The sequence below is a fragment of the Thalia democratica genome, chromosome 8, assembly GCF_965202585.1.
Source record: "Thalia democratica chromosome 8, ktThaDemo2.hap1.1, whole genome shotgun sequence".
In the NCBI taxonomy this organism is placed as follows: Eukaryota; Metazoa; Chordata; class Thaliacea; order Salpida; family Salpidae; genus Thalia; species Thalia democratica.
Window position 1 is genome coordinate 55,083,241 of NC_139172.1, and position 72,089 is coordinate 55,155,329.

At 24.6% G+C, this 72,089-nt stretch overlaps 1 protein-coding gene across 1 annotated transcript; it reads right to left on the reverse strand.

Moving 5' to 3' along the window:
- Positions 1 to 36,262: 36,262 nt before the first annotated feature.
- LOC145842655 (small nuclear ribonucleoprotein-associated protein B-like) lies at positions 36,263 to 52,775 on the reverse strand. Its single transcript, XM_082950128.1, has 5 exons — positions 52,719 to 52,775; positions 46,931 to 46,990; positions 40,583 to 40,789; positions 37,557 to 37,695; positions 36,263 to 36,632 (listed from the first exon to the last, which is right to left on the reverse strand). Exons 1-5 carry the CDS (start codon positions 52,719 to 52,721, stop codon positions 36,553 to 36,555), a joined length of 489 nt encoding a protein of 162 aa, XP_082806254.1. The 5' UTR covers positions 52,722 to 52,775; the 3' UTR covers positions 36,263 to 36,552.
- Between the last annotated feature and the right edge of the window lie 19,314 nt (positions 52,776 to 72,089).

A 72,089-nucleotide genomic window follows, 5' to 3' on the forward strand; every position in this document is an offset into this window, starting at 1 on the left:
CATTTCTTATCTTTGTTTAAATACAAGTTTAAGTTGTAGCGTGACATTTAAAAAAAATTAAAATTTATGAGTCAAGCAAACATAATAAAAAATGCATAAATGTAAAATGGAAACTAGCTTTAACAAAAGTAGTTTTATTGAAACTTCTTAAATACACTGGTAATTCCATTACTTGAAACATCTGCACGCTTAAAGTTTGCAAACTTTTTGTATGTTTGCACAAAAATTAAAAATTTTATTAAAAGCAAAATGTTATAAATTCATCTAAGCTTGGTTCATACCATACAATACAAGTAACTTATATTCTGTTAAGTATTTTAAATAGTTTTAATTATTAATTCAGTAATGTACTTTTTCAATCCACTAAAACGTTATTCATCCACAGTAGTTATAAGTAGAAATTAATTTAGAAAGTTTATCAATTTATGAAAAGACTAACTACTACACAAAAGTTTTCTACAATACAAGTAATATTAGGTATGTTTTTAGTTTAAAAGTTTTATGTGTTTTTACATACAGTCTATTTTTTTGGTGTTTTTTTTTACTCAACTTATATTTACACAACAAAAAAATTATTTTAGCTTTATGTATGTATCATGTACAATACATAGAATTATTAAGATTATGCTAGTTAATTTTATAAAACTTTCATCTAATGTTTTTTTTAAGATCAGAACTTTTTTTCATTATTTTTATTTATTTTATGAAATAGATAAAAATCTTAAAACTTTAAATTTTCATTTTAGTTTTTTTTTTCCACAATTATTGAATGTATATATTTTAAGACTTACAAACACTAAATTTAGTAAGGCGTATTTATTCAGCATTGAAACAGCTGTTACTTGTTTTTTAATTTTTATTCAAACAGAGAGAGAAACTGAAAGTGTTACTAAATTTTAACATGTTGCAAAAAATTAATGTTTAATTTAATTTTGCTAAATTAGACTAATATTATAATACTATTACAATATTACAATAATTTGCAGCGTAAAAATTTAAAAAAAAAAACAATTACAAAACACAACAAACTTAAGTAAACACTAACTTATAAATATTGAAAAGCTTTACAGAGCTCTGTTAGATAATAGTCACAAAAACTGACTTGAACATTTCATCTAGCCTTTTAAGCAATAATTTATCAAGATTTTATTTATTTTTGTTTTTAGTTTTTTTATCTAAAATTTTGAACAACTTCAGCACGATAATAAAGGCAACATTGGAAATCAATATATCTGGAAATTGAAGCAGAAAACCTTCGAAATAATAATAATAATCTTGAATATAACAGTAAAGCTAAACGTTTGTAATCTTGATTTAATGTTAGAAAACAGCTAGTTTTTTTTTTTTTTGCTTATTGCGTTTTAATTGGATATAACAAGGAAAAAAAGTTTTTTGATAGTTTTACCAAGTAGTAGCTTTCAACATTAGAAACATTGTGATAATTCACAAAATGTTTTTAATATTTACTGACTTGCAGAAATTTTATTATATCAGTTACTAGTTCTTGGTTTTTAAACTTTTTAAAAAATGATTAGGTGAGATGCACTACTAGATACTAAAAAGTAGTCAATTTTTTTTTTGAATAAACAATTTCTACTCAAGCTTTTAGTGTTAATTAAAGCATTGTTTTTTGATTCAAGTTGTTTGTTTTTTCAAGCTTGAATGACAAACCAACCGTAATTTTTTTTATCTACCAACCTTACACGAACACTTCTATGTTTTGATGACGTCACGAACACTTCTATATTTTAATGACGTTACGAACACTTCTATGTTTTGATGACGTCACGAACACTTCTATGTTTTGATGACGTCACGAACACTTCTATGTTTTGATGACGTTACGAAAACTTCTATGTTTTGATGACGTTACGAACACTTCTATGTTTTGATGACGTCACGAACACTTCTATGTTTTGATGACGTCACGCTCAAAATCCAGCAAAGCGCAGTTTTTGATAAATCAATAAAATTAAAATCATTTTTAATTGCTAACCATAAATTATATTCAAAGTTTTCAATTTTGAGCAAGGTGTAAGCCCTGCAAAATTAAATTAATATATATTTTTTTTAAATTAAGCAGTGAAGTATAACAAGTACCAATAGTTAAGTTTAACCATTTGTAGTGATGTTGTTTTTAATTTTAGTCGAACTAAAACTAAATTACTCTTTTTTATTTAACAAAGATAATAAAAGTTGTAAACTTATCTTTACTACCAACAAATAAAATTCGTTCGTTTTTTGGTCAACGCTAGCAGCTAAGAAACATTTATAATCATATTTAGAAACAAAACATTTTTTATTTAACTTTAAAGTTGAGCCATAAACAAAATTAAACTTTTTTTTCAAAATTTATCAAATAAAATTTGTTAATTTAAAGTTTTATTAAACAACCAAAGCTTCATACAATTACAAAATGATATTTTTTCTTAAATTAATGTTGTTCAATTATATGAATACTAAGAAGTAGCTAGTTCTTTTTGGATTAAGCAATTTTCTACTTAAGCTTTTTATTTTTAAAGTATCAGTAGCGTTGGTCAAGCATTAAGCTAGAATATTTTGGTTTTAGTCTAAGTTTCAGTCAGTTTATTTTGTATTTTTAGTTTTAGTCTATTTAACCCACAGCTTAAGTTTTATTCAATGATATAATGAATCATAACTTTATCTAACCAATTGTGAATCAAGCAACTAAAAGAATAAAAAATTTTAGTTTTTTTATTTAACTTCTTATGTGTAAAATAAACAAATACTAAAATGATATCTGAAAATTGTTGTGTAAAATTAAGTTAATTACAACATATATCGAGTTGGTTTGAAAAATTACTTTAAATACACAACTTATACAAATTGAATCAAATTTGTTTTAAAACTAAAAAAACGTTAAAAATTTTCATTTAAACTGTTACACATATTAATTACGGTTTTTATTATTAAAAATAATTAAACTTTATACAAAATTAACATAACAGAATAAAAGTTAAGTTCAGACAAGAAGAAAATTTTTAACTTCCATTTTAATACTAACCTAAATTTTAATACTCTGATGCATAATAGTTACAAATTCAAAGAAAAATTACCAATTTTATTCATATTAATTGAATTTAATAGACAAAATTATTAGTTTTAATACTGCAAACTCTACAAACATCAATCATTTGTTAACACAAATTAATTATACTAAAGAACAGTCTTTGAGCATTTTGAATAGTATGAACATGGAAATAAAACCTAAATTGGAAACTACTCTGAACCTGAAACAGTACTACTTCAGCTAATCAAAATTATATAGAGATTAAAACAGAGTTATCAACTTTTTTTTATTAGTCTGATAAATAAAACTTTATAAATTGTAAATAATTGAGCTTAATATTAACCCTTGTCAGTTTAGAAAAGTTCTAACAAATGATATGTTTTAATAAATTTTGTTTTGTTTTTATAAAAGTTTTTTAAAATGAACGTTTAAAGGCTAGCTATAGTTTTTTAATTGTTACTTAATCATGTACTTTACAAAGAAGTTTTTTTTTGAGTTCTAAAATATTTTAAAATTTTATTTCTGTGTAAAGATTAACAGTTCAAAAAACAGTTTTTTTCTCGTTAAATATTATAAATATTATAACATTAAAGTTATAATATACATTATGCTAATGTACTTCTTTATTAATAAAGTTATTCTTTTCTTTTTTGAAATAACATCAGTACTTTGTTTTAAAATTCTGTAGTTATTAAGATATATGCAAGGATTATTCCTTGGGCACAACAGGTCTTGACAATTTGGTTTTGGAGACAAAGTTAATTTTTAAATTTATTTATTTACAATTATAATTCAATTATAATTTTTTGCATTATTGTATTTTTTTAAGTTGTCCATCGTCGTATGTTTATTATATTTTGCAGGCCTGAAGATCCCTTAGGGGAGAAACATTGTTGCCTTTGTAAATAAATAAATTTAAGAATTAGTTATTAAGATAACAAAATTGTACTTACTCACAAGCAAACTGTTTAACTTGACAAAACCTGACCAATAAATAACATTTAAAACAGGGGAATTTAGTATAAAACTTAAATTAGTCAGTAGTAACAAGTTTTTGTTTTATTTGTTTACATAGGGAATCCCTTAATCTAACATATACACGCTTTAAAAAATTTAAAGTTTTGAAATCAATGTTTTATATCAGTGTGTTTTCTTACACTAGTAGTATTATGTTTTTTAATCTTTGCTTAGTTTATATTATACAACAAACAGGTAAGTAGTACAATTTTCAACATGTTAAAAATATTTAGCTTATTTTTTTACGCATTTTTTTTTTTTCTTGATATCGTAATTAGAACATTTTTAAATTCTGATTTAATTTTTTTGTATTAAAGTTATAAAAACTCTTTTCCAATATAAAAGTTTAAAATGGTTACAAAAAGTTTAAATGTTTATTTGATACCTAATATTTTTTTTAATTCGTTTTGTTGTTACATTGTTATAAAATTGATTTTAAAACAGTTTTATTGTAAAAAGCTTATTTCTAAAGCTATACATCTAATGTTATATAAAGTGAACCAGTTAAAGCCTCACAAATTATATTTAAATGAATTTAAATATTTATCACATAAGTTTTTTGAACATGTTTACCTAGATTCATTTGGGAAAGTAACAACTTTTTTTTTAGATACCCTCTTTGTTTCAAAATATAGTTAGATACTGTAACAGTACATGTGAATTTTATTAATAAAAATGAAAAGTTGAATAACAAAGTTGGAACCACCTAGCCATATTTATTTACCAGAGATTTAAAAACTTTTAATTTTGAATTTTTTTGGTTGAGTTATAAAAATGAAAGAAAGTACTAACGAACGAAATATTTGAATAGTTAATGCATAAAACTATATTGAAAACTAAATATTTAAATATTAAAAAGTCTTAAATTTAAATACAAATATGTACTTTTAATTCAAACATTTTAATCATGTTAATAAAACTTGGTAGATTTTTATTTCACTAAATGTTTAGTAATATTTTTTCTATTAAAAAACCCTTTGTTTTGTCAAGTTCTTCTTTTTCAAACTTTTTTTTTTATTTCAATAAATAAGTATTCTTATTTGTAAATACTGATTTGCCCGCTATCAGCCGAGTTCGGATGTGCGTATTACATATTAAATAAAAGCAGACCAACGTGTAAAATGGTTCACTAACACTTCCTTAAAAAAAAAGTTTCCTTAAAACATATTTTTCATATAACATTGGTCATTTTATACATATTTTGTGTTTGAAATTCACGACATTTCAATTTCATTATTTTATAATTTTTGTAAATTTTCTTAGTTACTTTTATATTTTATGTTAATCTTTTAATTCTTATTTATCAGACTTCTTGTAACTTTGTGTTTTTTGACTTTAAACTACTTATCTAATTTCAAAATCTTAAATGGTTACATGACAATTTAAGTTCGGACAACTCAAATTCCGACAACTCAAATTCTTAAAAAAATATTTCTCAAAAAGTAATATAAGTAAAAATAAAAGGGCTTATGTAGATTTTATTAATTTCTACAAATCACTTTTATTTTTTTTGGAAAATCTAAAATATTTTTCAAGATATTTTAATATTATTAAAAATTACTATATTTTTTATTTTAATAAAGCGCTAACTCAAAAAATATTTAATTTTTTGCAAAAAGAAAAAAACGACCTGTAGATATTAATATAATTTACATATTCATTTTTTATTTTAGACAAATGTACATTACTTTTTTCGTTTTCAGCCGTTTTAATTTTTTGTTAAGAAATTGAATTGTCAGAATTTGAATTTTCCGAATTAGAATTGTCGTGCACCCTATTTTAAAATCTTAAATATAGTAGCTTTATTTCCAAAGTAGGCACTAAACTGTAAGATGCTTAGTATTGTTTTTTATAAAAAGAAAGTTAACAACTCATCAATTATGTTTTTGTATGAAAGTTACGATAGAAGATTTATACATCTAAAACAGATATGACGCAAAATCAATCTCATATTCAAAAAGCAATTGATTTCCAGTTAATATTAGATAAGATAGACTCTTAACATTGACTTATTGACTAATTTTGTTGTTAATTTTATAAAGCTCAAAATATTAAACTTTTTAAATTTTTGTAATCCATAAGTTTACATAAATCGTTTATCTCCTAACAAAACTATGGGATATATTAAAATGGTTATAAAATAAATGGTTATAAAATTTAAAATATATATATAAAATTATCAAATAATTAAGTAAAAGAGTCTTTTTAAAAATATAGGTTAATAGTTAATACTTAAAAGAAAAACCTAAATTCTCTTCCATCACCTTTTTCACTTTTGAATGACTCTAAATTCTTAAGTCTATATTTTAGTGACGTCACGTTTAATTAGCACAAAACCTAGTTTTACTTTGATATATTTAAACAAAATAGTTTTTATAGTAGTAAGTTAAGATTTACTATTTCAAACTACTTCCTTTTGAAGCAAGGTGTAAACCCTGCAAAATATATTAATTACACTAAAAATTGTGTTTAGTTCCGGCAAAATAAAACTTTTTTAAACAATTGATAAGGCAAGTAACCAAGCAAGTGGTTAATTTAATGGTTTTTATTGATAGTAATAGTTTTTTAATAAATGTTTGTTAAGTTTTGTTAATTTATATTGATATTAAGAGTTTTACCAGCAAAACAAAGAGAAAATTATTTGCTTTAATGATAGTTTTTTATAACTTTGTTGAAACATATGTGTAAATAACTAATGCTTTTTATTTCAAAGTTCAATGTTAACTTTTAAGATTTTATTAAGTAACAGACTTTTAAGCCAGGCAAAGTTTGTTGAAACCTATCAATATCGTAAAACCTAATAAAACCTATTAATATCATAACTTAAAAATCGAGTGATTTAGTTGATAGACTTGTTTATAATATAAGAAACCTTCTCTATTTTGGGTTTTAACCAAACTCCGTGCTTTTAATTTTGCTTTAATTGATATTAAACGTTTTAACTTTCGTCTCTAGTTTTAGTCTATTGAAGTTTAAGTTTTAGGCAATATAAAGTTTAGTACATTTTTAATCAAGCTGGTATTCAAGCAGCTAGTGGCTATACAACTTATTTTTCTTAAATCACTTTCAAAACATACAAAGTTTTAATTATCCATTCATTTAAAATTACAAAATTACAAAATTATCTTTCCTTAGTATAAGTTATACAACAAACACGAAAGTAGTACAACTTTTAACATGTTATAAAGATTTAGCTTATTTTGCTATGCATTAAATTATTTTTTCTTAATATAGTAATTCGAAGATTATTTCATTTAGTTTTCAATTTTTTTTACTATAGGAATTTTAGTTTTTAAGTTCCCTTTATACAAAAATAAATTAATGCTTTAATTAATAATTGTTAACTCGTTTCATTTATCTTAATTCGTTCATTTGTAAAATTGTTATAAATGTATTTTATAATGATTTAATTTTATAAAACTAACTTAGTTCTTGAACTTTTTATTTAATGCTATATAAGGTGAACTATTAAAATCTCAAAAATAGTATTTTAATGAATTTAAATTTTTATCACACAATTAACTTTTTTTGAGCATGTTTACTTACATAAATCTGAGAAAGTAACAAATGTTTTATACAACTTTTATGATAATACCATATTAGTGTCAAAATATAATTAAATACTGTAACAATACATGGAAAGTTTAGAAATAATAAGGACGAGTTGATGACAAACTTGATACTACATGTTCCTTTTTGTTTTATTATCAAAGATTTAAAACTTTTTAGCTTTGAAATATTTTAGTTGAATTTTCAAAACGAAAAGAATTTATTAATGTAAGACATATTTGAATAATTACTGCATAAAACTGTATTAATAACTAAATATTTGGATATTAAAAAGTCGCACATTTAAATACAAACACTTTTAATTCAAACATTTAATCATATTAAAGAATCTTGAAGGAAATCTAAAAGGAAATTTTAAAACTTTAAATAGATTAGTTTTACTTCCAAAGTAGTCACTAAACTGTAAGATGCTTAGTATTATTTTTTATAGAATAAGTTAACTACTCATCAATTATGTTTTTGTATGAAAGTTACGACGTTAAGAAGATTTTAACATAAAATCAGATATGACGTAAAAATAAGTTCATATTCAAAAATCAATTGATTTCCAGTTAATATTAAATAAGATAGACTCTTAACATTGATTTATAGACTGAATTTGTTGTTAGTTTTATTAAGCTAAAAGTATTAAACTTTTTTAATTTTCTGTAATCCATAAGTTAACATAGATCGTTTATCTTCTAATATAACTATGTGATAAATTAAAAACATAATGGTTGAAAAATTCAAAAAGTATATATTTAAAAATATCAAATAATTAAGTAAACAAATCTTTTTTTAAATATAGGTGAAAAGTCATTACTTAAATGGAAAAATCTAAATTCTTTCCTATCACCTTTTTCATTTTTGGATGACTCTAAACTCTGAATTCTATATTTTAGTGACGTCACGTTTAGTTAGCGCAAAACCTAGTTTCTCTTCAAAGTATTTGAATAGAATAATTTATTACAAGTTAACTAAAACTAAAACTTTTAATCATCTTTATTTAAAGCAAGGTGTAAACCCTGCAAAATATATTAAGTACAGGAAATAGTTGGGTTTAGTTACGACAAAACAAAAATAATCTAAAATTTAACATCGACAAGGTAAGTAGCTCAAGCAAGTGCATGTCCTTTAATAGTTGTTTTTATTAATAGTTTTAGTTATTTAAATAATATTTTATTATCAAGTTTGTTTATTTTAAATTGATAATAAGAGTGTACTAGCACAAAACAAAATTTTGTTTTCTTAAATGACATGTTTTTATAACTTTATTTAAACATATGTGTAAATAATTGATGTTTTTATTTTTAAATTAAATGTTAACTTTTAAGATTTTATTAAATAGCATACTTTTAAGCCAGGCAAAGTTTGTCAAAACCTAACAACATCATAAATTAAAAATCGAGTGATTTAGTTGATAAACTTGTTTATTATGTAAGAAACAAGTAAAACTTTTATTTTGAGTTCTAACCAAACTCCTGTTCATGTTTTTAGTTTCAAGTTTCATCGTTTTGACTTTCGTCTCTATTTTTAGTTTTAGTCTATTCAAGTTTTAGTTTAGGCAATATGAAATTAATCATGTTTTTAAATCAGAGTGGTATTCAAGCAGCTATTTGTTGATATATATAAAGTATAGTTTTAAAACTATTTCAATTTTTTGTATTTTGATTACTAACATATAATTGCTGAAATCTGTATTAAGCATTCAGTGTTAGTTACTGTTATGTATACTTCTATTAGTGTTTTAGTTATTGTCATACTTTATGTTTGTTTTAATATTATTAAACACATATTAAGCCATTACTTAACTAAGGTTTTATAGTTTCTACTCATTGTGGATGACTAACTAAAACTAACTAAAAACTGACAAGATTTGGTTTAAAATTACTGAACAGATTTTAAAACATTTAACAATATAGCTCTATGAAATGTTTATGAAGTAGTTTTAGTTTATATTGCTAAGAAAAGTATTTTCAAACAATCTTTTTTATGTTCTTTTTAGGTTAGAATCTGAATCAAATATCTCAAAAAAAAAAAATTTCAAAGTTTCCGACAATTATCTCGACGTTTATGTAAATACCATCAACAAAAATTTGAAAAATATATTTTTTAAACAAGACAATACTAATTAAAAATAGAATACATCCATCTAAAAAACTCGTTAACATTTTTTGTCGATAAAAAATGTATTTTACTTTGTACAAACATTTATTTTTTTAAATATGGGAAGTAAATAATTTAACTCGAAAAATACTACGATAAAATGATATAAAGTCACGAGTTTAACAAACACACTTTTCTTGCTACTAGCTTTAAAGTAATTATTATTATTAAACTAAGTATACATCTTGACAGTTCAACCTTGAGCTCTTCCTTTTTTCTATCACGCTCGAATGATTCTATATTTTAGTGACATCACGTTTAATTAGCAGGAAAAACAGCTTCTAGGTAAAAGTATATAGTAAAAATCATTTAAAACATTTAAACTTTTTCTTTGATTTTTTTATGTTTTAATTTGTAGCAAGGTGCAAACCCTGCAACATAAAAGTTTTTAAGAGCAATAAATAAAATCTTTGATTACGTTTACCGCAGTAATGTAAAATCAAAGAATTTAAAAGTTAAACGAGCTATCAGATTTACTGTATAAATTTAAAACTTTAAGTGCTAAATGCTTTTAATTGATTTTAAAATTATTTTGAAAACAATTTTTCTCTAATTTTAATTAATTAAGTAATAAATAAATGAAGCTTAAAGACTTTTCATTACCTTTCATCTACTTTAGTAATGTTTTTAGTAATTCAATCTTCAAAAAATAATTTTGAAGTTTGATTAATCAAAAAAATGATGTTTCAAACTATGAAGTTTTTTTTATTTAGTACGTTTTTAATTCAACGTTGGCAAGCATTGAGCTAGTTTTATTTTAAGTAAACTAAAGTTTTAGTGTCAATTAGTTGAAATTTCAGTTTTGATTAGTTAAAGTTGTAGTTTTAATCAGTTTAGTTATTAGTTTTAACCAGTTTAAAGTTTATTTTTGATAATTTAAGGTTTAGTTTTAACCAATTCAAGTTTTAGTTTAAATCAGTTCAAGGTTTATTTTTATTTAATTTTAGTCATTTGTTATTCTCATCGTAAATTCGCTTAGTTTTAGTTTTCGTCATAATGTCTCATATATTTATTTATTAAAAAAAAAACAACTATTTGCTATACAAGCTTAATTTTCTTTAAACTGTTAAATAGTATTAAATGATAAAGTTCATACACTTACTAAGTTTCACCACAAATAGATTCTAAAACTGTTATTGTTAAAGAAACAAAAAATTATTAACTACTTATAAAACAAAGCGCTCTAAGCTTGATGCTAATTCAAGGATTTTTAACAATTAAACTTGTAACATAATAATTTAAACCTTCTTTTATTTTTATTAAAAAAAAGCTTACATTACAGTTTTATTTTGTTTTTTTTTTCTTATAAAATATTGTTATAGTAAAAAGAATAAGTAATTTTCCTTTGTGTTTATTTGCACAACCTATCTTCTAATTTTCGAACGTATAAGTACACTTATATAGTTTTAGTTCATAACCGCCTTTGCAAATTATCTGCTGACAAAAACATCTTTGATACTGCTAATAATCTATACAATGACGCCCTATTATAAAGTGGATTTAACCAATTGATGAATTTAAATGTCCCACACAACCCAGTAATAAAAATTGTAGAATAAGATACATCATATACTCCCACCCCCTTACTGCAACTCAGTCAAAAACAAATCTGGAAAACAATTCCTCGACCTCACAAACACGCATTTCCCTGAAGGTTCCAAGTTGCACAAGATATACAACAAGACAACAGTACGATCAGGCAAGATACATTCGAAAAATCACTATTTACAGCTGTTTTATTGCTATAGTAACTAGAAAGCTAAAGTAACAAATTATAACAATATTTTCCTCATATTTTAAATTGTGCTAAGTTTCATAAGTTAATCTTATTAATTAAGTTGTAGTAAATTTACCATTAAGGTACATAAGTTTCATTTTACAATATACTTTATTATTTTTACACGTTGTTTGTAAAATTAAAACAGTTTATACTAGTGTTTCTACATATTAGCTTAAAATTTCATTTAATAACCGAAAGGTTTGTTGCAGCTACTCCTAGGAGCAAAATAATTTTGCCTCTTATATTTGTTGCCGCTTGTTTTCTTGTTCAACAAACTCTAATGATAACAAAATGAAGGTCTTCTAAAGTTACGTTTAATGAAAGAATAAAACATTTTTTCAAGTATACATTAATTTTCTTCTGTAACTACACCTTTTATTTAACACTATTATTTATTGACTCTTTTTTTTTTGTATAAACATATTTTAGAAGTTAAATACATAACTTCTTCAAGGTACAAAGAACTTAAATATTTTAACAATTTTATTAACTAATAAAAGTTGGAATTAAATTCTTTAAGAAGTACATAATGTCTTGTTTATAATACATTAAAATAAGTTTTGTTTTGTGCATGCTTTGTCCACAATTGAGAGTTGTAAATTAGTAGGTTGAGTTTTTCTAGAGAAATAACTACATAGTACAAAATGTTTGCTATAATATAAGTCAAAGGTTTTAATAATGAAATTAAAAAGATTTGTCTTTAAATAATTTTTCATATCTCAGAATGAGAAAATCTATCTAGAAAGATAAAAAATAACTATAAGATGTAACGTTATAAGGCGTTAAATCCTGGAGATCCTGATAAGCTAAGCTTATCGGAATGTATACCACAGATGTTCTTATGCTAAAACTTTATTTCAACTAACGGCGTTTCACTGCTCTCAAATAAATTTAAGAACAGATCTACGGAGTCTATAAAATGTTAACACACATTAGAAAAAAAGCAGAAAAAAGCATGTATAATTATGTGTAGTATTTATCTAGGTAGTAACTATAAATGGACTTTATGGTTTAAAAACAAAGTTTGGGATAAAAGCATAAAATTATAAAATTGTCTACAAAAAAAACAAATTTAATAAAAGTAGGCACTAACCTCAAAAAGCTCTAAGAATAGGCAGGTTTCAAAAATGAAAATTAAATTGAGTTGTGCAGAAATGTTACGTCATAATAATTTTAACAAATTGTTCAATAATTTATACAGCTTAAAAACATGAAGTATTAAACTTGCAAGTATATGTGAGTTTTGTGAAATAAATTAGTACATAAATAGACAGAGTTATTTAATGTAGAATCGTCGGTTATGGGGACAGATATTCGATAAATCTTGCCGCTTATTCAGAAGTAGGTCTTTATCTTTTGCTGCAATTACTGCTCTTTCTGTATTGCAAGTTGGGCAAATTCTACTTACTCCGTTGGATGCATGTTTGATCTTTGAAACAATACTCCACTCCATGTTTGGCCTTTTACCGTATCTGTGAAAAAAGCTCCAGACATAATCCGATAAACGCGTGCTTTGTTTTTTATTTATATTTTTAAAAGTATGTTTATGATTAGCATATCTATCCTTGAAACTACCTGCTGTACTTCCGATATAAATTTTATCTGGGCCCTTACTTTCAACTTTAACTTTATAAATTACATTTTTTATTAAACAATTACCTTTTAATGGGCAGTTATCTTTGTTTAGTTTACGGCAATTGCACGCGTTTATCGGATTATGTCTGGAGCTTTTTTCACAGATACGGTAAAAGGCCAAACATGGAGTGGAGTATTGTTTCAAAGATCAAACATGCATCCAACGGAGTAAGTAGAATTTGCCCAACTTGCAATACAGAAAGAGCAGTAATTGCAGCAGAAGATATAAAGACCTACTTCTGAATAAGCAACAAGATTTATCGAATATCTGTCCCCATAACCGACGATTCTACTTTAAATAACTCTGTCTATTTATGTACTAATTTATTTCACAAAACTCACATATACTTGCAAGTTTTATTCTTCATGTTTTTAAGCTGTATAAATTATTGAACAATTTGTTAAAATTATTATGACGTAACATTTCTGCACAACTCAATTTAATTTTCATTTTTAAAACCTGCCTATTCTTAGAGCTTTTTGAGGTTAGTGCCTACTTTTATTAAATTTGTTTTTTTTGTAGACAATTTTATAATTTTATGCTTTTATCCCAAACTTTGTTTTTAAACCATAAAGTCCATTTATAGTTACTACCTAGATAAATACTATACATAATTATACATGCTTTTTTCTGCTTTTTTTCTAATGTGTGTTAACATTTTATAGACTCCGTAGATCTGTTCTTAAATTTATTTGAGAGCAGTGAAACGCCGTTAGTTGAAATAAAGTTTTAGCACAAGAACATCTGTGGTAAAAAATAACTATTAATATTATCCAGTAATTTTTTATGTATTTTTAAGATTAAAAAATCCTACTGCCGGTTATTTGGTAAATTTGCGGCCCTTTTTACCATATTATCTCAAGATCACTTAGAAATGTTCTACAAACCTAAAATCAATCATCAAAGCATACATAAAAAAGTACTCTCTGTAACTTATCTGAATCCTCAACTGACAAACCCGCAGAAACGTTCAACGGTGAAGGCCGTCGCAGAAAGGAATATATAAAGCCACAATTTGGCAGCAGAATATAACTAAAGAATAAATAGGTTCAACTGGTGTATCTTTTAAGACCAGATATAACCAGCACAAATCCAATCCTAACAGATCCACACAAACAAAAAACAAACAGATCAATACAAACAACGTTGTCGGTATATATTAAAAAAAACAGCTTAAATAGCTTAAATCATACTAACATCCCATGAACCATCTTGCATAAAATCACATGAAAAAACACCTACTATAAACCAGAAGCTATTTGCATCAAAGAATCGCCATCGCAGAGTCTAACAGAGAAAGATCGTTTAATCAGCTCGCTGCCTTGTGCCCCTACATAAAATCGTGTTATTTTAAGTTTAATATTGTAATGCATTGGTAATGCATCACTGATATTAAACCATGAATCTCAAAATGAAACTGTATGGCCAATCATAATCAACTAACATCAGCTACAGACTTGGCTGACTTTGCTGATGAGATTGAGTAGCAGATGATAAAGAAGTATTTTAATTTCAAAAAAAAATTATTTAATATCTACACCGTAAGAAAACTCATTTTGTTATAACTTTGAAAACAAGTCTGTAAAATAATTAAATTTGTTTGAAATTAAACAATTTTTAGTGTACTAAATTTACAGAAAAAAAAACTAAGTAATTTATTTTTTTTTAATGTAACTGATAATACAAAGAATGTTAATTTAAAATTTAAATAACATTCCTAAACCACTTTTAAACTTGTTAATATAAAGATGAAAAAGCAGAGATAATAAAAAATGAATTCAAGTAAAATAACTTTTAAACAAAGCTAATACTGTATTAAAAACTTTATTTAAATCAAAGTTTCCCAAAATTTTCTTCAAAAGACCCTCTTTGGACAAATTAGAAAAGCAATAGTCCCCTCCAACATTATGACGTAACTTTTTTTAGCTAGACATTTCAGAATTATTTATAACTAAATTTACCTTTTTTATTTTATATTTTTAGCAAGATTATTCTGATGATGCGCTAAATGAAACTAATTAATAAACGTTTTTTAAATGGGTGACTTATGTTAAAATATTATAAAATTAAATTTTCCTCATAAAACTTCATAAAATAAAATAATCATTGTTTTTCATTTGTGTATATGTGTCAACCACTTAGATTTATTCTTGCACGTTTACCTCAGAAAGTTTTTATGAATTTAATTAAAAGCATATTGATTTAAAAGTTAATGCTTTTTGTTAGTTTTGCTTTAGACCTCATCTACTTTAAAGATTAGCTGTCAAATTTCCACGAGTGCACAAAATTGCACAAAGATACTTTTGCACGAGGGGATAAAATTACATGAAGAAACTTTTGCACGAAATGTCAGTTTTGCACGAGCAGACAATTTTTCACGGAGACATTTTTGCACGGGTTCTTTTTTTTATTTTGTTATTTATTTTAACTTAATTTTTATTTTTCAATTTAGTCTTTTTATTGTTTTTACTATCACTGTTACCCCTAACCCTTACTCTCAGTCGGTAAGTTAAATTTCTTTTCATTTTTTTTTTATCTTAATTTTTCAAAAATTTTTATTATTCTTTTGTAACTTATTTCTTTTTTACTATTACTGTTACCTCTAACCCTTACCCTCATTTGGTAGCTTTTATTTCTTTTTTAATTGTAATTTTCTTTATTAGTTTTTACAAATCATTTTTTTAAATTTTATTTTTACTATCACTGTTACCCTTAACCTTTACCCTTAGTCAGTAACTTTTTATTTTTATCAAATTATTGTTGAGTTTTATATTTCTGTATTATTTTTTTACTATGGTGCAAAAACTTAGCTCGTCAAAATTGACCCTTGATACAAAATCGTCTTCGTGCAATTGTGTGCCCTTGTGTGAATTTGTCTTCATGCAAAAGTATTTTCATGCAATGTAGTGCACTCGTGCAATTTAGACCCGTTCCCACTTTGAAAGATAATTTGTTGCATATACTGGATTTGATATATTTTCCAGTTTTGTCTTACAATGTTTAGCTTTTTGATAAACAATATCTGTGATATAATAATTTAAAATAATTTAGCTGTATTTAATTTGTTGAGTATTTATACGTAAAAATCATATCTCAGGAGTGTAAAACTAATTATATGTGAATACTTAAAGTCAATAAAACAGGGTATTTTTACAATTAAAGTTTTAAATGATAATACCAAGTTTATTTGCTAAAAATTTATACGCTACCGCAGATTTTCAGAAACGTGCCAAGCTACGTGTCTGGTAGACGGGTTGATTTTTTCCCCTGCATGCCAGATAACGTCAACTTTTTGGTAAAGTACAGCAGAGTTTCTCAAACTGAGGCACAATAAATGTTAGACTTTATGCGGATCATCAGCTAAACATTTGCAGTAAAACGATTACTCTTTTCTGAAACCTAAGTATTTAAACTATTCAAGTTTGACGCAAAATAAGATCCAAGGTTCACTTTGTATTTTACAGCTTTAACATTTTTGTTTCGAAGTCCTTCACCATTAACTGTAAGACCGAAATTAAAAAATGTTCATATAAAAACAGACTCAGTAATGTGCAAAATTATTAATTGCCGTATTTACTACCATAGTTACTGGAGAAAATTGTTTTAGTTATCCTACCAATCTACATTATCGTGTGTTATCTAACATGTAGAGTTTAAGAGCGCAATTTAATATAAAAACTATCAATGAAAAGCTTCTAAGAAAGCTTTCGAGCAACTTGTAGTTGTAGATGTTGCTATTTCCTGGTGCATTTTTTAGGTCATAGTAATTTCGGTAACTAACAAATTTGAAACTAAATTTTGCCTTGAAAAATAACTATATCAAGTTCGTAAGTTCTATATTCGTCTTATGATTCCGCAAAATTGTAGTTATCGGAATGCGACCATGTTTTCGAGAGATCTAATGCTTTACTATTTTTTTCTTTGGTTAGGCTGTACGTTCTACATTTATCCTCTAAAACTTTTACTTAAAGATCCCTTTCGGCGTAAACGTTAGCAAAATTATTTTCAATTTTTTTCTTTTGCTTTAATTTTTTTTAACATCACATGAACCGTATGAGGCTACGAAACACCTCTTATTATATCTTATCTTATCAAATAAGGTTAGTTTTACCTAGTTTTATCTGGTAAAGCTGAATTAATATTAGCCAAAGTTTAATAATTTTTTTGTTATTTAATTTCGCAGGGTTTACACCTTGCTTCAAAATAGATATTTCTAAGTAAGTATAACTGAAATTATAAAAACTGCATTGAATAAATACTTTGACAAAAAACTATATTTTGCTTTGACCTAAAGTCATTGCAAAATAGTATCGTTCAAAAGTAAAAAAATAAAAGAAAGAGAGAAGAAAAACATTTCACGGTTGATTTAATGCTCGCTCATAAAGTTTTGTTTAGAAGTGTTTTGATAGCCTAGTATTATTCGTTGTTTTAGCATGAAACTGTTGTTTACGTAAAATATAAACTAAAATTATAATTTTATATAAGTTTATATACATATATTTATTTATTTATTTATTTAACTATACAAAGAACAATAATTTAGACAGCTGTTTCGACATAAAATATAAAACTTCATGTACTCCGTTTTGGCCGTTTTATTTAAATAAACAACAAAACAGTGTTTAGGATCCACAGAAAATACTTTCAAACAAAGATACAGAAACCACAAATCATTATTTTTGAATATTAACAAAAGACATACAACAGAACTAGCGAACTACGTATGGAGTTTTAAAGATTACAATACAGACTAAAAAATTTAATGGGAAATATTAAATATGACAAAATCAAAATTAAATACTAGATTCGGCTCCTAATTTTATAACTTAAAAAAAAACAGAAATTTATAAATCAGATAAGAACATAACACTAAACAAGAAATGCGAAAGACAATATATATGCATTCCATACCAAAAATACATTTTTACCAAAATTAAAACAAACTAAACATTAAAATAAAGTAAAAATTAAGCGGCAAACACGAGTAGTTTAAGACATTTTTTCTAATAGTATAAAACATTTTTCCAATTTAACCTTTTCCAAACTTTCTAAAATGCATAAATTAACAACCACAGCGTAACAATCAAATTCAGCTAAATGTACAATAAACTGTATTATTGCTAAGTCATATTTATTATGAAAATTTCAAAATCTAAACTTCTGTTTACTACTGTTATAAACTTTAGCTTACTGAGGAGTACATGAAGCTTTATATTTAATGTACAAAACAGCTGTCTAAACCGTTGTTCTTTATATAGTTAAATAGAATAAATATTTATAAACTTATATAAAGATATTAGTTTATATTTTACGTAAAACAACAGTTTCGTGCTAAAACAATGAAAAATACTAGGCTAGCAAAACACTTCTAAACAAAACTTTATGAGCGAGCATTAAATCAGCCATGAATTTTTTTCTTCTCTCTTTCTTTTATTTTTTCACTTTTGAACGATTCTATTTTTTAATGACGTCATCTTCAGGTCGCAGCAAAATAGCGCTTCTTGTCAAATTAAATATTCATGGTTTTTGAAATTGTAATTACTTTACTTTATAATAATTTAGAATTATAATTTTTAAAGCAAGGTGTAAACCTTGCAAAATTAAATAAAAAACAAAAAAAAATTAAACTATGATTAATATTAATTCAGCTTTACTAGATAAAACTTTGCAGTTTTTTTATAAGCTTTATTATTCTGTGTAATTGTATGTTTAAAATTTGAATTTTTATTTAACATGAAAAACTAGGCTAACAGTATACGTTTACATTTTAAAGCTAAAACTTGTAAATAATTAACTATTACAGTTTTTCATGACTAAACTGTACATTTTTCAAACTCGAATAGTAGACAAAAATAGAATTTTTAAATACTAAAACATAGAGAGTGTTTTAAAAAATTTTATTTTTCAAGGAGCCAAATTTAGGCTAAAGCAAAATAGTTGAAAGAATATAAACAAAGTTGTGTGTTGTATTGTAACTAAACGAGATAGGATAGGTTTTCAATTTTTTAACATAGTGAAACCATGTTGAAGTTATACAATTATTATTAAGTTCATTTTTTGACATTAACTTTTATAGAAAGTTGTTTTATTTAAAAAAAGTTTTAAAAAAACATTTACAATACTATAACTAATTATCAGTTAACAAAATCGGCGAAAGTCTGCAGAACAAGTCCGGACTTTCGTTTGCCGTGAGACAAGCTCAAATTTAACAAAAGGGTTGATCATGCCAATTCGATCATCAGACCACAAGTTTCGGTAGACTGAGACCGGTTTCGTCCTTATTAGGACTCATCAGTCAGTCACAACCGAAAAACTTGTAGTCGTCAATCTACAAACGGTTTATCATGCTTTTGCATGAAGCAACCATTTGCTGGCAATGATTAGTGACGTCAGCATTGTCTTTGCCGTGCAACGTTTAAAAGATCGTCCACTAGGCAAGACATCTGGTACGCTCGTTTTAGTTCAATCAACAAAATCGGCGAAAGTCTGCAGAACAAGTCCGGACTTTCGTTTGCCGTGAGACAAGCTCAAATTTAACAAAAGGGTTGATCATGCCAATTCGATCATCAGACCACAAGTTTCGGTAGACTGAGACCGGTTTCGTCCTTATTAGGACTAATCAGTCAGTCACAACCGAAAAACTTGTAGTCGTCAATCTACAAACGGTTTATCATGCTTTCGCATGAAGCAACCATTTGCTGGCAATGATTAGTGACGTCAGCATTGTCTTTGCCGTGCAACGTTTAAAAGATCGTCCACTAGGCAAGACATCTGGTACGCTCGTTTTAGTTCAATCAACAAAATCGGCGAAAGTCTGCAGAACAAGTCCAGACTTTCGTTTGCCGTGAGACAAGCTCAAATTTAACAAAAGGGTTGATCATGCCAATTCGATCATCAGACCACAAGTTTCGGTAGACTGAGACCGGTTTCGTCCTTATTAGGACTCATCAGTCAGTCACAACCGAAAAACTAATCATTGCCAGCAAATGGTTGCTTCATGCGAAAGCATGATAAACCGTTTGTAGATTGACGACTACAAGTTTTTCGGTTGTGACTGACTGATGAGTCCTAATAAGGACGAAACCGGTCTCAGTCTACCGAAACTTGTGGTCTGATGATCGAATTGGCATGATCAACCCTTTTGTTAAATTTGAGCTTGTCTCACGGCAAACGAAAGTCCGGACTTGTTCTGCAGACTTTCGCCGATTTTGTTGATTGAACTAAAACGAGCGTACCAGATGTCTTGCCTAGTGGACGATCTTTTAAACGTTGCACGGCAAAGACAATGCTGACGTCACTAATCATTGCCAGCAAATGGTTGCTTCATGCGAAAGCATGATAAACCGTTTGTAGATTGACGACTAGAAGTTTTTCGGTTGTGACTGACTGATGAGTCCTAATAAGGACGAAACCGGTCTCAGTCTACCGAAACTTGTGGTCTGATGATCAAATTGGCATGATCAACCGTTTTGTTAAATATCAGTTGTTATTTTAATTTGTTTATAATAACTTTTCAAACATCTCTTTAGATATCTCTTTTCAATTTTCATTAAATTGTATTTTTAGCTTACACTTAACAACATATTTGTTTTTAATGTCTGGAGCTTTGTAGGAACTAAGTTTTACAGCAAAATGTGAATACAAATTGTAACTACCGGTTTAACTAAACCTGTAACTAAAAAAAGCAACTAAAACTATTTAACTTTTACTCGCAACTTAAAAAATACTTTTTCGAATCCTCATTTCTTAAACATTTTTAACACCAAAATGTTTTACTTTAACTATTAAAACTTGAAGCAGTTTCATTTTTTAATTTTACTTACAAATAATTTAATTATATTATTACTTTTACTTAAATTTTGAAACACTAAATGACGTCATAAGTTAAGTCAAGCAAACTATTTATTATTTAACTTATAAACAAATTTTTCTATGTTTTTTTATCAACTTTAAGACTTGGGAAGGCAAGATCTGATCCTTTTTATAAAGATTCTTTAAATTTTAGTCTTAAATATTGTGTAAAAATTTTATAAAATTCTTAACACTAAAGATATTAAAGGTTAGTATTTAATTTTATTTTATGAGACGTTGTTTACTTTTAAAAAATAGTTCATCTTGTCTAATTAAACATAGTTTTATTTTTTCGCTTTACTAATAAAATCTCAAAGAGTTTTTAGAATACATCTGTTATAAGTTTAAGAACAATATAAATCATTTTTACATCGCTAAAAAAAAATAGTTAAACCCAAAATAATATAGTATGTTTTTGAATAAATGGTTTAAGGTTAAAATATTTCCAAGTTACATACTAATCAATTTTCTTATAAATTTTAGTTTTAAGAAGACTTTGTCACAATTTTAGTTTTAGTGAGTTCACTTCAAAGGATTTGGTTTGAAAAAAACTGCTATAATGTAACTTAGCTTTTACAAATAGCAATTTTACAAAATTTTGTTATTAATGTTTTATGGAAAAGTTTATAATATATAAAACACTACATTTTAGTATTGAAAATCATGAAAGCCGTAAACCCGAGGTCAGAACAAATGAAACCTTTTTATTACTTCAGACAATTAAACTTTTTGTTCTTTTAATCAGAAAGGCTATATAACATAGAATTAAACTGTAAAATAAAGTATAAACCAAACTAACTATTCAAAAAGTTTTTTTCAATTATTTGACATCAATGGCTTTACAATATGATTGCATTAATAACATTTTTAGTTAAAATATTTGCACTCGTTACTAAAATCCAGAACAATCACTTTGTGTTGAATTTTTTTTTAATTATAAATAATTAAATTACTTATATTATATTCATTAACAATAACGTAATACTGTTGTGTTTAAATCTGTGCTTTCAATTGTCGTTTTTTTATATAACCAAGGTCTAAGCAACTAATATATGTATATAAACCTAATAATATAAAAGTAAATTATAAAATAAAATACTCTAAATGTCAAAATAGTTTCAATGCAAATACTAATACTAAATCATTAATACATTACTGATGAAATCTATATTCATCACAAAACATTAAATTTCAATAATTATGACACACTTTTTTTAGTCAATAATCTTACATTTATATAACTTCGTTTCGGTCAAACTACTAAAATTAAAACAAAGGTTTTACTAAAATGCAACTAAATTTGGATGCATGGCTATTCAAATTTGATTAACTCAAGCTCCTATATATTTTTCGTCGCAAATAAATCGCTTGGTGACGTCACATATTTATCAAGACAAGTTGGTTTTTTGTGTAAAGTTATTTAAACAAAGTCGCATTTTGTAGTTCACTCATCGCGAAGATGGCGTAGTGTTTGTAATTTTTAAACATGGTTCACCCATGTAAAAGTTTAATATTTACAAATCAACTCTTATTATTAAATATAATTCCTAAATACTATAACTTTGTTTAATCTTTAGTAGATTTTTTTAAAGTTTTATTTTACAAAGCATTTTTAGTTTCATTTAGTAATGTAAAATACAACTTTGTAAACTAAATAACTTTTAGTTGTTATAAGTTTATTTGATTTGTCTAACATAATTATTTTTATATATGTGACAATCAGTAAATAATATACTTTAAATTTGGAAATAAAACTTCTGTCCTCGATTAGGTAACTTAATATAAATTACAAGACTTCGTAATCAAATAAGCTTTTCAAAGAGCGGATAATATTATTTAAATAAACGAAATGTAAATTTGCATTTGTTTAAAATGTATTTTTTTGAATACATACTTAAAAGTAAGCATTAGTTTGTAGCAGAACTATTTATTTTTTATGATAACTGTGTTGTGTGCTAAATACTAAATTATTTCAAAATGAGTACTATTTGATTAGAACTATGAAGAAAATAAGTAATAAAACAATGTATTTGATATATTTAATATTCTGACGAAGTAAAAACAAAACTCTTGTTATTCTTATATTAACATGTTTTTTATTTTACTTTCAAAACTCTTTGCTGATAAATTGGGTAAGACATTTCTAACAAAACCCAAGTTTTTTTATCAAAACTGCATTTTAAAACCAATTTTAGTCTCTTAGTTGTTTTAACTTTGTCTTAAACATATAAAATAAAATAAAAACTATATAGTTCTTTAGATATTAACATAATCATTCCACTGTTCTATATAAAACGGTTGAGCAAGCATTCGATAGTCGCGGGAAAGTTTTCAAAAACAGCTTAGGATGCAATTTTGTTTTCAAAGTTTCTAGTGCACATTTTTCAATTACCTTATTTTATGGGCCAGATTGGCATGACAGTTTCACCTTTTCGCTTTAAATTGAATTTATTTTTGTACTTTTATGAACCGAAGTTTGCAAACCTCTAGCCTAAAGTAAAGAAAGCTTTCAAATAAAGTTGAAAGTCAAGAACAGTTTTATAAAAACAAATACCAAAGTGGTGGGAAATGTTAACAATTTACAAAAATGAGAATAGAACAAGGCATGAAGTACGTAAAAATTGACAAAATTGAGTTGACACTCAAATCTGTCCAGGACACAGTTAACTTTCATAAAAGTCAAAAATCTAATCAAGCCTTTAAATATGGCTAGGTTTTGACTCACAAAACATGAGTATTTTAAATTTGAGTAATGTCTATATTTTATTTTATTAATAACACAATTTTTATAAATTAAACCTTATATTTCAAGTTATTTTCTGTTATATACTTTAAAAGATTTGAAATTTTATGTCAACCTATATTATGGTTTATAAAACGTTAAATATCATTAAATTACAACTGATGAAAAAATTTAGTACTTGATAAGTTTTTAACTACTCTTATAATTTTTAAAAAAGTGAAAAAAATTTAAATGATGCTCTATTTGTTTTGATATCTAATAAAATGAAGATTTAATATCTATTAAAATTTAATTTTAGTTACTTCTGATTTAGTTTATAAAGTATAAACCTCTGTATGAAAATCAAAAATTAAAATTTAAAATTAATCAACACTTTCAACGAGTCTTATTTAATATTTTTTATGTTCAAATCAAACGTTCTTAGCAGCTAACAAGTCAACCATAAGTCGTAGTATATTTTGTTTTTCCATAAAAAATTTAAGATATTTTGCGTAAAATATTTTAAAAGTTTATTTTTAATGATGTCACGTTTACTTTGAAGCAAATCCTAGTTTTGGGTAAAAATATTTACTTAAACTGAGTTCTGGGTTCATAAGATGTAGCATATGATGCTTATTTTTAGCAAGGTATAAAAACAAACAAGCATTAAGATTTATAGAGCAACATAATTACCATTATTTCACTATAAAGTAAGTCAATTTTGTTTTAAGTTAGCGAAGTTTTAATGTCATACTTATCTTATTCTTTTGTCAAAAATTACGACTTAGCTGTTTGAAAAACCTATTTAAAAATTGGTCTTATAACTTTTAAAGTTTACTCAGCATAAAACGCTTTAAATGTAATAAATGTTCTTGGAAACAAATAGTACTTTAAAATCTAAAACTTAAATACTTTTTATTAAATTGTTTTATTTGTTCAAAAGCAGACATTGTTATCAACCTAAATCATAGCATATATTATGAGTTCTTAATTGAAGTTAAGTGTTTTATATCAGCTAAAAAATTTTACTAGTGTTTTATTACTAGCTTAAAAGTTTAGCTTTATTTGGTGAGAACAATTTCTTTTGTACTAAATAAATATTTATAAACAAACTTTTACACTACTTAGTAGGTGACAAACAAATATTTATAAATTATATGTTATCTATGTTTACTTTTACCAAAATTGTATTCTGTAGTAAAAACGTACATACAATATAAAAACTTGTAATTTTTATACATCAACATCTCAAAGTTTTTATTCTTTTACAAAACAGACCTAATACTCAGATTTATTTTTGTATAAACAGATTTTATAAAGTATTTTTTTTATAAAAGTATGAACAATCATATGATACGCACTTCTAGAAATACACATCTGTGTAAGGTAGGCAAAAAATATCAAAATTAGTGGACCATAAAATTATGAGAATAAAAATTCTTTATGTTTTATCAAACAAATGAAGTTGAACGAACAAAAACATTTCATGAACACTAAAAGGTTATTGTCTCTAAACATTAATCAATTTTTGAAGACTTCTTAAAGTAAGTATTTACGATGTTCAACATTTTGGAATTAAGAGTGAATGAACTTAAAAAAAAATTGATTAAAACTTTTAATTTTAATTTTAAGCTTTTAGTTTTAAGAAGCAAATTTAGATAAATAGGTTTTAATGCTTTAGCGCAGGGTTTCCCAAAGTGGGCGATATCGCCCCCCTGGGGCCGATTTTAGTAAGTCGAGGGGCGATAATTAGTAAGGGGGCGAGAGGGTGGGCGATGACTAGTAAGGGGCAATTTAAAAATTTTTGGCTGTCAGAAAATTTTTACTTTTTGTCTTGCTATGTTACTAATTTTAGCTTGCTATAAATATTTGACCCTGAGATAAAACTTAAATGAAAATTTTTTTTTATGTAAAATATAGAGAAAAAAATCAAGTACTTATGACTCCTACTTTCAAGTAAATTACATATTTTCATTTATATGTTTTTTTATTTGACAATTACATAGATCATAGACGATCAGAATCCCTCTCACCACTTTATAACCTGACATATATGTTATTTTGGATCATAAATGGTTTGTAAAAATCTATGTTATCTATTATCAACTATCACCTCATGACATTTTCAATTGTTTTTTGAAAAGTCATTAAGTTAGACTAAGAAATAAAACCATACAGGGTTACCAATTTACCGAGAAACCCGGAAAACCTTGAATTTGACAATTTAGGCAAAAAAAAAACCTAAAAAATCTAGAATTTTTAACAATTTCAACATATTATATAGTAAAATTTTGATTTGACACAAAAAAGCTATCAACAAAAAACATCGGCGAAAGTCTGCAGAACAGAAGTCCGGACTTTCGTTTGCCGTGAGACAAACTCAAATTTAACAAAAGGGTTGATCATGCCAATTCGATCATCAGACCACAGGTTTCGGTAGACTGAGACCGGTTTCGTCCTTATTAAGACTCATCAGTCAGTCACAACCGAAAAACTTGTACAATGGTCTCAGTCTACCGAAACTTGTGGTCTGATGATCGAATTGGCATGATCAACCCTTTTGTTAAAAAAGCTATCATGTAGATAAAAATATGGATCTTCTCGAGGCAGATCTTTTTGAAGTAAACGACTTACAGGAAACCTTCTCTGACTTACAAACTAACCTTGAACTTAAAGTAAATTTTTCCATAGAACGATATGAAAGCTTTTGGTCTCAACAAAAAAAAAAGGCAAAAGTATCCAATCATTTGAGAGGAATTTAGATTGTTGTTTATAGTTTTTCCTTCTAGCTATGTTGTTGAAAAAACTTTCAGTTCATTATCAACATCTTGAGCAAAAGATCTAATCTAGATATTTGTAAAGGAGGCTTTATTTTACTGATTAAGAATCAGATTGAAAAAAAAATTGCAAGCAGTCATGAACCTTATCCTTAACATTATATTAGACTTCAGTAGCAGACATTATTTTATTGAAGTTTTTTTTTTTATTTGATCTTTTAAAATATTTCTTATTTAACCTGGTTTGTAATGTATTTAAAGAGTCTTTTTTTAATAAAAAAATTATTAAGTTATTTACTCTACAAAACAGGTTTGAATAATGCCTAATTAAAATTAATTTCGGTAGACTTCCTCTTGATTTCGCACTTTTTACCCAAAAAAACTGCAAAATATATTTTCTAAAATTTAACTTAAATAAAGTCTATTACTAACTAAGTATTAATAAAACAAAAAATACATAATATTTAATATCTTATATAGATTTTTTTTTATTGAATGTTCGTTTTATGTTTTAGTTAAATTTATGTTTATTCATAACGTTATTGCATATAACATATTTAAATTTATCATTTTGTAAAAAAAAAGGTAATAATTTTTGAGTTTGCACTTTTTTATTTTGTTCAATGTGCGATTTCAAGCGGAAGTCTACTGTATTTATTAAATGGTTTATGTTTTAAATCTGTCAATAGTTTTATTTTGACCTGGTTAATTTTGTAGTTTATATTTGTCGTTTTATATTACACTAAAAGTTTTTATAGCGTAGTAATAAAAGTATTTGTTTAAAAGAAATTTATTTGACATACTTTTGTTATTACTTGTTAAACTGTATAAATAAAAAATCTTGATAACCATTAAAGTTTTTATTTAACTTTTTTTTTGGCTTTAAAAGAGTAGAATTGAAGTCTCTATTTAAATGACTTCAAACTTTTCATTTGAAAGATTCTTAAACTCAATATTATTTTCTAACTTGATTTATTATTGTTATAAAATCTGTATACTAAGGAATTTTAAACTATTAATACAACTGTTTTTTGTTTTATCTTAATTTTTAATATATTAACAATTAGAATGTGTTGTTTATTTTATTAGTTCAACACTAGCTTTTAGTTTTTCACTACTTCTAGTAAATTATTATAGGCTATTAACTAACAGCTTAATTAAGTTATTTAGTATTAACGTCTAAATGTCCGAAATTCGTTATATGAGACATTATTAAAATGTCAGGTTTCAGTTAAGATTTCAGATCGGTAACGTACGGTTAAGATACAGTCAAATTTCGACCCGCTAAATAACTTGAAAACTACTTGTGCAAAATAAAAAATAATTTTTTGATACTTAATATTTTAAAATACACTTTCAATTTGGTTTTCAGTTCACAATAGTATTTCCTAGATCACAATAATACTAAATTATTTCATTACAATTTTGATCGAGTTGTTTGATTTTATTAAATGTTGTTTTATTAAATTATGCAGCACGCAACTACAGTTTTTTAACGAGTTGAAACTAGAAAAGATTTTTTTAGTAAATATTAATTGCTGGTTACAAAAGTTGTCCACCACTACCCTAAAAGTTTCATTAGTTTCAAAACAATTCATATATAAACAGGATTGATTACAGATTACACAAGGCTTTTTAATAATCAAGTATTTTAATACACTTTACTGGGCGTATAAGAAAACAACTGTAACTTATTTTCTCAAGCCCTGTAAACTACTTTGAAAACAGCCACAAAAACTCTTGCATAAGAAATACCAGACTAAATTACATTTCAAACACAACTTTTTTGGCTCAAAAGTTTGTACTCAAGAGAAAAACTACTTTGTAAAATTGTGGGGGGGCGATTATTTTTCAAATTTCTGAAAAGGGGGCGATTTAGTAAATGAGTTTGGGAAACCCTGCTTTAGCGAATACCTTTAAGAGTTCTACTGAAAAAAAAATAAGTTGTTGTTGGTGTTGTTATTTGCTGTTTTTTTTTTGTATGTTTGGTTTTTAAATTTAAATTCTATTGTAAGTGAATTAAAGAGAATTAGGATATTTAAATCTTTCGACTAAGTTTTAGAGTATTAATAACATTTTTTGTAGTGTAATGTATGGAAAACTATTTTAAAGCTTTTATTAAGAAGAAAATTAAGAAATTTTGGTCATTTTGAAAACTACAAAAAAAAATGATATTACAGATACTTTTTGCAAGACGCTAACTTTTTTATGTTTTCTAAACTAACTCGGTTATGTAGAATAACTTTATGACACTAAAGTCATTTAAAAATTTAATTGATTCGTATAACGTTTTAATTGATGAATGAAATAATAGTTAACTGATTAAATACAAAAGCAGGTAAGTGTATTGTTGTGTGTAAGTTGATATTTTCTTTTGATTACTTTAAACTATTTAAACGTTAAAATGTTTTTTATTTAGAACAGTTAAGTAAAATGCTATAAGTTAAATGACTCAAAAACTTTATTCATTTTAAACAAGCAACATTTTTAAAAGTTCGTTTTATACGAACTTTAGTTTATATAGTTATACAGTTTATATAATAGTTTATACGTTTAAACAAAACAATTACAACTAGGTATTTGTTTAATCTATGGATATTAGGCAAATGTATACCTATCATTTAAAAATGTAAGTGCACAATTACTTTATTTTAATATTTTATTAATATCACTTATACCATTTTACTATTATTTCTCCAGATTTATTTTTTTTAAACTAGTATTAAAGTAAAAACTTTAATATTCAAAAAGATAAAACAGTATAAATAAAATTGTTTATCTACATACATCTTTTTTGTAAGAAATAGTTATACAGTAACTATTAAATGCTTTTATGTTTAACCTAGAATTCAGTATTATAATAATAAGAAACCATGTTTTGTTAATATTAGCTTATAATACAATTGATATGAGAAATTTTAACTTCAAATTATTTGAAATAAATTAAAACTTTAAACTTTTAAAAAACGTTTTTAGTTATAAAGTGAAGAGACCGGAAGTCACTTAACTATTTTAGTCATCATTTTTGCCGCTATTCTAAAAGTTATTGTAATGTTGTTAAAACTAAATACTTTCAGAGAAAGTTTTAGTTTAAATAAAACTTTATGCTATAAAAATTGTTTCTTAATTGTTTTAGTAAAATTTTGTATATTTTTAAAAATGTTTTAAATAAATCTTTACTTTTCAATAACCATCTTTTTACTGAAGTGCTGTACTGTTGATAAGTTATTTTTGTAATACAATTTTTTTATATATGACTTCGTGATTTTAAATATTGAAATACTTTGAAAGTGAAAATTTATTTACAACTTTAATAAAAGAATATTAAAAACTATGAAAACTTTGTAAGTTCATTTATAAAAAGTTTAAACAACTGATTATAAAAGTAAGCACCTAATAAAACTCTAGGACAAATGTTGTCCTATCTCTTAAGACACAAAATTATAATAAACCTTTAACATATTAATTTACTTGAATCAAACAGTTCAATAAAATTAATTTTTATTTTAAAAAAGCAAAAATTAAACATCATTACTCAGTACTAGGCTCGTTTAAAAAAAAAATCATTCTGAAAATTTTTATGTAATTTCAGAGCCAATGAAAATCGTTGATTGATTTGAGTAACAGAAAGTTATATTTAGTAGTTGACCTTTCCTTAGTAATAAAAGTCCGTTAGTCCGTTTTTATTTTAAAATAGAATACTAACGCTTCTGAGTAAACCTTGAAAAATTTGTGAGTATTAAAATATTAAGTATTTGACAACTTTTAAGACTAATAAAAACAAATGAAAGTAGAGCGAAATATCTTTGTTATAATAATATTTTGAAATTTCAACATATAATCAAAACAGATGTGATTTTCAGATCTAAATAAGATTTTTCTTTGTGATCTGTTGGTGTAGAGCTTGAATTATGTACCAAAAATAATTAGCAAGATGTTAATTTTTAACATAGTTAGTGTGAATTATTTTGAGATAAACAGAAAACTAACCCATATCAAAAAAGGTTATAATATAATACTGTTTGATTAGTCTGTCTTAAACATAACTAGTATAAAAGTTGAACAAGAACTTTGACAACATTTAAAGCGTTAGTCCATCATGTGAGCAAACGTTTTTATAATAAAAACCTTTGATGATATGTAGCTATATTTTGCTTAATGTAAATTGTCAGACTTTAAATATTTCACTAGCAAAAAAAAGTTCTGTTTATAAAAAGTGGTTGGTAAACTTTACAAATAAGATAGTAAAAGCATTATAGAGTTATGGTAAGATTTATGCAAACTCTAAAAAATAGTTTAGGTTAAAACTTAAACTTTATTAGATACAAACAATTAAGCTTGGCTAGTTTCACATGTAAAAAGTGAAAACTTAAAATAGGTTAAACATAAATTATATATGTGTTCATTATACTGAAAAACAGATGTTTTATTTTAAACATAAAAAAAACAGTTTTATTTCTTTTCTACCTAATTTACTTCGTGCAGAAGACTATGTCGTTAAAATTAAAATTCTTTCCAAAATGAACAAGTTATAAAAAATTCAACATATGTATAGCAAATTTAGATAAATATAAAACTTGTATACCGAGAATAATTAGTTATACCCAGTTAAATTAAAAGTTTTTAGATAAACATTACAACAGTTATTTGATTTTACTTATATGCTGCATTTAACTTAAATACCAAAACCTGTAACAGAAAACTGTTTATAGCATACAGAACTGAAAAGTTTCAGGTTACGGGTTTCTTTTTTTATACAAAATGTAATTCTAAATTTTCAAGCATGCTCTAAACTAAAGAAACATATCTAGATTTTTTTCGTAAAAATTAAAAATTTTGGTCTCTAAAACATTAAAAAATGTTTGCCTGCCTTTGTAGAGCTATGTAAACAATTAAAACTTCACAAGTTAAGTGTAAGTGTAAACTTAAACTAAAAAAAAAACTTTGTTGTAAAAACTACTTACGTTAATAGATATTTAATAATTTTTCTTATAAGTTGTATTTCGTATAAAATCAGTCAAAATTTTTGAATTAAATTTAAGACTTAATAAATCGATATACAAATTAAACCTGAACTAACTGTATGCTATAAGTATACAGTTAGGAAACTAAAGTTATTAAACTATTAAGCAGCCGATAAACTTATTTTATAAACAAAGCTAAAAGTGCTTTTTTTTACATTTCTTCTAAGTTAAAACATTTACTAGCTTGAATTTTTACATCTCTTTATGGTTTATTTTCAGAATGTACAACAAATAAATGTTTTCAATATATCGATTTTATATATTAAAAACTACTTTTTTTGATTTTACTGAAACATTTTCTTCTTCAGACCCAGCCAAAGATACTTTCAAACCTGGTTTTATTTTCATGTTTGAACTGTGTAAAATATTCCAAACATTTTTAGAAATTATAATATTCGGCTTAATGTTGTATTTTTTCTTACTGTTAAGAAACTGCTTCAAGTTTACACAATCCCCATTTATCATTGAATCGGGTCTTAATTTTTTATCTACCTTATTGCGTGTAGATCTAAATCTTTCATAGTTTTCCTTTTTAACTTTTACACTTTTAATATTAGTTTCGACAAATGGTTTTAAGTTGTTCAAAGTTTCAGCATTTCTTTTCTCAGTAAGAGAAGTTATTTTTTTAGTTTTGTTGCATTTTCTATATTTTTGGTTTTCAGAATTACCAAGTTTACATTTTTCAATTTTAATAGTGGTTTTCACAAACGGTTTTACATTTGCAGTCTTTTTTATCTCTGGAGCAGTTGTTAAATCTTTAACTTCGTTTAAATTTGTAGAACTTTTGCATTTAGAATCACAAGGTTTACTTATTTTGCTTCCAATATTATTTAAAACACTATTATTTAGAGATTCTTCAGATGCTATTGTTTCAGTTTCTGTTGTAGGAAACATCATTACACCGTATTTTTTAGCATAATTTGACATAGTAGTGTTTGTAAATTTTGTTTGCTTAATTTGAATGTTTATTTGAAATTATTTTACTTTGTTTTTACTAATAAATTTTTGTTTTATGTTTATTTCTAGCAATTATGAAACAATTTAAAAGTGGTTAAAAATACTTTTGTAAGTCATTGCTTAAAGACTTAATTTCGATAACTTATAGTTTGTTTCATTAAAGTTTTTTTACATTTTGTTTTTTCTTAGAATATTTTCTGATGAAAACTCGTGACCAGATTTTAATGCTAAGTTTTAATCAAATTAAAACTCTAACTATATAGATAATTTTTGATAAACCAAATTTAGAACTGGTTAGCTAAAATAACTATGAATTAAAACATTTTTAGATTTTAAAAAAAGAAAATCTTAGTATTTAGTCTCCTACCATTTTTACTTTAATACTAAAAGTTTAACTACTTTTTTATTTAAACCAAAAATACTTATTGAATTAGAACTGACATGTTTTTTATGTTACTAATTAATTTCAATTAACAATTTAGCTTTTAGAGGCTACTTTAATAGTTGTAAGTTATAATCTGTAATACTGTTGAACAATACTTAAGGTATAAAAACCTTTTAAACTGAATGTGTGTTGTACTAGTTTTAGAGCTCAGTTCTTTTAGTTTAACTAGAACGATGGTGAAGTAATAGCATACTTCCAAAGTTTCCATTGTAATCCTTTTTTGCTAAAACAAACAATACTTGCAGTTTTTAAAAGTCATGCTTATTTATTAAGCTCGAATAAACATAACTAGAGCTACTAGATAATTATTTTTAATAGAAAAAGATTTTAATGTCAACTATTTTTGTTTTATTTTTTAAACAATAGTAACTAAGCATTTTCAATGTTTTATATCTGATATTTACAGTCCTGGACAAAAATTAAACTGTATAACTGTATAACTGGATAAAAATTAAACTGTGTAACTTGATAACCAAAATGTTCTTTTGGACACCAGTTTCTCAGACCAAAGTTTTTGAGAGCTTCTTTTTATCGTTTAACAAACAGTAAAGCTTATTTACTCATGTTCTTTAAATGAAGTATTTAGTAAATTTAGAAAAATAGCTGTATTAAATTCAATTTATGGTTTGATTCATTATTTCTCTAATGAAAATAATGATGTTTTTTAGTATTGTGGTAGTTAACTTATTTTTTTATAACTAATTCTATTAATTATACTTATGATATATGCGGGGTTTCCAAAGGTTATTTGTAAATTCCTTCTAGTTTTTTAAAAGGCAAGTTTTTGGTAAGATATATCTTTATGATAGATTTTTGTTATCTAATCGAAGTTTATCTAATCGAAGAACTTTACATGTGAAAATAGTTTAAAACTTTAATTTTTTAGTGGATTTCGTTCGAAACTCCAGGTTTTTTTTATTTATGATATTTCAGTTTTTTTGCCTAAGTTGTCAAATTCAAGGATTGTAGGTTTTTTGGTGACCCTGATATATATTTTAATTTTTTTGATCATTTTTTTGTATCATTAATTTATCTGTCACTGACTAAAACTAAATCTATTGTTTTAACATTATTTCTTAAAATGTAATATTATTAAAAAGTTTTGGTACATTTTGTAGAATATAAAATATAAAGTAAATACTAAAGCTCAATAAAAATAACCTTTTTTCAGTCAGTGCGTTGTTCAGTAGTGCAATTAGGTGATAAGGTTTGTAATTAATAACATAAAAATTAATTAATTTTTGAAACTTTTATAGAAAAAATAATTAATAAGTCATTTATCAGGACTCAATATAAAATTATAAACTGTCCGTGGGTTTCCACAGTAAATTTTAACAAACTTACTCTAGACTCTACCTGGTGTTACTAATGCTAAAGAAATTCATTTATGACCCACTTATAAGTGCTGTAAACTTTACAATTATAAGATTTTTATTCTTTCGATAACAATATTTAGACAATGATAAATACTTTTAACTGTAATCAACAAAAACTCAGGCGAAAATCTACAGAGCCGAAGCCTGGACTTTCTTATGCCGCGAGACAAGTTCAAGTTTACAAGGTTTGATCATACCAATTAGATCATCAGACCACAAGCCCTCGGTAGACTAGTATACTTGCACGTATGAATCGTTTGTAGATTGACAACTGCAAGTTCCTCGGTTGTGATAGACTGACGAATTCTAATCAAGAAGAAAACTGATCAGTCTACGGAGGGCTAATGACCGAATTGGTATGACAACCCTTTTATTTTCAGCTATAATAGTAGTTGATTTTTGATTATACTTCGAGGAAAATAAACTCAAGTAATCTTACCATTGTACTGATAAGACATATTACAATTAACCATTTAACAACAGTATTTTTAATTGGAATATATTTAGAAGTAAATATTTTCGGACGGAGCTTCTTGATAAAAATTTACTAATGGTAAATGACTGTTTGACTATTTTATTATCAACAGTTATATTTATTTAAAAATATATTATATTTCGACTTTTTTAGCATATTCGTGTTAGAACGATGGTTTTGATATAGATACTTTGAAAAAGCTACTTAGATTCGGTATATCGCAGTAAAAATCTATGCAATATGAGAAACTTTTGGTATAGTATTTTCTAAATTTAAATGTTTGAATACCTAAATACTTCAATGCGTTTAATAATTTTAGTACTAAACAAATAATATAAAGTCGTCAAAATGAACAAGTGAGTAGTAAGTTTTATTATAGATACAATAATTTCGAATTTTAGTTACTTAGATTAAAAACTAGCTTAAAACAACAAGTTTATTATGTTGTATTTGTAAATAAATTTTCTACTTTTTGTCAAGACATTAAACTGTATCCGTGGCGAAGGATTCAATAACCGAAAGGTTTTTTCGCACACAAGCTCCTTAGACCAAACTTTTCAATTGTTTTTTTTTTGTCGTTAAATAAAGAATGTATTGTAAATAGAGTGAATGGTTAAGAATGTCTTCAAAAAGTACTTGTTATATAAAAAGGATCTATATTAGTCAGGGTAGCTCAAGGTTTTGGACAAGTTTTCAAAAGTAAAGGTAAACGACTGTGTTTAATAGTACAACAACATTTATAAAAAACTGTATACCTTACTTTAAATGTGCTTTTTTATATTAAAAAATTAGTAATTCCAAAAAAAATACTAATACAATAGATTTTTGTATCAAATCGTTTTTTTTTCTTAACATGTGAGAATTATTTAAAACTCGAGTTTTTGTTCAAGTTTTAGGTTTTCCCAGGTTCCTTATTAGATAACTTACATATAAAAATTAACTTGGTTCGTTCATTTATTTCAAGTTTAGGACTTATGATGTAAAAGATAGAGGTTCAAGTTGAAGTAATAATTAAGGTTTATGTTAGTATGGCTTCCAAAATAATTTTTCTAAATTTTCTTTTGGTAAAAATTTTACAAAAATAACGCAGCCTTGTATCGAATATCACCCCATTACTACTTTATTTATTTTATTTTGTGCTACCTCACTAATTACTGCTCTTTTTGCTAGAATTGCTTACTTTGGGATTAAGTAATTAAATATTACGGGGTAAATTAAAGTATCAAGAGTCTATGGGTCAGGATTTAGATTAAAAAATTCAACTTCAAAACTGTAGTACAAGCTTTAAAGTGAAATAAGATTCAAGATAACATGCAACAATGGAGCACTTGATTCAATATTTTTAACATTTTGCAGAACCAACTTAAATGACATTATACTGAAACTTAAAAAATACAATTAAAAATTAACCTTGTTTTGAAGTAATTCAAGAAATCAATTATATAAAAGACACAAGGCAGAAAATATCAATTTAATTCGTGAAAAAGAATAGAATTCCAACAAATAAAATAGTTCTGTACACAATAAAAAGAAACTGCTTTATTTTCATTTAATCCAAATAATAAAACTAAAATTTATAACAACTTTTTGGTCAAAAACTAATTTATAAATTTAAACACAACAATTTACACTAGAGGACAAAATTAAACTAGTTCTAATAAAACCTCGAAAAACGTTCGGACATCAAAACTACCGGTGTAACATTTTAATACATTATGACATCAATATCTAATTATGACGTCACACTTAGTAGTAACCGCGTCCGTAACCTCCCCTCTGTGGCGCCCCCGGTGGCGGCATTCCGCGTCCTTGTGGGTTCATCGAACCTGGTGAGAAAAAAATAAAAAGTTATTCGTGTTATTGGTCAATTACTCTAGTAATGAAGGCGTTCCCTTACTATAGGGTTGCCACTCGTTTTATCAAAAAAAAATTCCAGGTTTTAAAAAGTTCACATTTTTAAATCTATTTTTAGTATAAAGTTAATTTTAAGGTAAGAAACTGTGTTAAATAATATAAAAACATTGAAAAGATACTGTAAAACTACAAAAAATATGTTTTATACTAAAAATAAATTTGATGATGACAAATTTTTTTAATTTGTATGATAGATACTTTGAGTCAAATCGATTATTTTTTTAGTAATTATTCCCTTGCTAACCTGGGGACCAATCAAGCTTGTGTCGTTCAATTATTTTTATTACTATATTATTTAATCGCCATGTATTTTTCATTATGAAGTGACATTTGTTCAGTAATATCAAAAAAAAATCACAGAGTATAAAAACCCGATAAATTTTTCATGTGGAACCATTATATATTTATTTGGAGTAAATTGAAAAGCACAATACAGAATGATACCAAACTACCACATAATTTTAATAAAATGTTAAAAGATTTAAAATTTAGGAGAATTAATTCAAGTTGTAACTAAGTTCCTCCAATTAAAAAAATAATAAAATCAATGGGATAATTTTGATAAAAACTGTGCAAAATAATATATTTTTTAAGTTTATCACATTTATATTATTATTCTACTTCTGAATTATTTCAAACTGATACACTTACTAAAATTTCATTAAAAATTATTTACTTTCAGGGAAGGAAAATATTTATTTATTGCAAATAAAAATTATTTTTAAAGTTTATTATATTTATATTAACATTTTATTTTTAAATTATATCAAACTTACAGAACGTTTAAAAATTATTTACTTTCAGAAAAGGAAAATATTAATAAATATATTTCCAACCTGGCATTGGTCCACCATGCATGGGCGCGCCCATTCCCGGATGAGGGGGTCCCCCCATTTGGGGCATGTTTGGCGGCATTCCGCGGCCAGCAGCTCTGCCCATTCCGGGGCCCATGCGGCTGGTCAGGAAGTTGTTGGTCTGTGAAGAAATATCAGATAAAGCAAACAAACATTAAGATGTGGGTAGTAATATAAATCATTTCGATTATCTGGATTTTTATACTGGTGAGAAACTGTCTGTTCGAAATTTTAATCAGATTAATTATTGCTATTATAACTATAAAAATATTCAACTTGGAAACAATTATCTGAGATTGTATGTATGTTCATTTTGTGCGTGAATTTGTTTATTGTTGAATATATATAAAATATATTGCTATATTTTATTCTTGTATTCTGGTGAAACAAAATTTTGCTTTAATTTCTAATTTCGTTGGTTGGAACAACATTATAAATTTAAAAAGATAAAACTAATTCTTAAAACAATTCCACTTTGATATTGACTAAACACATAAATGAAACTGAGAACTCAAGTTGTTGTCATACTATAACTCTAATAAAACTATCTGGTAGCTCATAAAAACATATGTAATACGAGATCAACTTGTAAAAAAGTGGACTTAACATATATCAGGGTTGCCACTCTTTGAGTCAAAAAATCTTCCCTGAGTACCCTTAAAGTTCCCTGAGTGACTAGAAACTTCTTTGAGTAACCTTAAACTTCCCTAACTATTCCTGAGCTTTATTCTAATCCTTAGAAAAAATTATTTAAAAAAAAATTCTAGAAAAAAAATTCCTTGAGATTTTTTAAAAAATCTTAAAGTTTCCCTGAAAATTAAAAAAAAAAAAAACTGCCCTGAGATTCCCGAGTTAAAAAATGAAAATCAAAAGTCTCCTTGAGTCTCCTGAATTCCCTAGTTCCCTGAGTGTGTGGCAACCCTGATATACTAGTTTTCTAAAACATTGTTATTCATATGCATAAATCAAATTGAAATAAATTGAATTGGTGAATTTTAAATGCAGCAAGCTATATGGAAATAAACTAGTAGTAATTTTTTTAATCAGATTTTTTCTTCGCATAATAAATAATTTTATTTTAAATATAGGTAAAAAAAAATATTTAAAGCAACACAGCAAAAAATAAATTTAAAATATAAATAAGAAACGAAAAACGTTTTATTTTAACTAATAATTACATTATAAAAAGTTTATGAACATTTTAAATAAATTTGAACTAACTAATAAAGCTAAATTTTTCAGATTTATTAAAATATAAATCATTGTTAAACATATAAATATTTTAAGCTTCTACCATGGCACGGGTTAACTTTTAAAACGTAATAAAAAATCACATAAATACAACAAAATACTTTTTTATAACTTTAACCTCAATTTTTACCTTATAAATTACATAAAAAGATTAGCTAATAAAAATAAACTTCAATGTTTCCATAGATATTTAACTTTTTTTCTAGTGCACTCTGAAAACTTAAGTATCATTCTAAAGTTAAATATAAAAAAAACTTGAATAAATAAAATAAAAACCCATTTGAAACCCAAATTTTTTAAAAACAGTAATCATTAAAACTAGATTAAATGGGTGAGCAAAGAAAGACTAACTTGGAATTATAAAACTTAAAACGAAAAATATATATATATTATCAAATTGTTTATTTGAACAAAAGCTTTAAAATTCTTATTTATTCTAAAACAGGGGTCGGCAGGTCAAAAAGGAACGTTTTTTTATGTGCTTTAAAAAACATATTTAAAGACAATTTTTTACAACAAAAAAATTTAGGCGATAGAACATCCTTTAAATATATAACTAAAATTTAATTTTGTATTTTCGAAAATTTTAGAATATTAAACTAGTTGAATAAAAATTTTGATGTGGCCCGCGGGCCGCAGTTTGCCGACCCCTGTTCTAAAAGGAGAAATTTATCCGAGCATGCAATTTAACAGCTATTTTTTGTTTTTCTTACAAACAAATAGACTTAAATTCTTGAAACTACTAACTATTAAAGTTCAAAATACATCTTTAACTAAATTAGACTCTATTTTATCAAATATAATTCTATAAATGATAACATAAACTTTTATTTAATTGATAACTAAGCTTTTTTTTACCACCAACGCTAAAACCATTTTCTTTTTATGATACTGAAACTTATTTCAACAAAACCATTTCCAGAAAACTAGCAAAAAAATCCCCTAAACGACAATCTGATTATTAATGTAGAGGAGATCTATAAATTATAGAAAAACTGAACATGTACCCAATTTAACAACCATCGATATTCCCATACTGTTTACAATACTACCCCAATGAACAGTGTTTATTACATTATTAGATTATGTTTATCTTAAATTAACAAAATTTAAAATTAAATTAAGTGGGGGCCCATTAATGCTCAGACTCACTAAATGCTTTTCCACCAAAAAAATATTTTTTATGATAGACTCAGTAAATAGAAAAACGACCACCAAGCCACTACAATGTTTTTAAGTTTTCGACTTAAGAGTTTCATAAAATCCCCTACTGCGATACAAACTTGTTTCTGTGGTGGAGGTCAGTCAACTGACATGCCTACTAAATGTTACCCTCGCAACATTACCAACAACCCATACAGACAAGATTTGAAGGACTACTTAGGCAACTAAATCCACAAAATTACAACAAATATAATATAAAATCCCCTAAACAAATACCTGTTTTTGTGGAGGAGGTCTGTCAAGTGACTAAATATTTTTACCTCAACAGAACCATCCCCAATAATCAAAGTAAAACATTTAATCACTTTAATGCTTATTACAACCCTACTAACTACCAAGACTTAAAGTGTAACAAAAAAAAATCCCTCAAACGAATACCTGTTTCTGCGGTGGAAGTCCGTCAACGCTCAAAGGTGTTGTCCCCTTAACAAAACCAATATACTAATTATACTTAATAACTACAACTAGATAATTAATTATCATCACACTAAAAAATAACTCAAATTAAAAAAATCCCTTTATGTGACACCAACCTGTTTCTGTGGAGGAGGTCCGTCAACGCTCATTGAAACGAGGTGCTCTCCCCTCAACAGAACCATCCCCAGGGTCCTCCTCTCCTCCTCAGGTCCTCCCTGCTGGGTCTTCTTCCTCCTCATCCTCCTGTACTCATCGCAATCAACCAGGATCAGGTTCATGTGCTTGTCGAAAGCACGAAAGTAACCAACGAAGGTGCGGCCATCCTGAAATGTGAAGTAAAATATGTTAAGTGTGTTTGTATAGTACATAATGTAAAAATTTATGTTAGGCAATCAGGTTTATTGAAAGCACGGAAGTAACCAACAAAGGTGCGGCCGTCCTGTGAAAAGAATTAATTCTAAAATTTCTATTGTTTTAGTTTAATTGGCATTAGTTAAAGTTCTAATAATATGCAATAATATGTGATAATTGTGTTAGTTTACTTTTTATTTAATAATTTTTATGTGCTTGTCGAAAGCTCTAAAGTAACCTACAAAAGTTCTACCATCCTGTTAAAAAGAACATTATTAATACTTATCTTTAGTTTGATTTATATGCCATTCCTGAAATAAGAAAGAATATTAAATAAACACAATGAGTTATAAAATTGATTATACTTTAGTACTAATTTGTTGTTCTATTTTAATTATTATCATTTTGTTTTTTATATATGTTCATGTGCTTGTCAATAGCCCTGAAGTAACATACAAAGGTGTGTCTGTCCTGTGTGAAGAAATAGTATTAACTTGATGTGATTATCTTGTGAAAAATGAGTTGTTATTAAACAAGTTACATCAATAAACTACAAACTCACATAACTATTGTGCATATTATGAGTGTTTGCATAATGTAATGTAGAATATGTTTTATATATATTGTTTTTAATTTTGAATAAAAATTAAAATGCTTGTCAAAAGCTCGGGAGTAACTAACAAAGGTTCTGTATAAAGTAAAATTAAGTAAATATACGAAGCATATTTAATTATATTGAACAACGTTTATGTTTGTTATATGCTGACTACTACTATAACTAAGTAATAATGTCGACCCAAGACAGATAACAGTTAAATTGGCTGTTGTAATGTGAATTTTTATATTCAAACTGATGGGCCACTCTTAGAGGGAAAATTAGCCTGAGCTGACCTAAGTTAATCAAAAAATTAAAAAATTTAATTGTTATGGAGCCATAAAAAATATGTTATCAAGCCTAAAACTTAAAAAAAAATTACAAAACAGCTTAATAAATAAGACTTAAGGCCAAAAAGATTATCTTGAGTTTTAGCCAAAATCTCTTAACTAGTTAAGTTTTGCACAAAAAAAACAAGCCTGAGTTTTTCTCAAAACTTTAAAACTATCCAGAGTTGACCTTTCTTTCCTAAACTAGTCGAAGTAGTGAAAGTGTAGCTCTAATTGGTACTTGAAAAATTGTATACAAATACTTAATTTACTAGTAAATAACATGATAGTTTTTCCATAACATCTCAAACAGATTTTATTTTTAAGTTAAAGTTATAGGGCTTGAAGTATAAAAGTTAAGGACATAATTGGTAAATGAAATAGTTTAAAACAATTATAACGTTGACTCTTAAACAAGAGCTCTAGTGTAAACTGTAATACTTTTTACAAAAAAAAAAATTATTTAACTTTTGAGACATTTTTTTCAAGTTTCTGATACAAATGTTGGCACCACAATTACATTTTTTTATCCCCTATGCCTTTAGTATGTAATTTTACATTTAACCCCTTTTAGGGCATATTAGGGTCCACCATTATTTTATATAAAAAATTTCATTGGCTTTTATTTGAAAGTTTATAGTATATATATATATATATACTATATGATACTTTTTATTTTTTAAATCCTTGAGATACAACCAGTTTTGTATAATCCTATATTGTATGGAATAAAAAAGCTTCATGGAATTTTTTTTGGAATTTTAATAAATTCGCTAAAAATCTATCGACTCCTTCATTTTTAAAACAATTTACTTTTAACTTTCAGGAAATATTTTTTTAATAAATATCACAAAAATTTTTTAACTTATTTCATTTAAATTAAAAAACAGTATTTACATGTTTTAACAGTAAAAACAAATGGGTAGCTAAGTTTTTTAAGTAAAGTTTAAGGCCATAGAGGGGTTAGCCATGTTTTCTACAAGTTGATCTTATTTTATAGAGTTGTTACAAAGCTTCAAGTTGCATTTAACAATTAAAAAAATGGTATTGGCTTTTAAGATATGACAGGTCAAAGTTGGGCCGTATAATATGTTCCTTATGGGAAGGGAAAACTAGAACAGCAAAAAAAAATATTTTATTTAAAATCTATCTCTTCCTACATTTTCAAGCAATCTTTTTCAAACTTTCACTGTCTAATTATACAATAACAAAAAATAAAATCATTACTTTGAACTTTTAAAAATTTCAAAAATTTTTTTTTTTAACTTTTATTTGTCATATCTTTTCTATCTTTATAAATCACTAAAACTCATAAGTAACTTTTTTCTAATAATGTAAGAAAGATTTGCTGAAAACTTGAGGTTTATAGCTCAAAAAATGAAGGAGAGGATAGACTTTTTGTGTTTTTACTAAATTCCAAGAAAATTGACCCCAAAAAGTTTGTGGTCTATATGTTTGTATTGGAAACTTTTTACAAAAACTACAATATCTCAAATATTAATAAAAAAAAATTTATTCTTTAGAAACTGGATTATAGTTTCTACTTAAATATTTCATATAAGAAACAATGTTGTTTTTAGTAAAAAAATACCCCCTATACCCTTAAGATTAACTTTAAAAAAGTGTCTTATTACCCCTCCCCTTAAAACCTTAAGCTAAATTTTAAATTAAGACTAATTAGTAAGAATATTAGGCTATTTAGTATTAGTATAAAATTGTTTAAATACTTAATATAATTACAAATGTTGGTTGGACTTAATAAGATACAAATGCATCAACAAATCAAAAAAAAATGATTTATTATAAGAGCTTTTTTGTTTCACTCAAATTTAGATTGTATTTACTAACAAAATTTTTAATTTAGAAGTTTTATTCTTAAACTAACTGCTTAATACTTATATTGATAGTATTATAAATAAAATATGTTATAATCTTACAGATCAAGTTTTTAAGTTTTTGTACTGTTTAGTTTGAGAAAACAAATAATTAAGTTACATGTTTTATCAAAATAGAGTTTTTTCTGGAATGAAAATATATAAAAAATTTTACAACGTTTTTTTTATTCAACTGATGTCTTTTTATAAATTGCTTTACTTAGTAAAAAATAATTGATTTTAATGATTTAGTGCCTTTTGATTTCCACAACTTTAATCTCTTATACTCAAAATATACTCAAGTTTTTTAAATGAGTAACTGGTATTTAGCATAAGAATATTCAAAATAAGACAAAGTTGCAAAAAAAATTCCCACGACCTATAGCCTTAACATTTTAAATGAAAATAAAATAAAAAATTGTCACAAATTAAATTATCCAAAACATAAACCAACTTCAAAGCTATTATTTAATTCCTTACAAAATAGCTTATACCTATATTAGTGAAAAATTTTGTTTAACAGTTAGTGTAAACATGTAATAAATACAGCTTTTTTTTTTTGTTTCAGTGTGGGCTCTGCTATGTTTTTTTTTATTGTAGTAAAATGTCTGCATTAAAAAAATATTTGTTGATAACTTTTAAGATGAACATACATATGAAGTATTGGTAGAATTTTAAAAATTGAAATTTATACTTAAAAAATTAAAACAATAAACTACTGAAATTTATTCTAAGTCTAAACACAATTACAATATTTTTTAGTTTATAAAAAATATTTTTTTTTTAACTCAAGTCATAAATTAGTTTTAATCTAAAACTTCTATAACATATAAATTCTAGTACTAGTAATTTTTATTAACTGAACTAACTAATGAACATCATCTATGCTGGCTGCATAAAAACTTGTTCTTTATCAATTATAACAAATCTTATGGACTTTTATTTAAAACATTGCAAAAAAAATTGTTTGTTGTTGAAATAAATTATTTGATACATGTAGTTTATATATGTATATACTTATGGTTTAATTGTATATATTATTGATTGTTGGTTTTTTACTGTATAGAAAAATATTTCTTACAAACTTTCAAATTATAAGGAATTTTTAAGTTGGTTATAAAGATTAATTTAATGTAAAAAGTGTTTTTTATTATTAAAAAACTGTGCTACACAAACTTTCAGATTGTAAATTACGGCCATCAGGGTTAAACATCTTAATCCTATTTTCTGAAACTTTTACTAATCACAAGTTGCTTTTCACAGATTTTTAAAACACAAACTAATTTTTGAGATATAGCTGGTTAAAGTTAGAGAGTATAATAGGTTTCTTCAGGGAGCAGAAAACTAAAACGGAGGATAAATTAAAATCCTCTAAAAACATATCTCATCAATGTTTTTTAGATAAATACCTCAAGAAGAAAATTTTCCTTGCAACATTTATAAAAATTTAATTACAAATTCTTAAATTTTCAACAATTGAAAAAACAAACTAAAAAAGTTTCTGTTGCTTTTTGGTATAAAATTGTGTATGTTATTTAATAATTGTTACTACAGATTTTTCTGAATGTTGCAAGGAACATCTCCTAAAAGTTTGAGTATTTATTTTAAAAACCTTAGGAGATAGATTTTTGTGATTTCAATTTATTCAGTTTTAGTTTACTCCTTCCATAATGAATCTATTGTACTTTCCAACTTCAACTGGCAATATCTCAAAAACTAGTCTGAGTATTGTACATCTATAATAAAAAACTTGTATAATAATTACAACTCTACGAAATAGGATCAAGTTGTAAGAAGTGATACACATCTTCCTAAATCTTTAATACAACTGATTGTTTTTTTGTTTTAAACTGCTAAAACTGACAAATTCATATAAATGAATATTAAATAACTTGTGATTACTAATGAATTAAATTATCACTGGTTTTAATAAAATGAGTAAATTCAATAACTGCTTTAGTCTATGACTTTATTGATCGAGTAAAACTCAAATATTTTAAAATAGTAGAAATACAGTATAGTATATTTTTAAATTTTGATGCAAATTTTAAAATACTGATATGTTTTTCTAATTAATGTGTTATATACTTGGTCAGACAAAATTTTTTTGAATTAAATCAAAGTCATAGTGGGACCACCTCATTTTCTCAAGTTAGTTCTAATTAAGTTTATCAAATACTTTTCACCCTTAAAACAAAGCAAAATTAATGTTTGATCTAGGGAATCTAAGTTGGTGAGTTTTCAAAAAATAATAAATCCCTTGAAGAAAGTGCTACTTTAATTGAAGTATATAATTACATGAATAACTTTTTTGGATTAAATTAGAAATAGATAAAACAACACTTTAAACTTATACCATGACTATTTAATATAAAGTAGAACAAGGTTACCACTCTTCAATGTAAAAAAAAATAACCTTAATTTATGGGTAAGACTTCAATAAAATTTAATCATTTTTGATAAAATATTATAAATCAAAGCCTATATTCTAGTAAAATATGACACTTTGTTTAAGTTAAGACTTGTTTTTAGCTTTATATTTAGTAAAACTTCAAAACTTGCCTGAGTGGCTCTTGGGAGTGGCAACCCTGTAAATAAAATATAAACAAGTAATACTAGTTTAATTAAAATTATTTTAACATTATAAAAAGTATTAACACTAAAAACAATAAAAAATAATAAAAAAAACTAAACTAGTTTTAACAATCATTGAGATTTGAGTTTTAACCAACTCAATTATATCTATAATGATTAAATTTAAATGTTTACTTAATTTTGTAGTAATTAAAGATTTTCTATTTATTGTTAAGGGACTGCTATAACTAATTAAAGTTTTAACTATTGGCAAAACTACTACAAAACATTATAAGTTGTTACTGACATCCAATACTAAAATAATCCCATATTGATTTGTTAATAACCTATTAACCTGTACATGCATTTATTTTGAAATTTATTTAGTATTTAAGAGTTGCCACTTTTTAAAAGAAAGAAAAATTGCCTGGTTGATAAAAATGGTACGAGTCAGCCTAGTTTATAGGGTTAGTTTTAAAAAGAATACTACTTAAGCAACAAAATAGAAAAATTAATTGATAATAAAGCTGCTTTTAATAACAATATATCACCAACTAAAATTTGTAATAATAAATTGTAAAATAAGTAATAAAACATTAACAAAGTCACAACATCTTTAAAATTTTCAAAAAGATTGTCTAAGTTAAATACAAAAACTTCAGAGTTAAATTATCTTGAGTGTGTGGCAACCTTGTAAACTGATTAAATTAATAAAAAACATAAATTAATATTTTTACTCACCTTGAGGGTGCACTTCATGCGATGGTTCATATGTCCATTAAGTTTTGATCCGCTTGGAGGCTAAAAAGATTAATAATTTTTATGAAAACTACTCAATATTTCTACCAAATATTGGGTTATCAAAATATAGTTTGTATGTCCATCGAGTTTTGATGGACGCTAAAATAAAACAAATGAATTGTATACAGGTAACTATTTTTAATAAATAATAAATAATAGCAATATACGACATTTAGGTTATGTGGGAGTTTCAAATTTAATGCTTATAATAATTACATAGGTTGAAGAGGGGGCTAAGAATTTATTTATAAATTATAGTCACTAACATTAATAAAAAAAAATATATGCACAACATTTAAATCATGTGAGAGCATTTATTTAAATTTTAAGGCTTCTAAATAATTGACAGGTTGCTCAGAAATTTTGTAAAAGCTTATGTATTAATTTGATTTGTTTTAATTAAGTGGGCAACTTTCAAAGTTTTTAATGAAATTAAATATAATACATATTTGTAATATTTTTATACAAATTATAATAAAAAGAAAATTATGATAAAGCTGTCTTGTGGTAACATTAGGTATTAGAAAAGTTACCAAATATTTTGTATCACAATTTAAAGTATTATATATAGAACATGTTGAAAAAATTTATATTTCTTTTCAAATTTTCATTTGTCTAGTAGTAAGGGATTTAAAACATGCTTACCATTTTTATTATTCAAATTGTGTTAGAGTTTATGAAAATTCTAACTTTAAGTCCTTTATTAATTTAGTGAAAAATCATTTTTAGTTATTTTATAAGAATGGCCACTGGTTTTTGAAACATTTCAGGTTTAACTTTTTTTTAGAATTTATTCTAGGTAATAAAAATATTTAAGTTACAGTATGACAGACTTAAAATGTTTTATGAATAAATAAAACTCAAAATAATATTCAGTTTTTTATTATACAGTTATTTCTTATCTCTAATAAAATTCAAATTATTTTAAATATAAAAACATGTTCAAAATTCCAGATTATCAGGTATTTTATAAAGCAACCAATTCCAGCTTAAATGAGCTTGAACTATCAGGGCCTCTCAGAGAAAAAATGACATTTTTAGTGACAAAAAACCAATCTGAGCTTAGAAGCAAACTAAGAGAAATTATTAAATAAAAAAAATTATGAAATTATTTTTTTTACCACTTACAAATACAACTTTTGAGGATGAGTAAAGTTGATAGGTTTGATAAGTTCTTATAGAAGATACAAACCAAAACAATAAAAAAATAGTATTTAGTTTACCAAATTACTGAAGGGCATAGGGATTCCACCTTGATTTTTACAACCGATCTTATTATATAGAGTTTTGTCAAGCTATCAGACATTTTTAACCGGTTTAAAAAATCAAAAGTAATATTTGAGATATAAGTGATTAAATTCAGTGTCCTCAATATGTTCTTAATGGAAGGTGCAAAACAAAAACGCAAAAAAAAAGACTATTTTATTAAAAATATATCTTCTTCATTTTTTACCCAATCTTCTTCAGATTTTTACAAAAAGTCCATTACTACATTTTTAAGAGATTTATTGAAGGAAGTTTTTGAATCTTAAAAATAAATTTACAAAATAACTTTTTAGTTTTTTTTTAATCAAATTTTTTTTTTTTCAAAAATCTTAAAATTGCAAAACTACACAGGGTTGCCAAAAGTTTTTGGCAAGTATTCTCCAGGTGTTCAAAATTTCATCCAAGTTTCTAAAAGTATACATGTTTGGGTCTATTTGTAGTTTTAAGTTTAAGGTGAAAAAGTTTGTTAAATAGTATATAAATATTACATAGATACTGAAGAGCTACTTTAATTGTGTTTTTAATTAATAATTTTTTGATGATGACAAAGATTTTTTTATCTATAGGATATATTTTCAAATTTTACTACTCAACATGTTAAAAACTTCAGGTTTTCCATTTTTTTTTAATTTTTCAAATTCAGGTTTTACAAGTTTTTTAGCCTAAATTGTCAAATTCCAGGTTCAAGTTTTTTTAGACTAAATTAATAAATTCCAGGTTTTTCCAGTTGTCAAGGTTTTTTGGCAACCCTGCTTTTTACAAAAATTACAAAAACTCAAAAGTATAATAAGATTAATTAATTCTATAACAACTGGCTTTTAGTTTGTATTTAAAGCTTTCATATAAGGGCCAATCTTATTAGTTTATAAAAAAAAATGTTGGACCCCCCTATGTATATAACTTTAACTGAGTGTTGGTTTTTTTTCAACGATTTCCAGTTAGTTACTCTAAACAAATAATAACCAACTAGATTTATCTTTTTTTAATTTATTCAAAATAATAATTTAAAATCACTTTAAATACTACTTACTACAAACATAAAAACAAACTTTTTATTTTTTTGAACTGTTTAAAAATGTCCTTTAAAATTTGAGTTCTTTTACTCAATTAATTGGTTTAAGAAAAAATGTTGGTGAATTTTTAAACTGTCAAAAAAACTGAATATGATAAATTGTGATGCAAGTTTTTGTTTTGAGGATTTATTATACAAAAATGAATATCTCAAAAATTTATTTAAATATATTTATTCTGCAAATCTGACCATTAGTTGAAAAGCGTTTTTATTTGAAAACCAACTATTATAAAATAAATGATTCTCTTATGCCCATTACTAGTTGATTAGAAATATTTTTTTAAACTTAGGGCCATTAGTTTTTTTTTTTTTTTGCAGTAAAATAAATTAATTTTTGTTATTAATTTAAAATCCATTTCTTAAAGAATTTCATGAAAATTTAAAGTAAGATTTATCCTTAGTAGCTGAAGGTTGGCTAACTTTCTATAAGTTTTCAAAATTTCTTCTAGATTTTAAAAATTACATGTTTTAGGGTTTAGTTTTAGTCTTAAATTAATTTAAAGTTAAAAACTATGTCAATTAGTATAGAAACATTTAAAAGGTATCTTAAAGTTTCTTTAAATGTGTTTTTTAATAAATGAATTTGATATTAACAATAAATTCTTATTTCTAAAATATATTATTTTTGTCAAATCAAAATTTGGTAATTACCTAGAATGAAGTTATATCAAATCAAGCTGAAATTACATTGTATTTAGTGTCTTTTTTAAACAATTTAGGCTAAAATTCAATGTTTTAAACAAGTTATATAAATACATAGTAAGAATCAAATTTGCAACATCATCCTAGGTATTATCCAAAATTTTACTATTTAACATGTAAAAGTTTTTAAAAATTTCAAATTTTTTCCAGATTTTTTTAGTCTAAGTTGTCAAATTTCAGGTTTTACTAGGATTCTAGGTTTTTTGGCAACCCTGAAGTATGGGGCCACCCTAAACACAATTTTAAAACTAATACTTTAATTTTGAACAACTTGAATAGTCTTTCAAAATCAAAATTCTATGTTTTATCAATCTTTATTATTTAAGATATTTTTCTAAATTATTTAATCTTGAAAAAAAACAAATTTCATATTTTTCAAATGTGATTAAGGGCAAAGGGGGGTAAACACCTCTTTTATGGAATTTGATCTTGTTTTGTGTAGTTTTTACTAAGCTACAAGATGCTTTTTACAGATTTAAAATATTCAAAATAATTCTTAAGACATAGCTGGTCAAAGTCAGAGGCAACAATAGGTTCCTTATGGGAGGCGCAAGCTAAAATGGCAAAAATAGACTATTTTGCTAAAAATTTATCTCCTCCTACGTTTTTTGAGATTAGTACCTCAAACTTTCAGGAAATGTTCCTTGTAATATTTAGAAAATTCTGTCGGAAAGAATTTCAAAAAATTACAAAATAAAAATTTCATATAAAAAATAAAGAAAAAAACAGTTTTATTTTTGTTCTTTTGATATAAAATTTTTATTTTTGAATTCAAATCTGTAAAAAGCATTTTGTAGCTTAGTAAAAACTATACAAAATAAGATCAAATTTCAAAAAAAAAGGTGTTTACCTCCCCCTACGCCCTTAACAGTATAAATACTCTTAGGGTTGCCAAAAGTTTATCAAATTTTTTCCAGGTTTTTGAAATATTAACCAGGAATTTTAAAGAACAAGTTTTTTGGTCCTTTGTTAGTTTAAAAAAAAAGAAAAATTTGAATGCTCACAACTATAGTCAATGGATTGGTGTGGAGAAAGACCTTTTGGGTTATTGAACCTTACACAATACATTTTATAACATTTTTTGAGCAGTTTTAATTAAAACTATATAAAGAAACTTAAGATCAATGAAAAATCAATATATTATTTTTCAAAAGTATTATTATTTAAATTAGCTCAAAACAAAATTATTTTTAAAAGAAAAAATTGGTGTGTACTTTTTTTTATACCCATTTGTTACAATATTGATTATGGAAACCATAGTTTACCATGGGCACTACACCGTTAAATATAGTTAAAACTATATACTTATAACTATATTTAGGGTAAACATATGTCTTTAAAAGTATAACAATATTGAAAAGATATTGTAAAGCTACGTTTAAGGCCATAGGGGAGGTCTAATACTTTTTTTAGAAAAATTAACTTTAGCTTTTATATGAAAGCTTTAAATACAAACTAGTTTTTATAGAATGCAAAAATATCATTTAATTTTAACTTTTGAGATATTTTGATGTAAAAAGTTTCCAATATAAATGTATGGACTGCAAATTTTTTAGGGTTCATTTTCTTGGATATATAAAATTCACTAAATATCAATCTTCTCCTTCATTTTTCAAGCAATCTTCTTTAAATTTTCAGGAAATGTTCCTCATATTATAAGAAAAAATTGTTATCAATGAATTTTTTTAACTAGAAAAAATAAAACTTTTATCAAAAAAATTTAAAAAAAGAGTTTTTCTTTTTCTAAATTTTTACTTTTTTTTTATTCCAAAGTAAGTTTTTTTTGTTCTTGTATAAAGATTAGACTGTGAAAGTTTGAAAAAGATTGATTGAAAAATGTAGGAGGAGATAAATTTTAAATAAAATAGTCTTTTTTTGCTGCTTTAGTTTCCCTTCTCATAAGGAAACTATTATGCGGCCCAACTTTGACTGGTCTTTTCTCAAAAAATAATTAGAACGATAAAAAGAATCTTGAAGCTTAGAAAAAAAAACTGTATAAAATAACATAAACTTATAAAAAACATGGCTTAACTCCCCCCCCCCTATGGCCTTTATGGGCTTCTTAATTAAAACTAATAATTAAAATTAAAAAAACTGAAAACCTTCTGATCTGCACCCAATGACCAAACAAATGAAAAGAACTTTTAATAAAAAACAACTTTTAAGAACATAGGTTTTAAGTCTATAAGCTAACTAAGACTTATAAAAATTATCTAAAATAGTCTGAGTACTTAAATAATATAAACTTTGGTTGTGTGGTAACCCTATTACAATTTACTTGACACTTTTTTTATACCACATAATTATTTTAAAAAACAACACTTTCAAATATGTTCAAGTCTAAACAGTTTAAGACTACTTTTCAATGTGCAATAATTCACAGGTTGTATATAATTAATTAAATTAAAGAATCAAAGATTAGATTATTTTTCAATTCAAAAAATAAATTTCAACTTAGTCACTCTAATATTTATCTAACATAGATAACTTTAAAGAAAACTTTCATAGTTATGGTAATGGCTGAAAAGGAAACAAATGTTTTTCAAATGTTTCAATTTTTTACAAATTCACAAAACTTTTAGTAAAATACAAAAACTTCCACGGCATTTTAATTAACTTTATTAATTTGAATAAATACACATACAGTTTATCATGTATACACTTAAAATTGTTTAAATTATGACTTACCATGATTAGACTTCTTTAGTTTTTTGATGAAAATTGTTGGTAATGTTTATAGTTACAAGGCGCTCTTATTTTAGAACTTAAACTTCGAAGCTCACTATTCAAACATTTTGCCTTAAGGTTTTAGTGAAAAAAGTCTTTTTGTAATCAAGCAATAATTTTGAAAAATTAGGACAAGTATATTATAAATTAAAATTTCTTACAAAGAATTTTGAAAAAAAGAAAAACCAGTTGTTAAAGAAAAAATAAATTCAATTTATTTTTTTTAAGAATAACTTTCAAAAGATAAGTAGTATAACTTCTGAAATATTAATATTTTGTTTTTTAATGTTTTTTTGTTTAATTTCGTTTTGTCTCTAGAAATATTTTAATTTATAAGACTTTATTCTTTGTATTTCGAACTTAACTCTTTAATAAAATAATAAAAATTAAACGGTTTAAATCACAAATACAATTATTACTACAGTACATTTTACAGTTTTGTAAGGACACATTTAAAAGAACGTAGTTAACTACTAACGTTAACATTTATATGACAAAATCTAAGCAAAAAATTTGATCTCAGGTAAACAAAAACCAATTTTTTAAATAACGGGTTGAAGAAGATTTTAGGTTAATTTTAGGCAACAAAATTTTTTTTTATAATTAATTGTACACTAAATATGTTGTATACAACTAAGCTTTTTTGAATTTTTAGTTGAATTTTGCTGATTCGTATGTATTTCTTTTTGTCTGGTGAAACCTCGTTTCTATAAAACAAAGACCGTATTACTAACACTTATTTTTAAATGTTTAACTTTTTTAATGTATTGTTAAATAAAAGTAAAGGCAAGTTTGCTTTTGATTAAAAATAGAGCATTTTAAGTTAAAATAAACAAATATTTATTATTAATTCACTGTTGATTTTTTAACTTTTCCATTGCTGGTTGAACGTATAAGAATTAACCATTATTTTAAAGCAAAACATAAAATATAATGCAGTTTTACAATAAAAAAAAAAATCTACAAGCCACCAGTGTAAACTTTGTGTGTATTTAAATTTGTTATCATATGTTTTTTTATAGCCACAAATCTACAAAATAAAAATTGTTTTTAATAATAACAAACTCTAATAATATCAATAAATACAATTGTTTAATATACTTATGACTTTTGTTTAAAACACTTGTATTGTACTTTTTAATTTTAAATATTAATAAAATTTTCTTACAAGACATTGAACTGTATCCTAATTTACGTTTCAGTAAACAAAAAGTTTTTCGTTCACCTCGTCCTTGGACTAAACTTTTTGAGCGCTTTTTTTCAATCGGTAAACAACAATAAAAGAGAAGCTACGATTACACAAAAATGTATTCCTATAAATGTGTTCAAGAAAACTCTATTCTATCTATACGTTTATTTAATATAGTAAAACAAGCAGTTTTTTTTTGTGAATAAGTTTTGAACTTAATAGTTTCTAGCTTTAAAAGCATTTTCTGAGACTTTTACTATCTTTATTTGAACTTGTTTTTAGTTGAAATAAATATTTATTATATTTTGTTAAAATTGTAACAGAATTATAAACTTGCTAGATTAAATTATCCCTTGTTCGTTTTTTATATTTTAACTTTCCTTATTTATCCGCTTAATGAAGAAGAAAACAAAAAAGCATAACTAAGATACAAAAAAAATTTTAATAATTAAAAAGTAATTTTATTTTTAAGGTAGTTTTTTTTTTGTGAGCATAGTTGTTAAACTTCTATAAGAAAATCGCCACATAGCTACTAAAGCATAACATTTTAAGTTAATACAAAACTTTGTTTATTCAGTATTCAGATTTTTATTTGTGAAATTCTGAAAACTGCCAAATTTTACACTGGCTCAACAAAACTTTGTCACAAATAAAAAACATACTTTACTCAATGTCATTCATAATTCATAACCTTGTTTAAAATGTAAATTACTGATAATTTCTCTTTTTTGAATATTTTTCTCTTATGGTTTTAAGTTATTTATATATTTTTTAATACAATTTAATACCAACAAAACAATTTTTCCTTCCTATAATGGGATAATAGAGAATATCAGTTGTTACAAATCTGAAAAAAGTTTTTAAACAAATAAATGGAAGTTATGTAAAAATATTAAGTAAAACAAAATGAAAACCAAAATATTAAACCTATGGTTTAAATACTTATAACACAACAGACAAAAATTAAACAGATTTATACTTAACTTGAATAAAATTTTAATACTTAGTAACATATATAAGAATTTTATTGGTACTATAGATCAGACATGTTAAAAAGCTCTGCTTTGTTTACTCGAGCGTGAAATTACTAACTTAAAACAAACCAAAGTTTATACGCTTCATTGCTGAATTACCATAGTAATTGTTAGCATTTTAACAAGTCTGCTATAGATTGTAAAAAAAAACAAATAATTTAAATAGTACTAATATACCGGAAATTGAAGTTAGTTAACTGTTAGTCACATTCAAGTAAATTAATCTAGAGAAAGTCAAATAATTTCAGTCTTTAGATTAAAGCAACTATTTTGATACTTTAATTTCATATAAGCTCTTAGTTAGAAATATATTTATATTTCTTATGTGTAACTAATTTACTAAGTTTTTGATTCAAAAATTTTTGTTTAGTGAGATTATTAACTAAATTTACTTTTGAAATTTAACAAAATAGTTCTAAAGTAGAAAGGATGTTTTCTAAACTTTCTACCTGCGAATGATTTCTTTTAGAATATATGGTATTTACTTTGACGGGCTTTGTGTTACAAGTTCTTCATTACTTAATTAACATAAAGATGAAAAACTATCTTTGTATATTTCTCCTTGAATTCACTCTTCAAAGTTCCTAAAATGCGTAATCAACAGGATTATGAGTCATTACTATGACTGTTTCGATTTTATAAATTTATTCAATATAATATAATCGCTGTTAAACTTTTAAACTAAGAAGTATAAATATTGCTAAATGAAGTTAAACTACGTGCTTTAGTGACGCTGTACTTTTCTGACACCTCTTTATAATATTAAGAAGCGGTTATAAACTTGATTTGTTTAATATTACAATTTAAGTGTTGTTTCTCAATGAAAATGAACAATACTAAAGCACTAAGTTCGATCAACAAAAGGTTTATTGTAGAAAAATTATAAACGTAGTAACAAACCAAGTAATAAAAAAGTCAACAAAATAAATTTATATGAAAAGATTAAAGAAACATGGCATACACAAGTTATCGTTTTCAATAAGCTGAAAACAAATAACAATATAAATATTAACTCAAGTAACTTTCAAGATTTTCATAAATTCCGGCAACAATTTTATAATATTCTTTTTTAAACAAGTTAATTAAAACTAATATGAAATTAATACTGACTTCAGTATCATCATGCAGACTAACGAGTCAAGTTTTTCAAGCAAACACCGCAAATTGTCTTGATGTTCACTGAAAGCCGAAACAAAATCTTTACATCTATCAGCTTCATTAAAAACTAACACTCTATGCAATGACAACAAACTTTTAACCGAAAATTCTGCTGCTGTTTTAAACTGTTCAAGAAATTCAACAATTCCATCAATCAACTTTTTAGTGTTCTCAGTTCAACCAGCTGTTGAAGTTTTTATACGTGATTCTACACGTTGCAATTCTTTCCATAAACTCGTTCTCAAACTAAATATTTGGTTCACTGTGCTTTGCATAGCTGCATTCGTAATTTGTTCTTGACAATAATTGTAAATATCACCATAAGTCTGACAATGTTTTTTTTATTTTTTCAAAGTCTTTCAACCTGTTTCCTTTGTTGCAAACATACATTTATAGCAAGGTACGCAAACTTTTAAACTGCTGTATATCAACACTTAAATACTGGCTGAGAGTGTTGAAGTTTCCATGATAATGATTTAATGTATTAACGTCTTGATCATTTGTTATTGGGTTGTTGGAGTTTTCATTTTGAACAACTGGATTTTCTTTATAGTCTTTAGTGTCTTTTTGAGAACCTATAGCTTCTTTTGTATCTTTATCAGTTGATTTTTCCACCAATTTAGGTTCTTTTTTGTTCTATCAACATTTTTGTCTATTGACTTTTTGATTGATTTAGTTGAAGTTTGTTACTACGCTTATGATTTCTTCATTACTTTTACATTTAACGATATTTATACATCTCAGTTACTAAGTTTAACAGTGATTAGTATAACATATTAAATAAATTATTCAAAATCGAACTTAATACAGTCAGAATCCTGTTGATTACGCATTTTAAAAACTTTAAAGTGTGTATTCGAGAAGAAATATATAAAGAAAAATATTCAATTTTATTTTGATTAAGTAATGAAGAAATTGTAATACAGTCTATTTTAGGAAACCACCATGTACTATAAAAGTGATCACTCGCAGATAGCAACTTTAAAAAACATCCTTTCTACTTTCTACTTTATTATTATTATTATTATTATTTTTATTATTGAAGTTTATTGTCAAACGAAGGACTTAGGCATTAAAACCTAAGCCACTTAAACTGAAATACACTAACATAAAAATAAATAACAAATTACTGTGTTAAAACAAACATAAAACCCATACAAGTCACAAACTGAAAAGATTAAAACTTTCACAACCAAAATACTCAACTAATCCAAAGTCACCAATCTCCAATTGTACATTCCAAAACAACAAATCTTTGAAACAAGCATCTCTTGTCAAAATTCTTCAGAACCTGGCTCGAAATTCTAGCGAAATTTCAATAGTTAAATTAGTTAATAATGTAACTTTAAAAAACTTTTTAAAACATTTCTATCAAGAACTTAGTAAATTACTAACAGATAAGAAACACAAACTTGATTTCTCATTAATAGGATATATAAATAACAGTATGAAAACAATGCTCTAAACTAGAGACTAAAGTTATTAGACTTCAGTCTCTAAATTAACTTACTTCAATGGGACTTACAGTTGACTAACAGTTAACTTTCTCCAATGTGAGTCCGGTTTATTGCTATTTTGATGATTAATTTATTTTTTCAATCAATAGTGCCAATAAAGTTCTTAAAAATGTAACATAAGTATAAATTTTTTATTAAGTTTGATATTATTAAGTTTTGTTTTTGTTAAATCACAAGTACTTAAACCATAAGTTCATACTTTGGTTTTGATTTTATTTTACTTAATATTTTTACACAACTTCCATTTATTTTGTTCACAATTTTTTTTCAGAAATATTTGTAACACTGATGATCTCTTATACCCGTTTATAGAAGTGAAACATTTTTTTGTTGATAATGAACTGTAAAAATAAAAAATACATAACTGAAAGATAAAATTGTTAAAAAAAGAGAATTTATCAGTATTTCACACATTATACAAGGTTATAAAATATGATATTAAATAAAATATGGTTTTCATTTCTAAAAAAGCTTTTTTTAGCCAACGTGAAATTTGACAGTTTCCAGAATTTCATAAATAAGGAAGTCTAAATACTGAATAAACTAATGTTTGTTTTAAAAATGTTATTCTTTGATTATGTGGCGATTTTCTTATTGAAATTTAGTAACAATACTCAAAAAAATAAAATTACCTTATAAATAAAATAAAACTACTTATTAATTAAAAAGTTATTTTGTTTTTTAATTATGCATTTTATCATTTAACTTCACTATTCAGATGAAACAAGAAAGGTTAAAATAAAAATAAAGGTAAGAAGGAGTAATTTAATTTAGCAACTTTGTTTTTCTTTTACGACCTTAACAAAATAAAATTAATACAAGTTAATAATACTCTTCGAGCAAAAGTGTCTTCGTGCAAAAATATCCCTTTATGCAAAATGGTCCTGCGTGCAAAAGCGTCCTTCGTGCATATTAGACTCCTACCCATTTTGTAAACCATCAAAGTCAAAAAAAATATAGGTTTTTTATTTTCCTCATTTTGAAGTTATGTCAGTTTCTTTATGAACATTCATAACAAGTTTTAAACTTTTTAATTTGTTCAATATGAATTATTCCCTGAGATATTACAAGTTAATTTAAATAATATTGAAAACCTTCAATATATACTAACCAATAGAAAATTTCGGGTGACAATTATAAAGTAAATAATTCAAAACCAACAGCTACTTACAGTTATAAGTTACAAAAATTAATAAGCAATTAAGTAAAAGGAATAAGTAACCATACAGTTTATTTAACCAAAAAGTTTTGATAAAAATATTTTGAAGTTTATGAAATTTAAACAATTAATACAGTTTTATACATTTTCATAGCTTATAAGTTTTAGTTTAAAAATTCCACAACAAACTTTGTTGACGTCAGATGAATTCAAACACTAACTCAAGGTTTAAGTTTAAAATTACATTGCTTGTATTTGTTTATTTTTTACTGAAATGATGATTTTAAACTTTTTAATGCCTTAATGATCATTTACATCCAACGCATATTAAACAACTTTAATAAAGCTTTTGAAATTGCGACTGTTTTTTAGTATTTAGTAAGTTTTCTAAATTTTCGCTTGAAAACAACTTTAAATCAAATTAATTGAATGAAGTATATTTTATAAAAGTCAAATCGATTTGCAAATCGATAAGCTTAAAAAATTTAAAAAATCTTTAGTGCATAAAAACATACAATTTATACCTCGAATTTTTTAGATTGAATGAAATGATAAAAACTTAAAGATCAATAAGTTCGCAAAAATAAAAATTACTTCTTTGTAAAATAATAACTAAGTAAAACTTTACTAAAACACATATTTGCAAAAATAAGCTGTTGTATTTTTTATTTTTTTTATATAAAAACCTAACTTAATTATATATTTTTAGAAATATTTTGGTATATATTTGTTTTAGAACACATTTCAAAATCGTCCTTTTAATCTGATTGTTTAATAAAGGTATACAAAACTTTTAACTTAGACTCTAAATAAAATTATGTATACAAAAGCTTATTCTTAAGTATTTTCTTTTTATATTTATTTTTTATTTGAAATTTTCTATTATAGTTTAATACGCAGCTATGAATTGGTTTCAAAATTTTCTCGGCAAAAATGTTTTCTTTTTTTATAGTATTCTAGCGATTGTTAAAGCTCAAAAATTTGCCTAAATTTCATGACGCTAGGTTATTAATGTTCATTTTACTTTTATTTCTATTATTAACTGGAAACATTTAAAGTAGGAAAATGGTCTTTAGAATAATTTCTAAGTCAGATACAGAAAAATATTTAATCTAAGGCTTCTATTGTACTCATAACTAACATGTTTTTTATACCAATAAAAGTCTATTCATTTTCGAAAATAAACTAAAAAACTATAATTTGTACATCATGGTCACTAGTTAAATTTTTAGATTTTCTAAATTTATAACATAATATCTATTCGGCATAAGATAAAAAAATATCAGACTACAGCTTTTTATAAACAGTTTTTATTAGTATTTTTTATTAGCTTTAAACTCGTTTATTTTATCATTTTTTGCAAAAAAAAAACTAATAATTAAGCAAATGCTAAAGAGCAAACAAAGCCTTAAAAAAATATTTTTTTGCAAATCACACACAATAGGTATTTTGTTTTGTAATGTGTAAACAAATATTATTATTCAATAAAATTAGTTTCAATTACTATCTATAACTTTTAAAAGTTTATTTTGTTATTTAAAAGTATTAAACGTTAAGTGGTTTGTTGAAAATTAAACTTACTAAATAAGATTTGCTGAATAAAACTGAAGCTGTATACGAAATTTATCATTTGCACTTAAAAATTTTTGTAATTTCTACATTTATTTACCAAAAACAAAAGTATTTGCTAAATTTACACATACAAAATTAGTTTTTAGTCTATGAACTACCATTACAACGTGTATTAAAATCAAATACATTTTGATTTTATTTATATACGTTTAATGTAATTTTGAAAATAATTAAGTTCTTGATATTTATAGATAAAATTTATATTTAATTTTTCCCTTGTAGTATTTTTTTTATTTGAAACTGCAGTAAAACCGTACTAGTTATAGTATGATGTTATTTTTGCTGTTTAACTTAATAAAGCTTTTTAATTATTTATTGTGATAAGAATTTAGGCGTAAGCAATTAAATCAGATTGTTTAAAAATTTTTAACTAGTTTTTACAGTTAGATCTAGTTAAGTTAAAAGTTCTTTGTAAACTTTATAACATAGCTTTATTAATGGTGCTTTTAATTATTAATTAAATGATAAAATATTGAAAATATATATAGTCATAACGATATAATAGTATATATAATAGACTTTTGTGAACAAAAAGCTCAATTTACAGTTATCTATTTTAAGACATTAGTGTCAAAGTTTTTATTAACGTCATTTGCTCCATTTACAAACAGCAGCTTTATAACTAAACATAAAAATTGATAAAATTTGTCTTAAACTTCCATGATGTATTTTAAAGTATTTTAAATGCGTCAATGATATAGTACATCAGACGCATATCCCCTAAAATTCATATTAGACGTAAATATGTTTGTACAATATTATATATTTCATAATTTAAACATAGAATTGTTAAAAACTAAAAGATAATTTTTCCAGTTTTGAGTTCAATGAGATAAAAATTAAGAACAACAATTTTAAACGAGTTCTTTTTGAACTATATCGATAAAGGTTTGTTTATTCTAGATTCAGTGCTTAATAAATTACGTAAAAAAAACTGATTTAATCAACAACTAAAATCAATAAAAAATCATTTGAAAATTTATATAATAACTTTTTAGTTTACAAATAATTCAAGTTACTGTAATCTATTTCAAAACGTTTGTATCAAGTTTGTTGTAACATCGTTTTTTTTCAATTTACTAAGTAAGCAGCTTCGTAACTAAACATAATAAATGATAAGGTTTGTGTTTAACTGGCAGGAATTTATCTTCAGCATTTTGGATGCGTCATTGTTCAAGTACATCAGACGCACATCTTTAAAAACTTATAAGAGACATTAACATATATTTGTTACACTATACATTTTAGTGTTTGAAAAAGTATGTTTCAACAACCTAATAAAAATTTGTATACAAATTACGGAATAAGCATGAAATACATATTGTTCTGAAAATTTGAGTCTTATCAATTTTTTGAAAGAATTTTTTAAAGTGTCAAAATTTCAATTTTCTTAAAATTTGTTTCTTATTTTATTTATATAATAAACAATGAACTTTACCGCAAGACCAACAACAACAGCATCCGAGACAACCCTACGACCAGTTTCGTCCTTATAAGGACTCATCAGGCAGGAATAGTCGCGAGAAATCGCTGTTGTGATCTTAAACAAGCGGGCTTAAGTACAAAGTACTGAAGCGACCGTTTGTGGGTAAAGTTAAAAAAATGACACAGATAAAACATTCACAGCCCAACGTCTCAGACATTGTCAGCTTATTGTGAGATTATAGTCTACGCTGTTATATTTTATTCATAAAATAACAGAAACAACTTGAAACAAGTTATTTTATATAAGTATGTACTATCAAAGATTTACTCATACTAGGATAATTACAAAATGAACTACCTAAAAAAGAATACTGTATATCTACTTGATTATAATTTCATGTTGTTTAAATTGTTCATAATTTAGAATAGTACTTATTAAGGTTTGTAGATTGTTGAATGCAATATAGGGAAATATTTTTATTGTCAACGATCATGTATATTAAACGCGTTTTTAGAAGACTTTAGACAGAAAAGATATTACTAACAACATTTATTTCAGTTTTAAACCAAAATTATAATAACCATGAGAACTAAAAGTATTAAAAATAAAAAACTCAAAACATTAACTTTTCAAACAACTTATAGTTTTAACTTCACTAACAACTTAAAGTAGGTTACTAAACAAACGAGTTATTTAACTTTTAGGTTTAACATTAAGTGTTTAAAAAATTATCAGATTTTTTTCAATAAAAGTTTGTTTACGTTTGGTTTACATGTAATTTTCTCAAATTAGCTTAAGTAATTATTTTGCTCAATTTATCAAAGTCTCTCAGCAGTTTTGTGATTCTATTACGACTTTTAAATAAACTAATATCGTTTCTATACCAACAAAACAACCATATATAACTTGCCAAAAGTTAAATGAAAATTTGGTAAGTAATTTTGTAATTAAAACAAATTACAAGCTAAATATTTTAAACATATCTTTTATTGTTAGGAAATAATAAATTTATTTAATAATAAATTAAGTTACATAGATATATATAAGTCCACAAACTTTAAATTATTATGAGTCTTGTGTATATTTTTTGAAATAATTACATTGTTGTCTTTGTTTGTTAATTCATTATGCATTTATTATTTTTGTATACTTGTTTTAATTCAATAATTCTACTTCAAATATACTGTTTTACTTGAGAAAACCTTTTTATTATTTTGTCCTATAAAAATGCGAAACAAATTCTTAACACTTATAATAATTGTCTACTTTTAACAGCTTTTAATACACTACAAAGTAAATGATTTTTTTAAAAACTGGTTTTAAAGAAGTTGTGTCATCACTTTTTACTTGGCACAAAATAATTGCTTTCATACTACTGGGTTGTGTTTCCAATATAGAAATAGTTTAGTCTGAAAAAGTAAAGACAAAACATTTTATTTTCAATATCTTACTGATGTCATACTTTTTAAAAATAAAATGTGCACTAGCTCATCAGTTAATTCAGATACTAATCAAGTATATTAACTTATTTTACCTCAGATGATTAGAGTCTCATTACAAGTAATTTCAATATTTTATAATTATTATAATTTACAAAACTAGTAACTGTTTAACACTTAAGTAGTGTCGAAAGCTAAATATATTTTTACACATGTATGTAGTTTTTGACAATGTTTGAGCGAAACTGCTTTTAGTTTACTTTAAAAACTTCTATAGTTTGTCATAGATTTCATTTGATAAACTATATGAGCTGTGTAGGTTAATTTATGTACATTGAAATACTAACACAAAAGTTTAAAGTTTTTTAAGGTTTGATTTTTTTCAAAAAGCTTATAAAGAAATATTGTAACATTGAAGCAGTGTCATACTCTGTAAACAACAAACTTTATCATTTACACAAACATAATAAACAAGTATATTATCAATGGTAATGCATTAAATGTTTTGATGCGTCAATGTGTATATGTGTATGGCACACAAACTAATTTAACAAACTCATTAGCACTTCCAGTCTGCTTATAATTATATTGTTACGTTAGTAGTCTTTTTAAACAACTTAAAGTTTTTTATATTTTTCTAATAAAAATCAGATGAATTTCTAACTTAATAACCAACTATTTTAAAACAACAATCATTTAAAATGTATCAAATTGTTTAGATTATAGATATTAAAAAGAAAATTATCTATCTTACTTTTAAGTTCTGTATCATAAAAGATTATGATAGTTTTACTAAAATTGAAAGAAAAAACTGACGTCATAAAACATTTAAACAAATAAATTACAATCTCAATAAACTTTATGTATCGAGAAGTTTTTATAACTATAAAGCTTCGTTTTTAGTGCGTCAAAGATCTAGGAGTATTTTTTACTTTTTATTAATTTCTTTTCTTATACTAAATATGAAGAACAATCAAGTTTGTTCAACCAAATAAAACTTTTAAAAATATGTTTAATATTTAGATTTATAAACAAACTTAAAAATTCTATTTGTTCACGTTTTATTAAATCATTATTTTAACTCTTTAATTTAAGTCAATAATATTATTTTTGATTGTTTTTATTAGTAGTCAAGTTGCTTCTTTAAAAAATTAAAACTACTTTGTTTTTAAAGCACAAAATGTTGAGATAGTCATATTAAGTTTTGATTTAAAATACGTACTTAATTAACTAAAAAATTGTCATAAAACTTAAAAAACCAACAAATTACGGCTTCATTATTTTCTGTTTATATCAGTTTATATTTACAGATATCTTCAAAATTTGTAAAATATATTATTCAGATTTTATATCGTTAAAGAAAAAGTAACTCTGACGCACAAAACATTGCATTGATTATATTTTTAAAACTTAAGCCTTTAAAAATTAAATCATTTTTTTTCAATTCGTAAATTACTATTTTTGACAAACAATTATGTTTGAATTAAGTTTTCGTTAGTAAATTCCTGCTGAATATTCCACCAATGCTGATTTGTTTAAAATTTGTAGCGCTAAAAAGCATAAAAAAGTTTGAAACTTTTAAAATTATTACGAAACCAGGGACAAAATGATGCGATAACATTAAAAAAGCAAACATATTGTTAATAAAAAATCTAAAACAACTCTAATGTTTCAAAGATAGATGCACTAAGTTAACTTGAAAAATAACTAATTTAAGTAATATAACATAAAACAGTTAGTTTTTAATAATTTAATTAGTGTTTTTATAAACCACTAAGTATTATTAATTTTTTTAATAATTACCTATAAAAAACCAAATTTACGTAAATTTTAAAATAAACAAGTAAAAGAAACGTACTTTTGGGTAAAAAAATATAAAATAATCAATAGTGATTAAATTTTTATGTTAAAACTCGGAAAAAAAAAGAAAACCTAAAAACGTTATAACTTAATCAGTTTCAATAAAAACAATGGTATTTAGTACATTTTGTATATAAAATAAACAATAAAACGTCTTTTAAACGTTATGTATAGATCAATTTTTTGTATGTAAATATCTAAATATTATTAAAAGATGGTTTGATGAGAAGTTTATAAAAAAAATTAAGCATAAATAAAATTTGACGTTTTAAGAGACAAGAATACACTTTATAAACATTTTGAATTCTACTTATAACCCTTTAATACATAAATGATAGAATATTAAATATATTGTCAAAACAGGTTTACCATAGGAATTAAATCAAGGTTCGTACAATAAAAACCTTTATTTTAAATTCTCATTGGTAAATAACCCGTTTAGTAATGAATTTTATTAATTCTTTGTTCTTTAAAACAAAATTTTTCATTTGTATTTAAGCTGTTTTCATTGAAAACACTCAGAGAAAACAAAATTTTAAATAAAAAATAACACAAAACGCTTACAAAACATCTTGATTCGAGATTTTTATCACATATAAACAAAAAATAGTAAAAAAATATTAAAGCAAGTTTTTTATATAAACTTAAAATAGTTTTTTTTTTTACAAAAATAAACATAAAAGTATAGTTGAAAAAGTTTTAAAATTATTGAAAAACAAAGCTCTAAAAATAATTAAGAGTTAGTTTAATAAAGGAGTAAATTTTATGAGATATACATAGTTTAGAAATAAAATGAGTGTAAGGGGTAGGCGTAGGATTTTATTAATTGTAGGTTAAAATATTAAGCTTATACTTAGGCATAACAGTTTAAATTAAAGTAACTATTACTTTAATTTTGTTTAAGTAAGTCAATTATCTTGTTTGTATTATGTATTAACTTGTTGTGTGTATTACGTATAATTTTTGTTTTGTTGTTTGTATTTTTTTAAATAGCAAGTATTACACTTGATTAAACATAATGATTAAATTAATTTAAATATTAATTTAGTTGTTTTGTTATGTTAACAAAATAGGTACATAATTAATTATATTATCATATTTTTATTGAATTAGTATTTATTGATAAATTTCAATGCAAAAACTTTTGAAAAATTGTTAAAATTTTTACATTTATAAATGCAAAATGTGCTGCTATACCTCAGGCAACATGGACGAGTGGTTAAGGCAGTGTATTTTTGCTCAGAAACACCTGTGTTAGGGTTCAAAGCCCACCACTTCCATATTTTTATCTATTTATATAATTATGTAAGTAACCACATATAACTACAAAAAATAAATAAAAAGTCAATTATTATTTATCTATTACATTCAAAGAGTATCTTAGCATAGGGGGGTCAAAACACTTTTTTTATAATGTGATCTTATTTTATATATTTTTTACTGAGCTACAAGATTTTAAAAATTCATAACAACTTTTGAGATATAGCCGGTCAAAGTCGGAGGCAACAATAGGTTCTTTATGGGAGGCACAACTAAAACAGCAAATAACTAGAAATCACTAAGAATATATCTTCTCCTAGGTTTTTTGAGATAACTACTTCAAATTTTTAGGAAATGTTCCTTGCAATGTTTAAAAAAGTCTTTTGCAAAAAAAAAATAAAAATTTTATAATAAAAAAAAAAAAAAAAAGTTTTATTTTTTAAATATATTTTTTTAACAATTTTAATAATTCCTTGCACCAGTATTTTAAAATATTGCAAGGAACATTTCCTAAAAATTTGTGATAGTAATTTCAAAAATGCTAGGAGATATATCTTTAGTGAATTCTAGTTATTTGCTGTTTTAGTTGTGCCTCCCATATGGAACCTATTGTTGCCTCCGAGTTTGACCGGCTATATCTCAAAAGTTGTTTTGAATTTTTTAAGTCTGTAAAAAGCAACTTGTAGCTTATTAAAAAATATACAAAACAAGATCACATTACGAAAAAAAAGTGTTTTAACCCCCCTATGCCCCTAAATTTATTTTTACAAGGGGGTTACACTTTTTCTTAATGAATAACTGACCTTTAACTAACCTTTAACTAATATTTATTTCTAAAAAAAGTGTTTTAACCCCCCTATGCCCCTAAGTTTATTCTTACCTTACATGGATGCATACTTCTTAAAGATACTCTTTGAATGTAATAGATAAATATTTTGAAAAAATTGTGCGTACCTTACACGTATGCGTACTTCTTAAAGATACCCTTTAAATATAAAACATATATGTTTTAAAAATTTAGTGAGTATCTTACATGGATGTAACCCCCTGGCCTCAACTGTAATTTCCTTATGCTTATTTAATGAAAGAATCATAGTTATATAAATAAACAAAAATATGGAAGTGATTGGCTTTTAACCCCCTATACCCTTAAAAAAAGTTATTGTGGCAAATTAGATATCTGTTGTTCAAACAATGTTTTAGATCCAAAACAAAGTTATAATAACAATCAGAGGCCTTTGTTACCCTGTGAACTTTATTTTATACATATTAAAACTAACTATAACTGTAAATATTATAAGCTAATAATTCACGAAATAATATAAATTAAATCCTAATAGATACTTGTTTGCCACTCTTTGAGTCATAAAATCTTCTGTGAGTAACCTTAACCTTCCCAGAGTTTTTTTCAAATCCTTAAATACTTTTAATAAGCTATTTAAAATAATTTCCTGAGGTTTTCTTAAAAATCTTAAAACTGCTTTGAGTTTCCCAGAGTTTAAAAAAATTAAAATTTTTGTGAGTTTCCCTGAAATTTTCTATTGTTTAAAATTTCTCTGAGCTCATTAGTGTGTGGCAATAATATATATATATTATTACATAAAAGCCAATATGAATTTGATAATTATCTAGTATGATGTTGGCACCAATATCTAACTGAAATTATATTGTATTTGATGTATTCTTAACTACAATTTTGGGCTAAAAATTTATATTTATAAGTACATAAATTGAGTTATATATCATAAATTAGTAAAACTTAAATATATAATTGCTTTTATTAAACAATATAAAGCAATTAAATATTTTCAATTTTTATATTGATTATGATATTGTAAAACATAATCAACCAAATACTTTAGTTTGTCATAAATAAATTTTATTCTCACTATGCATTTAAATCTTGTTTAAAACTAAGTATATTTCAGGCTAAACATAGTTAGCATAAAACATTGATTTTTAGCCTAAAATAATGGTTAGAAAGACATTAAATTCATTATAATTTCAGCTTGACATTGGTGCAACTTCATCCTAGGTAATTACTGTAAATTTTTAAACAAAAATAATGGACCCCACCACTCATAACCTTATATTAGAAGTTAAAATAAATAATCCTAACTTAAATTATTATTTATTTTTTTTTTCTCATCCTACAGATGTATTACAGTTAAATTGTATACAAATTTCCGAAACTAGTAAGGTTTAATACTTTTACAGACTTTTGAATTTTAAACCAAGTCTTTTGCTAACTTGTAACAACTTGTGGCTCCAAAATATGATAAATAGCATCAAAATTTACGGTTGGATAGCTTTATCTCTATGAAAATAGATCAGCCAATCAGCGACACATGAGTAGAATATTCAGCCCGTAAATTCAATATCTAAATTATAAAGTTATGTCACTGTTTTTTAATTGTACGAGCTAAATGCTAAAGTATTCAAATAAATTGAGCTCTGTTTTTATTAATAAATTATTTAGTCTAAAATAGTAATAATCAACTTTAAGTATCTAGTGACGTCAATCATCAAAACTACAAACTAAATATTAAAGTAAAACTTAATAAAGTGTTCAATGATACTTCAATTACTTTTATAAGCACTATTAGTATTAGTAATGCGTCATTTGTTAATTGATAGACGCATATTATAAAAGTAACTCAAACGAAATTAAATTAGGTTTTAATTACATTTCAATATAAACCAATTAAGTATTCTAGTATAACTTTATTTATCAATTTATTTAGTTTTAAGTTTGATACGTAAAACTTTCTCGAAACATAATGTTTTGTACAATGTATTTAACTTGTGACATGTTAATTTGAAAAGTCAACGAATCGTTTAGCTGATACTTTTCAAGACCATATTTAATTTGTTATTACAGAATTACTTCAGAATTTAACTTAAGTGCAACAATCTTTTTTATTTCATGTCAAACAACTTTTTATTGACTTTAGGTATAAATAATGTTACTCGAGTTATGTTTTGACTTATTATTTCATTCTCTCTAAAACTTAGTTTTATATTTTTTATTTATCCTAGTTTTTAAAGCATTTTTAGTTTAACATGTTATGTTAATGTCAAAATTAAAAGAAATAATATACATATATGTAACTTTTGATAAAGTTATATGTGTATATTTCATGATAATATACAAGTTTCTTTAGCTGTAGAAGTTTTGATCTGAATAACTAAATTAGCTTTGTACGTAAATTTACACACAGGAAAGTTTGAACGTTTTTCACATATCTTAAGGTTAACTTAAAATGTCTGCCTAAAACGTTTTAGTGACGTCATACTTAAGATAAAAACAAATTTTGTCTGTAACAGAAAATATAATCTTTTTTTAAATAAAAAAAAGAAATTTATTATTATTTACTAAAATTTTTAATGTGTCAATATGATACTCACTAGGCACATCAAACAATTAAACAAATTTAGAATCATTGTTAGCTTGTTAGTACTGGTATTGTAAGTAGCCTTTTCAAACAATTAAAGTTTTGCAATTGATTTACTTAAAGCTATGATGACTATTTTAAACTATTCACCACTTATCTTTATTCCATTAAACTAATTGTATAATTTATTCGGTCGTTGTATAACAAAAAATAAGTACAGCTATTTTTAAAATGACTAAAAAAATATTAAATGTTTAAACTGATAAATACAAAAACTAAACTCAAATAAGTATATAACATTAAAAAAAAAATAGCTATACGTTTTCACTTCAAACTTTTATTTTCAATTCAGGAACCAAGACGCACTTTTATTATATAAAAGATAAAAGTCTTTATTAACTTAATTCTTGCCTTGAATCATATTAATTAGTTTTTAAATTTAGTGTACCTTAAAATTAAACGTGTTTTATAACGTTAGTTAAAACTAAAACTTGCTATTCTACAAAAACTATAATTTATAAAATATTAATAATATTATAATGAACCTTTTAAAAAACTTCAAATACTGTTGATATCTTAATTTTATAAGTTATATATTTAAAATTTATTAAGTTAGGATTTAAATTGAAAAAAAATGTATGTGTTTTTTAAATGACTTACAAATGTTTTCTAAATTAAAGTTTTAGTTTAAACCGAAACATTTTTTTCTTTGAGAGAGTAATCAGTTTATGGCTTAAGTTTATCATAAAATACATTAATATTAATAGAGAGCTGATAAGTTTTTTTAACTTTTCAATTAACTTTTACCTTTTTCAATTGTTTAATACTTTTTGCATAACTCAACCGAATAGAAATATTTTTAGATGTTTACTTATTTTTCTATTATTGTATTATTTACTACTACCATAAGAAATTTATTTTGAAATATTTAAAAATTTAGTCTCGTCTTCATCATTAACGGAAAATGTTTATACTTTAAAAAGTTTTGATTAGTTAAAACTCCTTAAGTTTAACTTTAAATTTGTTGGGAAATAAATATTTTAAAAGACAAACATAAGGCTTATATACTGTTTAAAAAAACAATATGTATTAATGTAACACTAAAACATTATAATTTATTTTATTTTTATTTTACTTTGACTTTATTTTTCACTTTTTTAAATTTTATTAAACATTTCTTTTTTAGTTAAAACCAAGCTTTTCTTTTGAAGGTTATATTATATTTAATTTTTTTACATTACATTAAGATTAAAATATTTTTTTTTTAAACACTATAACAATGAAAGTAAAAGAACTTCATATGTTACGTCACCAACTAAAAGCACAAACTTTAATTTCAATAATTACTACATAATAAGCACAATAAGTTAACGATTAGCGAAATTTTAATAAGATCATTTTTAGTGCGTCAATTATCGTTTTTATCGGACGCATACTGATAAATAATAACATACAGTTTATTGCAATGAAAATACAATTTTAAGTAAAGATCTCATCAGTTTTATTAACTGAATCCAATATAAAAATTTGATCGTACTTTTTATTTTTTGAAGCTCAATATTTTGATTAAACGAAACGTTGTTTAATAAATAGAATCACGAGTCTAGAAAAGTTTGTAGTTTTATATAAAAGACACTCTAAAATAGTGTAGTTTTGTTTGAAAATAAATTTTGTTAAACTTAAAACTAGTTATGGTCATTTAAAATATTATAAAAGTTATATGACTTAATATTTTCGTATATATTATAAACATATAGTTTGGATAACTTTTATATTGTCAAATAACAACACTGTAGTTTTCAGTGTTGTGAGAATTCAATAAGCTAGTACGCATAACTAAAAAATTTAGCCTACATTTAAGTTTTTATTAAAGTTTATTAAAGTTAGTTATTATGAAAAAATATTTGTGTTGCTTTTTGATACAGTATATTATATAATGTATTAAACTTACATAAATAAATTTCTATGAAGATAAAAGTCTATTAATTAACAACACAGTTTTTGTTAATATCAAGGCAGAGAGACGCAAATATCAAAAATTTAGAATTACTATAACGAAATCGTTTAGAAACTTAATATATTAAATTCTTATCTTAAGAATATACCATAAGGTTACAATGGAGTATGTAATAACAAAGTTTACATCTTAAAGTCGATTATTGTTTATGCGTCTAAAAAATAAGTTGACACATTATAAACATTTCTTCTTTTGATATTGATAATCATGCTCAAAAGCATAATAATAATATATAATTACTTAAAC

Excerpts from the sequence above, each read along its gene's own strand:
- LOC145842655 (XM_082950128.1), bottom strand. Across the intron at positions 37,696-40,582 it reads GACCTCCTCCACAGAAACAG|ACCAACAACTTCCTGACCAG; the intron begins GTTGGTGTCACA and ends ATTTCTTCACAG. Across the intron at positions 36,633-37,556 it reads GCATGGTGGACCAATGCCAG|GTTCGATGAACCCACAAGGA; the intron begins GTTGGAAATATA and ends TTTTCTCACCAG.